Below are 71,453 nucleotides of genomic sequence, written 5' to 3'. Positions count from 1 at the left end.
CTTATCCAAACTAAACGGGCCGGCAGAAGCTTGGATAAGCGAATATCTTGGATAATAAGGAGGGATTAAGGAAAAACCTATTAAACATCAAATTAGGTTATGACTTTTCAAATTAAGCACCAAAACATCATGTTATACAACAAATTTGACAGAAAAAGTAGTTCAGTATGCAGTAATGTTATGTTGTAATTACTGTATTTACGAATTTAGCACCAAAATATCACGATATATTGAAAACATTGACTACAAAAATGGCTTGGATAAACCAGAAACTTGGATAAGCGAGGCTTGGATAAGTGAGACTCTACTGTACATACATAGCCCCAGCTCCTGCCAACCTAGCAGTTTGAAAACATGCAAATGTGAGTAGATCAATAGGTACCGCTCCAGCGGGAAGGTAACGGCACTCCATGCAGTCATGCCCGTGGCCACATGACCCTGGAGGTGTCTACGAACAACGCCGGCTCTTTGGCTTAGAAATGGAGGTGAGCACCGACCCCCAGAGTTGGTCACGACTGGACTTAACGTCAGGAGAAAACCTTTACCTACCTAACATAGATTTTTTTTTCAAATATTGTTATATAAACCAAAAGATCTTCCAAGCCCAGCACTGGTTTCAGTCCAACCCACTCACAACACCGGCTGAGATAGATAAAATTTATTCCAAGCATCAGTACTGCCCAACTCATTCTTTGGAAGGCCTGGAGCCCTTGATCGTCTTGATCACCTTCCTCTGTTGATGTATCTCCTTGATGCCATAGAATCACAGAGTTGGAAGAGGCCTCGTGGGCCAACCTCATTCTGCCAAGAAGCAGGAAAATCGCATTCAAAGCACCCTGACAGATGGCCATTCAGCCTCTGTTTCAAAGACTCCAAAGAAAGGGCCTCCACCACACTCTGGGGAAGAGAGTTCCACTGCTGAACAGCTCTTTCACATAGTTAATGTTCAAGTGGAATCTCCTTTCCTGCAGTTTGAAGCCATTGTTCTGCGTCCTAGTCTGCAGGGCAGCAGAAAGGAAACTTGTTCCCTCCTCCCTATGACTTCCCCTCACATATTTCTACATGGCTATCATGTCTCCTCTCGACCATCTCTTCTGCAGGCTAAACATGCCCAGCTCTTTAAGTCACTCCTCATAGGGCATGTTCTCCAGACCCTTGATCCTTTGACTCACCCTCCTCTGGACACATTCCGGCTTAGAGTAAACATCTCCCTTCAACTGCGGTGCCCAGAATTGGACACAATGTGATTCCAGGTGTGGCCTGACCAAGGCAGAATAGAAGGGGGGGGGAGCATGACTTCCTTGCAATGTGAGTAGATCAATAGGTACTTCCTCACCAGGAAGTCAAAAAGAGCACCCCATGTAGACATGCCGACAATGTTGTAAACATAAGGACAACAGGTGTTGTGACTCAGCCACAGCATAGCCAGAGTGAGGATGAAGAAGGGGATTCTGGGTTTCAGATACAAGAGCCAGATGATGGGATGCAGGATGAATTTCAGGAGGATGGCATGGGAATGGGAATGATACAGGCTGATTCAGAGGCTCGAGAAATGCAGCTTGAGCAGAATGAACTGTTGACCCACCCAGTCATAGATAACAGCCAGGATGACATTATGCCCATGGGAATTAATGAGCAGGAGATGTCTTCAAGCCCCGGTGTCTTCAGCCCCGGTTCAGGTGCAAGATAACGAGGACCTTGAAGGGGTGCCATCATTATCTAGGGCGGACCAGTTGTTATGGAAGGGAGTTCAGCCTCGTAGGAGTGTAAGATTGGCGGGGAAGAGAGAGGCCTCCGCAGGAAAGAGAAATGCATTTTTGGGTTGCTTTTAAAAGTGTGTGTTTTGAGATAGATCTTTGTCAAAGCAAATTCTCGCTTCATCTGAGTGGATGTTCCTGCTTCATGCCTAAGAAAAGTTTCCTGTTCCTGGATCTTTGAAAGCTTTGAGCCTTTGTTCTCTGGGATCTATCATCTACTGTTTTGGCTCATGAACTATTGGATTGTTATGGTTTATGGACTAATGGATTTTTATGGCTTATGAACTATTGGATTCCTATTGACTGTTTTACTGCAATCTTGAAACCCTTATAACTGCCTGCTTTGATTTATATTTGCTTTTGCTCACTAAAACTACAAAAGACTTCCTTCTGTGTGTGACTGGGTGTCTATAGCAAGGTGAACTATTCTGAGGTGCAACAACAGGCTCCTCAGCATGGAAAAATGGAACAAGAGCACCTCCCCATGGTCGGAGTTGAGCATCACCTCCAGACGCCGGAGATGAAAGGGGAGGCCTTTACCTTGGTCTGTGTATTGTATGTCATTGTCAATCACTGTGTAAAAGGCACTGAATGTTGACCTTATATGTGTAGACTGTAATCCGTTCTGAGTCCCTCCAGGGAGATAAAGCGGAATATAAATAAAGTGTATTATTATTAAAGGCCTGGCTACTTGCCAGCCACAGATGCAGGCAAAACATCAGGAGAAAATACTGCTAGAAAACATTGTCCATACAGCCCAGAAATCACACAGCACACCAGTGATTCTGGCCATGAAAGCCTTTGAAAATACAAAAAGGAAATGGGAGAGGAGTAGATTCTTTAAAAGGTTTCAGTACTTTTTGTTTTGAAGGGAAAGGGCAAGAAGTTGCAGAGAAGGGAAGGCAAAGCAGAAGCTTAATGTAGGGCAAATGTCCTCGTTTGGACTTCATGTGTTTACTTCTTGCAAAATAAGGCTGTTTTCGCTTCAGTGAGCTTCCTGCTTTCGGTAGGGATCTACACCTGCACATGTTTTGTTCTTAATGCAAGATTAAACTGGATGGTGTTAATTGTCGTGAAATTGTCCAGTTTGTGGAAGACGACCACTGAATGAGAGACCTCAGGTCTTGCAAACGCTGGTCTGCGGCTTCCTGGATTGAATCTGTGCATCTTCATTGGGTCTCTCTCCTTTCTATGATCTCCCGCTTTGCCAAGACTTATTGTCCTTTTTTTTTATATGAGGGTTGAATGAAAAGTAATGCCTCCACCTTCGTTTCTTGGGTTTGGATGGGAATATTTTAATAAATCAAACGCTGAAATAATCCTTAGAATGTGCTCTTTAACTACCACTATTCACTTTTCCACACCATCACCAGACAATTAGATACATTTCTGCCAACAATGAACAAGTTTTCTGAAACCCTCGCAGAAGAAGTCAACACTCTGTTTCCGCAACCGGCGTCTCACAGGACCCATCGTGAACAGATCTTCCGATAGCCAAACAAAGCAATAATGTGACCCACATGTTCCTGTGAAATACTGATGATGCTTGAAATTTCTCTCTGAGTGACACGACGATCATCCTGAATCAATCTGTCAACTTTTTGCTTGTGAAACTCGGTGGTTGCTGTCACAGGACATCCAACCCTTTGTTTGTCACACAAGTCAGATGTTCCCACCTCAACATCTTTAAACGACACACAGGACTCACATCAACACAATCCCCATAAACAGCTTGCATTCTCGGATTAATCTCCTTTGAGGAGACACCTTCTGCTGTCACGAATTCAATGACTGCACGTTGCTTAAGTCACATTGACCAACCGTCTGTGCAGGGTTCCATACTTAGCACTTTCAACAACACAACTGTTCAATGCTCAGGCTTTTTGCCAAATGGAACTGTAGGGGTGAGTCTACTGAACAAGCCAGGACCTGTCGCAGACCAGGACTGACATCTGTTGAGGAGTTACAAAGGTGGAGGCATTACTTTTCATTCAACCCTTGTAGTAAACCGTGTCTTCTCATAATCTGCTCCAAAAGTAGACTAGCCTGTATTTCCCCACACTTGAAGGAAGAATGTATCTTTTGGGGCATTTCTGTTGCTCTTCAGGAGAAATTTTGAGGGGAGAAAAGTGCACAAAAATGCAATATTTTTACAGAAAAGAGTTTATTCTGCTAAATATATATTTGCCAAGTGCTATTCCCAATGGGGTACTTTATGCGAAAGACTTCTAGTGGAGAAGTGGAGTCTGTAAAAACCTTAGCTAAACTACAAATCCCAGGATTCTGTAGGATGGACCCACATACTCAATATATAATATACTAGCTGTGCCCGGCCACGCATTGCTGTGGCGAAGTATGGTGGTATGGGAAATAAAGTATTGAGGAATTGGTGGTAGTTAAGGTAAAAGGTAAAGGTGTGGAGTCCAGATAATCCAGTTAAAGCAGATAATATAAGATGATATGGGTTATATAGCTTTGTGGAAGGGCCTTGAGTCTACACTGCCATCTAATCCAGTTAAAATATGATAATCTGTATTTTATAGGCAGTGTGGAAGAGGCCTAAGTGAGGCCTAACTGCCTGTCCCCTGGGTGAGTGGGTTGCTAGGAGACCAAGTGGGCGGAGCTTAGTCTTCTAACTGGCAGCAATTGGATAAAAACTATTATTCCTCTCCCTCTAATTAGGACTTTATTTTTCTTTTTGTTGTATCAACCTAGAGGCGTGGATGATGGGTTGTGTTGTCAATTTTCGAGGTTGTGGGGTGTTTAGTTTTGTTGTTTTGGCGGTTGCCAGGATTCCATCACTCTTTTATATATAGAGATTGTCTTGAACCCTCTTGTTAGTCCCAATGGGGTACTTAGTGCTAAAGACTTCAAGTGCTGTGGTTTCAGATCTAAGAACCTCAGCCAAACTACAAATCCCAGCATTCCCCCAAAATGGAGCCAGAGGAGTTGAAGTGAGATCAAAGTGCTATAACTGTGCAGTGTGGAAAGGGCCCAGGAATGCAGTCTAAACAACATGTGAAAAGACAGCATGTAAAAGAAGCAGACAGTTTGTGGAAGCTTTTTGTTGTTGCTACAAATAAAAGAATGTGGCTCAATCCATTCAAATTAGAAGAAATTCTGAACATTGGGAAGAACTTGACTGTAGACCCATCTACACGGCTATATAATGCAGATTAAACTGCATTGAACTGGATTATATGAGGCTGGATCTACACTGCCCTATATCCCAGGAGCTGATTCCAGATTGTCTGGCGGTGGAGACTCATATAATCCAGTTCCAAATAGTTAATCTGGGATCAGATCCTGGAATATAGGGCAGTTTAGATCCACTCTGAATCTACACTGCTATATATTCCAATTTGATCTGCATTATAATGTCAGTATAGATAGGGCCTGTTGTATAATGCAGTTTCAGAATGGAGACTTTTTTCATGTCAGGAGTGACTTGAGAAACTACAAGTTGCTTCTGGCATGAGAGAATTGGCTGTCTGCAAAGATGTTGCCCAGGGGACATTGCCCGGATGTTTGATGCTTTACCATCCTTGTGGGAGGCTTCTCTCATGTCCCGACATGGAGCTGGAGCTGACAGAGGGAGCTCACCCGCTCTCCCTGGATTCAAACCACTGACCTATTGGTCAGCAGTCCTGCTGGCAGAAGGAGATTAATTGTATTGAACTGGATGATATGGCAGTGTAGACTCATACAATCCAATTCAATGCTGTTAATTTGCATGGCTCCATGGCAGAAGAGGGTTGGACTGGATGGCCTTTGGGGGTTCCTTCCACGATGCTGTGATTCAGTTTCACTTGGCTCTTACGCTGCCCAATTGCATTGTGAAGCCAGCCACAGCACTACTCTCAAAACTGTTTTGCCAAAAATACATTGGCTGGTCCCTGTTTTTCCTCCTCCTCATTTCCAGTAAAAGGAACAAAAGACGAAGACGGCAAACGAGAGAAAGTGCGTGAGAAGGGAAAGCAGCCGAAGGAGGCAGAAATCACTCCCAGCTGTTTGGAACCAGACTCGGGCAGAAAGACCTGGCTTCGCTCTGGCGGATTGCAAGCAGAGTGAGGTCACATCCCGAAAACAAAGGAATTTGCAGGCCTGCCTCCTCAATTTCCAGAGGATGGGTGGATATAGATATAGATATATAGATAGAGGCCCTTGATGGTGCAATGTGTTAAAGCACTAAGCTGCTGAACTTACAGACCGAAAGGTCACAGATTTGAATCCAGGGAGTGAAGTGAGCACCCGCTGTTAGCCCTAGCTTCTGCCAACCCAGCAGTTCGAAAACATGCAAATGTGAGTAGATCAATAGGTACTGCTCTGGCGGGAAGGTAACAACACTCCATGCAGTCATGCCTCCACATGACCTTGAAGGTGTCTATGGACAATGCCGGCTCTTTGACTTAGAAATGGAGATGAGCACCAACCACCAGAGTCAAACACGACTAGACTCAATGATGTCCAGGGAAAACTTTTACCTTCACCTACCTAGATAGAGATAGATAGATAGAAAATAAATTGCAGCCTGGATCTTTCAAAATCTCCCTGCCTTAGGGATAGAAAATAAATGAACTCAATGGCCCCTCTACAATATGCATCTACATTCCATATAACACTATGGCAGTGTAGAAGCAGCCTCATTTAATGAAGTTCAACTGCATTCTATGAATCTACACCAGTGATTCCCAAAGTGGGCGCTACCGCCCCCTGGTGGGCGTTGCAGCGATTCAGGGGGGCAGCGATGGCACCTATTAGGAAATGGGCCAGGGCCAGGGGAGGGGCGGGGCCTCTACCCAAGTGCCGGAGACAGGGCTGAGCACCTGAGGTGCCTGTTAGGACACAGGGGGCGGAGCTAGAGGAGTGGGCGTGGCTTCTTCCCAAGAGCCCGAGACAGGGCTGAGAATCTATACCTCTCCTGAGGCGCTTGTTGGGACACAGAGGGCGGGGCTAGGGAATAAGGCAGGGCCTCCTTCCAAGAGCCTGAGACAGGGCTGAGCCTCTACACCTCTCCTGAGAGGCTTTTTAGGACTAAAGGGCGGGGGCGGGGCCTCTTCCCAAGAGCCTCTGTATACCTCCCCTGAGGCACTTGTTAGAACACGGGGGTGGGGTATAGAGGTTCAGCCCTGTCAGGCCCCTCCTCTAGCCCCACCCCCTGTGTCCTGGCAGGCGCCACAGGACAGGGATAGAAGCTCAGCCCTGCCTCAGAGCTCGTAATTCCGCCCATCCCAGTCCTGACCACCCATTTGTGGCCCCACCAACCTACCCCTCCCAGCCCTGCATCTTGGACTAGGGGAGAGGGTCAGCCCCGCCCTCTTGAGCAGGAGCCATGCCCACCCCTCTAAGCCACGCCCCCCTTTCCAGGGGGCGCTGAGTAATATTTTGGGGCCAGGCTGTGGCCGGGCTGTGGCGCAGCTGTTGAGCAGCTGCCTTAAATCACTCTGACCATGAGGTCATGAGTTCGAGGCCAGCCCGTGGTGGGGTGAGCACCCGTCAATTAAAAATAAAAAATAGCCCCTGCTCGTTGCTGACCTGGCAACCCGAAAGATAGTTGCATCTATCAAGTAGGAGATAAGGTACCACTTATAAAGTGGGGAGGCAAGATTAACTAATTTACGACCTGGAATGAGGAAGTGCCGTCAGAGTGGATGATGAAGCAGCTGCTCCCCCCTGTGGCCAGAATCGAACATCCCCTCAGAAGAACGTTAACTTGCCTCTGCGTCTGTCTCTCAGTCTCTGTTTGATGTGTTTATGGGCATTGAATGTTTGCCCTATGTGTGTTATAATGTGATCCGCCCTGAGTCCCCTTCGGGGTGAGAAGGGCGGAATATAAATACTGTAAATAAATAAATAAATACATTTTTTCTGGAAAGGGGGCAGTAGGCCAAATAAGTTGGGAACCACTGGTCTACACTGTCCATATAACTCACTTTCAACCTGCATTACATGCCACTGTAAATGAGGCCATTTAATTGTAAAATCGGAGAAACCTGGTATGCCTCTACGCTGTAGAATTAATGCAATTTGACTCCACTTTAACTGCCATGGCTCAGCGTTATGCAATCATGGGAGTTATAGTTTCACAATTTATTTATTTATTTACAGTATTTATATTTCACCTTTCTCAGGAAAGAACACATATATGGCAAACATTCAATGCATATTATAACAATGACAAGACAGACAACAGATAGAGGTATTATATAGGCTTTCCCCCATCTTTTCGGCATCTTTGGTGTGATGACTCATGGGCCATGTAGTCCCGTTCCTAGTGCTGTTGTGACGGATGAAGAGGAAAACTTGGGTTTTCCACCATTTCAGCCAGAAAGGGAACTTTCCCAGCCAGAATTGGAGCCCTTGCACCTGCAGGAGGTTTGTCCTCCAGAAATCTGCCAAACAAGCCCTGAGTCAAAATCTCCCCCATTTTCTCGCTGTAATTATTATCAGCAACAAAAAGGAGTTCAGCAGGCTAATCGCAGAAGCCTGAGAATCGCAGCAAAGCATTCAGATGATTAAGCCTGCTCCCATGAGAAATTTTAGGGAGTCATACATCTGGGCACAGAGATTGACTTTCGTTTCTGATTCCCCAGAGAAGTGTTTTTTGGTGGGAAAATGAGAACCTATTTAGGTTCCTTGCCCTTTAGGAATCTTGCGGAGTCAATTCGTCAGCTACTGGAGTAGTGTGTGTGGACAGCGCTACTCCCGCTTCCAAGCCTCGTTCCTGTTTTCAAGCCTCGTTCCTGTTTCCAAGCCTCGTTCGTGTTTCCAAGCCTCCGCTCCCAGCCTTGTTTACTCCCCGGATCTTGCCTTGCTTCCCGGACCTTGCCAAGTAATTACCACGGATCTTGTTCTTGCTCCTCGTTTCTTGTTGCCTTGTTTCAAGCCTTGTGTTCCAAGAATCAAGTTACTTCCTAGCCTTGCTCAAGTTTCAAGGACTAAAGGACCTTGTCATCTCCCCTCACTTTGCCTGGCAAAGTGAGTGTTTCGGTTATTGGATTACAACTTTGGACCTTAATATTTCATACTGGACATTGTTTCTTTGGACTAATTTTGACCTTCCCTGAAAGGTCTACTTCTGAACTATTTCTTACACTTGCTTTTATTAACTTTATATATTCCCTTAATAAAGATATTAGATAGATTCTGGCCTCTGTGTATGGTTATTGGTGCTCTGCAGCCTGGGTCGTGACATTTGGAGGCTGTGCGCGGTTCTGTCCACAAGGGGGTACTGTCGCTCCATCTTCTTGCTGAGGAGCTTTCTTTGTTCATAAACTTTTCCTGATTGAAACTCCCTGCCTAAAATACTGTCGGGGGTTGATTAGCTCTGAACCACCCTGATTTATTGATGAGTCAGGCCTCTCACCAATCCATCTTCCGTCAGACCGCTTAAGCATCTGGCTACAAGAAGCACCGACAAACAACACCACAGTCATAATTCAGCTGATCCCAGTAGTTCTTAGGCTTTATTATAAAAAAACTATATACAACTACAAAGTCAATTGCTCATAGGATCCATGCTTTCCCAAGCAAGGAAAAGCATGTCCTCTCTCTTTGCCGATTGTCTGCGAAGCACTTCTGCCAGCAACTCCCACATTCCATAGCAGAATGAGGAACGCCCTGTCTGCACTTCTGAGACCGGAAGGCTTGACCTATTGGCTAGGCAGGCTATCAATCAAGTTGGCCTGCCATTAATCCGTGTGCTGCTGGAAAGCATGCCAGAATACACAGTTGCAAAACCCCAACAGCAAAAACACTTGATTCATCATTTCACACATACACCAAAATACACCAACAAATACCTCCCCGCTTCAATGCAGTTCCTATTTATCTACTCACATTGCTCTTTTCGATCTACTAGGTGGGCAGGGAGCTGGGCTGAAAGTCAGGAGCTCACCCTGACCTGGCTTCGAACTGTCAAGGTGTTCAAAGCTGGTGATTAACTTGCTATGCTAAAGGTCTCACCTTCTCTGCCAAAGAGTACAATGGCCTCACTAATCTACAACTCCCAGGAATTCCAAGCTTTATACCATGATAGTTAAAGTGTTGTCAAACTGCATTGATTCTGTAGCGGAGTCCTAGACTCAGAAGGGATCCCCAGAGACCATCTAGTCCAGGCATGGGCCAACTTGGGCCCTCCAGGTGTTTTGGACTCCAACTCCCACAATTCCTAACAGCCGGTAGGCTGTTAAGGATTGTGGGAGTTGAAGTCCAAAACACCTGGAGGGCCCAAGTTGGCCCATGCCTGATATAGTCAAACGGATTCAGAGGATGACATTAACAAACTTGCTTATGAAAAACCAAGGCAAAACATTATTTCTCAAAAATGTTTTAATTTCAAGAAAGTCAATAATAGCTGTTTTATATTACATACATATGAGCTCATAATAGGGGTTGTTTTATATACATACATATATACATACAATGAATACCACTTATTCATTATTTTGGAAACATGACTTGGGGCAGGAAAATATGAGTCATTTGAGGCCATTTTCCATGTTTTTTAAAAAAGAAAATGGAAAAATACTATTTCATTAATAACGTGCGACATTACTCATTATGAAATCCTGCCATTAACAACTATCTAAAATGACAAAATGCTCGAAAAATCTACCTGTGTGGCTGAACGAGTAACAATTTCACTTTCCGACGGCTCAATGTACATACACTTTGCTTCACGCACAAAGTTGTGAAACATATTGTGAATAAAATGACCTTCTGACTACATGTTTATCACACAAAGCATTGATATATATATACATATATATATATATATATATATATATATATACACACACACACACACACACACACCATTATAATGGATATATATATATATATATATACACACACAGTAGAGTCTCGCTTATCCAACGTAAACGGGCCGGCAGAATGTTGGATAAGCTAATATCTTGGATAATAAGGAGAGATTAAGGAAAAGCCTATTAAACATCAAATTAGGTAATGATTTTACAAATTAAGCACTAAAACATCATGTTATACAACAAATTTGAAAGAAAAAGTAGTTTAATACGCAGTAATGTTATGTAGTAATTACTGTATTTACAAATTTAGCACCAAAATATCATGATGTATTGAAAACATTGATTACAAAAATGCATTGGATAATCCAGAATGTTGGATAAGCGAGTGTTGGAAAAGTGAGACTCTACTGTATATGTATAATCCATTATCTCAAACATCCAAAATCCCAAACACTTTTGATACCAAATATTTTGAATGAGGGATACCCATCCTTTAATATAATCGTTCATAGCTGTGGTTCATATGAAATAGATTCCTCTTCTCATTTCCTCCTTATTCGCCAAATAAACCAACGGAATGCCTTGAATAAATTGGAGAAAAATCTGAATTCACAACTGGTTTTATATTTTTCTAATTGGGGAGGCATCCACACTGCAGAATCACCTAAACTGGGCTCTACAGACCAACGGGTATGTATGTACTCTACAACAGACATCAGAAAAGCTGTAAGGCCATGAACAAGCCAGAAGAGCAAAAATAAATATCCACCTGGAGGCAAAGTGTTTATTACAGTACTTGTAATAAATTTTCACTTTTCACTCAATGGGGACTCAGGGAGGCCATACATGTTCTTGCCAAACATCAAGAGAACCACTAACCGTAGAGGGAAGCTGAGGAAGAAACACATCATACAACCTACAGACCCACCAAGAAAATCCAACAAATACTCCATTCAACAAAGGATAAGAGGGATCCTCTCACCACTGCAGGAGTCTACCATATACTGTGCAACTGTGGACAAGCATACAGAGGGACCACAGAATGCAGCAGCATTGCCCAAACACAAGTCAAAGAACATGAAAGGCACTGCAGACTAATTCAACCAGAGAAGTCAGCCATAGCAGAGCACTTGATGGACCAACCTGGACACAGAATATTATTTGAGAACACAGAAATGCTTTTTTTTCATGTCAGGAGCAACCGGAGTTGCTTCTGGTGTGAGAGAATTGGCCGTCTGCAAGGACATTGCCCAGGGGACTTTGCCCGGATGTTTTGATGTTTTACCGTCCTTGTGGGAGGCTTCTCTCATGTCCCCGCATGGAGCTGGAGCTGATAGAGGGAGCTCATCCGCACTCTCCCTGGGTGGGATTCGAACCTGGCAGCCTTCAGGTCAGCAACCCAACCTTCAAGTCACAAGGCTTTAACCCACTGCGTCACCGGGGGCTCCTGTCAATGCTGGAAGACTCTCACAACCATTACGTCAGACACACAGAGAAGCCACTGAAATCCACAAGCATGTGGACAACTTCAACAGAAAGGAGGAAACCATGAAAATTAACAAAATCTGGCGACCAGTATTTAAAAAACACCAGAATCAAGATAGTTAATAAAAAACACTCAGAAACAGGGGAACACCAGATAGCAAACAACCAAATGCTGGTTAACACCTTCCAAACACATGAAGTCTTCAGCCAACAGCGGCCAGGCTACTTCTATGCCAATGGTTCTCAACCTGTTGTAGGCCAGGTGTTTTGGCCTACAACTCTTAGAAATCCCAGCCAAATCTGGTGACCAGTATTAAAAAACACCAGAATAAAGACAGTAAATAAGAAACATCATTCAGAAACAGGGGAACTCTAGATAGCAAACAATCAAGTGCCAGTTAACACCTTCCAAACACATGATGCCTTCAGCCAACAGAAGCCAGGCTACCTCTATGCTAATGGTTCTCAACCTGTTGTAGGCCAGGTGTTTTTGCCTACAACTCTTAGAAATCCCAACCAGTTTACCAGCTGTTAGGATTTCTGGGAGTTGAAGGCCAAAACATCTGGGGACCCACAGGTTGAGAACCACTGCTCTATGCAGATGTCTTCACTGATTGTCTTTGCAAACTTCATGGCTACTCAAATGCTAATTCAAGCTTACTAATTGCAAGATTCACACTTGCTTCAAGCAGACAAGGCTTCTTTCTCCCACCCTGGACATTCCAAAGATATATATATATATACACCCCACTTGCCTCATTTCCAACAGACCTCTGACCAAACCTCAGATGATTCCAGCCACAGATGCAGGTGAACGCCTGCATCTTAAGTGGCGGAGGGGAGAAAGGAAAGGGCCTGAGGCCAGGAATGGTGGGAGTTGAAGTCCAAAACACTAGGAGGGGCCAAGTTTGCCTATGACTGGTATAGCCCATCTCTTTGGGAAACTGTCCAAGGTTCGGACTGAAACCCAGAACGGATTGAGTGTTCTGGAAATCATCAGCCACCACGAGAAGACAAAACAGCCCTTGGTCCTCCCTCAATGTCTCTCCACACTCGGGCTTTATCTCTCGCTATCAGATGCTCTTCTCCATTAACAGCACAGAATTAATGAGAGTTCATCCATCCTGGAAACGAGCAAGGCGAAGATTTGCATCTCCCAGAGTCACAAAAGGGATGATGAATCGGTCTTAATTACAGCGGAGAGATATTTATCCGCTGATGGAACTGGAGGAAGACAGGTGTCGTTTAATCTCAAGACAGTGATGGAATAATCTAGTGATTACTCTGCTATCGCCTAATGCGCCTCGCTGTGAAATCACACGCGGAGTAGAGCTTTTCAATCAATTGGAGTTTCAATCAAATGTCCTTACTATTTGACAACTAATTCCATATACTCGTACAGTGATGGGAGGGACCCCAAAGGCCATCTAGTCCAACCCCCTTGCATGCTGTAAATTGAGAACAACCATCATGGTTTCAGCTAATATATACAGTCTATTCTTTTAAAAATGCACATACACATTCCTTTGGTTTAAGAGACATATAGAGACATATATGCCGTTGTTCATGCGCCTCTCGCTCCTCCTCCAAAAAAGGAGGGAGAAAAGATTGTCACACACATCTTTAATACTGGCCACTATTCACATTAAAGCATTGTATTTATCACATATATGGCCTTATAATCCTCACATAGTCTCCAAAGCTCTGACATATTTCCTGAACATCAATGACCATTGCCACTGAGAAGATGCTGTGTGTAGTTGCCACATTCGCTCTGGTTGGGTGCCTTCCTTTTGCGTAGAAAACCCCAGAAGAAGATTCCCCATATTGTGTAGAATCACAGAATCATAGAGTTGGAAGAGACCTCACAGGCCATCCAGTCCAACCCCTGCCAAGAAGCAGGAAAATTACATAGATATCAGGTGTTTCTCAACCTGGGGGTCGGGACCCTTGGGTGGGGCTGCAAGTGGGGCTAAGAAGGGCCTCCAAATCCTTCCTGTGTTTTCTGTTGGTCTTGAGGTTCTGTGTGGGAAGTGGGCCCAATTCAATCGTTGGTGGAGTTCAAGGAGCCATTTGATTGTAGGTGAACTATACATCCCAGCCACTATAACTCCCAAATGTCAAGGTATATTCTCCCCAAATTCCACCAGTGTTCACATTTGAGAACATTGAGTATTCGTGCCAAGTTTGGTCCAGATCCATCATTGTTTGAGTCCACACTGCTCTCTGGATGTAGATGAGCTACAACTCCCAAACTCAAGGTCAATGCCCACCAAACCCTTCCAGTATTTCCTGTTGGTTATGGTAGTTCTGCGAGCCAAGATCGGTTGATTCCATCATTGGTGGAGTTCTGAATGCGCTTTGATTGCAGGTGAATTATAAATCCCAGCAACTACAACTCCCAAATGTCAAAGTATATTTTCCCCAAATTCCACCAGTGTTCACATTTGGGAATATTGAGTATTTGTGCCAAGTTTGGTCCAGATCCATCATTGTTTGAGTCAATGGCGCTCTCTGGATGTAGGTGAACTACAACTCCCAAATTCAAAGTCAATGCCCACCAAGGCCTTCCAGTATTTCCTATTGGCTATGGTAGTTCTGTGAGCCAAGATCAGTTTGATTCCATCATTGGTGGAGTTCTGAATGCTCTTTGATTGCAGGTGAACTATACATCCCAGCCACTACAACTCCCAAATGTCAAGGTATATTTTCCCCAAATTCCACCAGTGTTCACATTTGGGAATATTGAGTATTCGTGCCAAGTTTGGTCCAGATCCATCATTGTTTGAGTCCGTGGCGCTCTCTGGATGTAGGTGAACTACAACTCCCAAACAAGGACAATGCCCACCAAACCCTTCCAGTATTTCCTATTGGCTATGGAAGTTCTGCAAGCCAAGTTAGGTTCAATTCCATCGTTAGTGGAATTTCGAATGCTCTTTGATTGCAGTGAACTATAAATCCCAGCCACTACAACTCCCAAATGTCAAGCTCTATTTTCTCCAAACTCCAGCAGTATTCAAATTTGGGTATATTGAGTATTTGTGCCAAGTTTGGTCCAGATCCATCACTGTTTGAGTCCACAGGGCTCTCTGGATGTGGGTGAGCTACAACTCCCAAACCCAAGGTCGATGCCCACCAAACCGTTAGTATTTCCTGTTAGTCATGCAAGTTCTGTGTGCCAGGTTTAGTTCAATTTCATTGTTGATGGAGTTCTGAATGCTCTTTGTTTGTAGGTGAACTATAAATCCCAGCAACTACAACTCCCAAATGACAAAATAAATCTCCCCCAACCTCACAAGTATTCAAATTTGGGCGTATCAGTTATTTGTGCCAAATTGGGTCCAGTGAATGAATACATCCTTCATATCAGATATAGACATTACGATTCATAACAGTAGCAAAATGAGTTATGAAGTAGCAACTAAAATAATGTGATGGTTGGGGGTCACCACAACATGAGGAACTGGATTAAGGGGTCGTGGCATTAGGAAGGTTGAGAAACACTGTTCTAATATAACAAGCTTGAGGTTTTATTCTTTCTCCGCATGACAACCCTGTGATGTAGGCTAGGCAGACATCTTTGCTTCCTTTCATGCTACAAATACTCCAAACTTGAAGGTCTCCATCCAGGTTGGCATTTCATGAACATCGCTTAATACAGTGAGATTATGACCAAGTCCCATTGAAGTCAACAGAAAGATTTGGCTGCATTTGATGTGAGTCTTGTTGCTTTCATTGGAAACACTGGAGAGGAAAATAATCCAAAGGAGAGTTCCATATCATGGGTAAATAAAAGGAAAAGGCACTTGAATTGTTTCCATTTCAAAATGGTCCAGCTCTTGCAGAGGAGAACATGGATATCCTGGGAGGAGAGCACATTTGTATAAAAGCCATTGCGCAATGAGTCCATGCTTGGCATGCAAGTGCTCCAGGGTTTCTATGTGCTTCTTTCTCATCCATAAGACCCAAAATATGAGAGATGAACTATATCTCCCAGCCATGAACCAGTTTTCCTCTGCAATTTCCTAAATGCGAGTCACAACCTGTGATGACAACTGTTTATAGAGCAAATAGTCTTGCGCACCAACAATACTCATTTGCACACGCCATGAAAAAATTGAAAATACAGACTGGAATTTTGTGGCTCTCTCTCACATGCTATGCAAGATGTTACACATGTTTTGTCTTTCAATGTTGCAGATGTAAAATTGCACATGAGCTGCCACTGCACATGAGAAGCACATGGTAAAGAGATATGGAATGTTTACGGACACATGTGCCATGTTATGTATTGCAGAGTGATGCCTCATACATTCGTACATGGATGAACATGCACATTTGATTGTATGTTCGCTTACACTTTCGGTGCCTGGGGTCAACCGAGCAACAATTGCATTAATTGCACAGTACAATTAATGCGCAATTCGCACACCACAAAGGACCAATGTAGGATCTTGGCCAAAAGTGTGCCTTAAGAAAAAGACATGGGATAAAAGCATGCCAATGCACATTTGCACATGGATGAGCATACACGATGCGCTGTCCTTGTACTTCTGGCCCCTTGATTCAGCCAGGCAACAATTGTATTAATTGTACAACACAATCAATGTGTTACTCCACACACCACAAAGGAACAATGTAGGATCTTGTCCAAGAGTCTTCCTTTTGAAAAAATATGTGGAAGAATGGGAAATTATTAACCCTTGTATCAATTGCACATTCCAATGAATGCATAGCTATCTTGGCCAAAAGACCTACCGTCAAAAAATAAACATAAAGAATAACACCATGTAACATGATTTTTGTTCCTGCAGCACATTTTGCCATAATTTTTCAGTGAGTCTCAACCAATTCAACAGTTTGTGGCAGCCACAAAGTTTTTGGAGCAGAATGACTACTTTCAAAGTAAGGACCGAACAATAAAACAGGAAATAACACTTTCAAACCAGGAACAGAAACATTTTCAAATTTAGTTACATAGAGTAATGGGAAAACATTAATCCTTGAAGTGTGTTCTTGATGGCTTTCATGACCAGAATCACTGGGTTGCTGTGAGATTTTTGGGCTGTATAGCCATGGTCCAGTTCCATTCTCTCCTGCTGTTTCACCTGCATATATGTGGCTGGCATCTTCAGAAGTTCTGTTGGCAGTGAAGCAAGTAGAGTGTATATTAACCCATGGAATAATGTCCAAGGTAAGAGAAAGAACCCTTGTCTGTTAAAGCAAGTGTGAATGTTGCAATTAGTAAGCTTAAATGGCATTAAGTAGCAATGAAACTGCAAAGTCAATCAGAGAAGGCAACTTCTGTCTGGTCACTAGAATTAAAAAACACCAGAACCAAGACAGTAAATAAGGAATACCACTCAGAAACACGGTACTCCAGACAGCAAACAAACAAGTGTCAGTTAACACCTCCCAAACAATGGCAACAAATCCCAGTTTATCGCTATGCAGATACCCTCACTAATTGACTTTGCAGACTTTATGGCTACTCAATGCTATTGAAGCTTGTTAATTGCAACAGCCACACTTGCTTTAATAAACATGAGTTCTTTCTCCCACAGATACCCTGGATATTCCACAGATAGATAGATAGATAGATAGATAGATAGATAGATAGATAGATAGATAGATAGACAACCCACTTGCCTCATCTCCAACAGACCTCTGAAGATGCCATCAACCACAGATGCAGGTGAAACATCAGGAGACAATGCTACTGGAAAATGGACATACAGCCCAAAAAACTCAGAGCAACCCAAGCCTTGAAGTGCTCAAAAGTGTGGAACTTGAGACTCATGGCTCCTCGGTTTCATTGTGTGGCTGCATTGGGCATGCACTGCGCATTGTGGTTCTCCAAATAGAGAATGCCCAAAGACTTCTCCTGGGCACAGGATGAGTTGGCATTTGGAGACTCCATGGACAAGGTGCTGGACCCCAAGGTGTCTTCAGCAGAATTCTGTGAATCCGCATCTTCCGAGGAAAAGCTCTCGTGCCTGGAGAGCTGGAAGTATTGGGCTGCCTCGGTCCTCCGTCGGCTGCGACCTCTGGCCGGCATGGAGGCGCAAGGCTGTTTGGCGGAGGGCAGCTTCTCACAGGTCTTGAGGGAGAAGTCAAGAGGAATGGAAGGCAAGCTCTGAGTTGAGACGTGGAGGCCATCGGAGATCTCTGCATCCAAGTCCTGAGCTTCAGGGTTCCCATATTCCAAGATGGGGTCAAGATAGGTCTCCTCGCTCCCTTTTCCTGTACCACCATGCGCAGGATCAGACGGATGTTCACCAATGCCTACGGTGTCTGCAAATCCACCTTCATCATTCTTGGAAGGACCATGTTCCAAGACGGGATCCAGTGAATCAAGATAGGTCTCCTCTCTCTCCTTTCCTATCTCTACAGACGGATGGTTGCTAACGCCAATGGTGTTCGCAAATCCATCCTTGTCACTGTTGACTTTCCTCTCCTGTTCTCTTGATACTCCATCCAAACCAGGATCTTCATCCAAACCATGGACTTCAGGAATTGAGTCAAAGGATCCCTTCTCTCTCTCTTCCTTGAATCTCCCCAATGCGCCTTGGAGGGTGCGCTTGGCCTCCTGGCATCTCTCCAGAGCTTCCCTCCACACCGTTAAGCCATTTCGGTTGGAAAGGCTGGAGGCCTGGATCTTCATCTGCTGGAAGGTCTCGGCTGAAAACTCCCCGGAGAGCCTTTGGAGCAATTCTTCCACCTCTTGTTGGGCATTTGCGTTCATAAGAGCGTTCCCTTTGGAGGCAGAACGGACCAGGAGCAGCTTGCAGTCAAGGCTGAACTGTGTAACCTGGAAGGGGAAGAGTTTAAAAAGCAGTCCTTACTGTGGTTATATAGCACAAACTAAAGGAAATACAGTAGAGTTCCGGTCATCTGACTTCCGGTTATCCGATGTACCGTATTATCTGACATGTCAGGCCAAGCATGCACCGGGCTTCTCTAAAGGGGGTGCTTGGCAGAGGGAAGAGCCTCTTCCGTTCGCCAAGCGCCTGGCACTTTGGAGAAGCCCGGTGCGTGTTGCTAAGCAGTAAGCATGCACCAGGTTTCTCTATGTTGGGAATCACCCTGGACTACTCAAGTCAAGATGTAGTTAGATATATGATAGAGTTAGATTGAGGGAATCCTTTCCCTGTTTCCAAAGCATGCCTAGATAGGCTTTACTGTGTTTCACTCTATCCTGTTTACATCACATCCCTTACTTTGAAGTTAGCAGAAATGTGAATCTTTAGGGACACTAACTTCTCATTGGTCAGAATGTCTTTTATGGCCCCAATAAACTGGACCATGCGGTTGGAACCATTTTGGTTCCTTCTTCTCCCTTTGTTCTTCTAGCCAACAAGCAGCATCTTGCTGTCTCTCCTGGCAAGATGTAACTATTTAGATGTTTGTTATTTTTCCTTTCTTATTTTTCCTTAGAAACCAGTCTAGAGTAGGCTAGACAGCTCCCAAGCCTTTCTATCTACAGTGGAGTTCTTTTTACCTGAATAAATACTTTTTGAACTTTTATTGAGACTCTGAAGTCCATTGCAATCCTAAATGGTCAAAGGCTTCTCTTTGCTCGTCCCGTGTAAGTAACTACTGCATTTGAAAGCTTTTGCTTTTGCTACTCTGCTGATTTTTTGTGGAATCTCCCCCAGAGAGGGTTAAATTGAGCCTAACCGCTCAGAGATTACTACAACACTCTAAACCAGAAACTTGGCGGAGGGAAGAGCCTCTTCTGTTCGCCAAGCACCTGGCACTTTGGAGAAGCCCGGTGCATGTTGTTAGCAGCAAGCATGCACTAGGCTTCTCTAAACTGGGTCCTTGGCAGAGAGAAGAGCCTTTTCCGTTCGCCAAGTGCCCGGCACTTTGGAGAAGCCCAGTGTGTGTTACTAAGCAGCAAGCACACACTGGACTTCTCTAAACTGGGCGCTTGGCAGAGGGACAAGACTCTTCCGTTTGCCAAGCGCCTGGCACTTTGGAGAAGCCTGGTCCATGTTGTGAGCAGCAAGCATGCACCAGGCTTCTCTAAACGGGACACTTGACGGAGAGAAGAGCCTCTTCCATTTGCCAAGTGCCCGGCACTTTGGAGAAGCCCGGTGCGTGTTGCTAAGCAGCAAGCACGCACTGGGCTTCTCCAAACCGGGTGCTTGACAGAGGGACGAGACTCTTCCCTTCGCCAAGCACCCGGCTTGCCGGGAAGGATAATAGGGCCTCCCTATTATCCGACAGTTCTGGTTATCCAACATTCAGCCCGCCCATTTATGTCGGATAACCGGAACTCTACTGTAAGATGGTAAGGCCTAAAAATCAACAGGCAATGAGTGTGTTGCCTTTCTAAGTGTGTGTTTGTAGGTTAGCATGTGCATGCTCATGGAGGTATGTGTCTGTTTAGTGTGTTTGCTTTTAACATAGCTTTGTGATAGTGGCTAGCTAGGTGATGGGGTTTCCTCTTCTTCAGAAGAGGAAGGAGAACAGGAAAGTGTTCATGAATCTGAGGGTGAGTTGGAATCTGAGGAGATTTTGCAAGTACCCACTTTTCAGGAGAGGCGAAAGGAAACAGAGCTGAGATGTCGTTCAGTTAGAATAGCTGCCAGAAATGCAGCTGAGTAATTGGGAACTGCCCTAGCAGCTGTGAGGGGACTCAGGGCTATAAAGCAGAAGCAGGTGCAGCCAGCTCTTGCTGGTAACAAACTGACTCTTCGCTCCCCTTGTGCCTGCTTCAAGTCTGCATTTGGGAAACTGCTCCTAAGGATTTACCGCTGTTTCTTGGTCTGAAGTAAGACTGCTACTTGATTTGGGAATTTATCAGAGACTGAGAACTGTGCTTGCTCTAAGACTTCCTTGCTTCCTTTTGCATTATTCCACTGAGTGTGCTGTACTTTATGTTTTGCTGAAGTAAAGCAGTTTTCATTTACTTACCACAGTGTTTTAAGGCTGTTCTTGAAAGGCAAAATAGGACACTAGGCCTCTTATACACTGCCATATAAAATCCACATTATCTGCTTTGAACTGCTTTGCATGAGCCTACTCTGCCAAATAATCCAGTGCAAAGCAGATAATCTGGATTTTATATGCCAGTGTTTGCCATGATTGCGTGTTTTTACATTGTAAATTTAACATAGTTTTATACTGCTTTAATTGCCATGGCTCATTGCTGTGGAATCCTAGGATTTGTAGTTTTACAAGGCCTTTCCTCTTTTCTGCCCAAATGTGAGTGTTGTTGCCTCACTGAACTAGAACTCCCAGGTTTCCCTAGCATTGAGCCATGGCAGTCCAAGTGGTATCAAACTGCATTAAATCAACAGTGTAGATGCTCCCATTGCTATATAACCCATCGCTCTTAAATATCTCTATATTTTAGAGCAGGCATGAGCAAACTTGGGCCCTCCAGGTGTTTTGGACTTCAACTCCCACAATTCCTAACAGCCTACCGGCTGTTAGGAATTGTGGGAGTTGAAGTCCAAAACACCTGGAGGGCCCAAGTTTGCCCATGCCTGCTTATGACTCAAAGATATGGATTAGTGGGAGTTGTAGTTTGGTGAGACACCATCATGAGAGAAGGACCTAAAAGACCTGAAATGCTTCAGAACAGTGCAAATACTCTCCTGAAGGATGATGAGACTATTCCCAAGGACAAGTTTCTGCCTCTGATGCTTTGCTAAAGTTTTGGCATTTCTGGAAATATATATATATATATATATATAGCACTCACCTTGTCACCAAACCTGTGCAGGTCAAGGAGGGTCTCCAGCTCAGCCCCCGTCCTCTCCATCTCCATGTAGAAGGTGGTCAGTTTGGCCTGGAATGACCGCTTAGCTGCCTCAAAAGCCCCCATTTCAGGGAAGGAGGAGCCCTGGATTTTGGCCGCGTCCTTCGACAGCGAGAGGCCCCGGTTGTAGTGGACCTAAGGGAGGAAAGACAGGAAGAGAAGGAAATATGTATACAAAATACAGAGATTTTACTGGCTGCTTTGGGTCTCAATTAAGAGAGGAAAACAAGCTGGCCTACATGCCAGGAGAAGGAAGAAGAGATGGCAATGTATGCATGAAGAGGAGAGGATGTGTATGTGTGTGTGTATTGTGTACCCAGTGTAGCTATAGTCTGTATGTGTCTACCTTCCTTCTCCATTACAGTATTTATATTCCACCCTTCTTTCTCATCTCGAAGGGGACTCAGGGCGGATCACAATGGACATATGCATGGCAACATTCAATGCCATATGACATAGAGACAAAACAAAGCCACAGAAGCAATTTAACATTTTTCCAGCTTCCGGCTTCATGAGGGTATACTCGTTTCCAGCCACAGGGGAGCTGCTGCTTCATCATCTACTGTGACACCAAGTCCTTGATGGATTGCTTCCTCATTTCTTTCTGCACCCTCCTGGGCGATTTTTATGGTGTTGTAAATTAGCCTTCCTGCATAAGCGATACCTAAAATTCCTGCTTGATAGATGCAACTATCTTGCGGGTTGCTTAGGTCAACCATGAGCTGGGCTATTTTTAATGGTTGGGAGCTCAATCTGACCCAGGCTGGTTTTGGACTCATGACCTCTCGGTCAGTAGTGATTTATTGCAGCTGGCTACTAACCGGCTGTGCCATAGTCCAGCCCTTTCTTGCTGTGTGGTACACTCTGTCTCAATGTTACAGAGTTTAATGCTTTTTGGAGTTTAAAAAGTATTCATGACATGAACATTATTAGGAAGAACTTCCTGGCTATAAAACGAGCTGTTCAACAGTGGAACTCTCTACCTGATGGAGGCTCCCTCTTTATAGGCTTTTGGAGCCCCCGGTGGCACAGTGGGTTAAAACCGCTGAGCTGCTGAACTTGCAGACCGAAAGGTCGCAGGTTCAAATCCGGGTAGCAGAGTGAGCGCCCGCTGTTAGCTCCAACTTCTGCCAATCTAGCCGTTCAAAAACATGCAAATGTGAGTAGATCAATAGGTACCGCTCCGGCGGGAAGGTAACACCGCTCCATGCAGTCATGCCAGTGGCCACATGACCTTGGAGGTGTCTATGGACAATGCTGGCTCTTCGGCTTAGAAATGGAGATGAGCATCAACCCCCAGAGTCGGACACATCTGAATTTAATGTCAGGGGAAACCTTTACCTTACTATATGTATATATATTATTATATTATTAGCACAGCATGTTGTTATTGTTGTTGTTATTATTATCGGGGGTGCTTGGATTGTGTTTTTCCTGCATGGGAAAAAGGGATGGACTGGATGGCCTTTGGAGGTCTCTTCCAACTCCAGGATTCTATATGATTCTTTTCTCAACGCACCGTGGCCTCTTTGAAGAATTCCTTAAACCTCCGGTAGGACTCTTCGATAATCTCCCGGCTGCCGGCTGCAGATCCCACTGCAAGAAGCTCCGGTTCTCCTTTTTCCTCAAACCACAAACTGACCTGTGCAAAAAATAAAAGCAAAGAGCTTTGCAAAGGCTCGAGCCAGACATTGGGTGCATCTACATGGTAGGATTAATGCAGTCTGACACCACTTTAACTTCCATGGGTTCAATGCTATGGAATCCTGGCCGTAGTAGCTTCACAAAGCCTTTTGCCTCCTTTGCCAAAAAGAGCTGGGGTCTCACCAAATAACAAATCCCAGGATTCAAGACTCCAGAGGTAAAGTGAAGATGCACCCAAAGGCAGTCCCAATATATAAACCATATAGTGGTTCTTTTTTGACTTTCTTTGCTTACTTCTGCTTTCAGAAGACTCACATCCATAGAGTCATTGCAAGTGAATCTGATTCTTAAAACACAACTTTGTTCTCTTTTCTGATTTCTAATGCACGTAACAGCGCTTCTCAACAAACTAGTGAACATTCTGAAAACGCCCAGTTCCATGTCTGGAAATGTCTGGAAATCATATAGTTTTGATGAGAAATTCCAGAAAGAAGACTGAAGGCATTTAAAAAGAAAAGCCTTCTCAATGAAGAGGTCCCTTTATTGGCAGTCTATTCCTGAACGGTCCATGAATGCCAGCTTTGTTTTACAGAGTCCATGGTTCCCAGATATTTTTTTTCCTGAGACATAACCGGGCTATTTTTAACTAGACTTCTACCCCTGTGACCTGAAAACAAAGCACCTCTTTTATTGCCTTAGAAGTTTTACGGCAGACTTATTTCTGACTGTGCAATCTAGGAAACACCCACTATAAAAGTCTAGGAATATTAGACAAAATATTGACTCCAAAAGTCTGGGTCAACCCATCCACAGGTCATATCAAAATCTGTAATTTGGCCTAAAACCCTGGCCTCAACTTATAAATAAGGTCAACCTATACATAAGTATATACAATATGTTATATGCCATCACACCCAGGCACCTTTTAGAGCTTTAAGATGTGCTTCTTTCTTTGCCTGGGTGAACTGCGGGGGGCCTTACTTTGAAGCTCAGGAATCCCAGTAACCAAAATCACTTCAAGTTGAACAATCAACAAGATTTTATTTTTTCAATGTCCTTGGCAGACTTGGCACAAATTGTTGAGGTTACAAATACAAATAGTCAACTTATAAAACCTTGCAGATGTTCCTTTCTTGCTTTTCCCCTTAGTTGCTGGTTAACTTCTTCCAAAAGCGAAGAGATCCTGAGATGCTTTCTACCCTAGCCTTGAGCTGCTGTATTAGAAAGAGCAGATCTTTCCCTATCTAAGCTGAAAGCTAGCTTGGAAACAAAGTAGTTGGAGCTTCTTCCAATGGCAGAGAAATCCTGAGATATTCTCTGCCCCAGTGCTGAGTTGCTATCTTGGAAAGAGCAGGTCTTCCCCTATCTGGACTCAGCACCAGTTTTATAAGCAAGAGGCCAGTACTTACGAAGGCTTGTCTGAGCTGACCTGGCTTGACCACACAAGCACATCTGAGTTCTTTTCTCTTCTGTCTAGAAGGCAAAAGGCTTTTCAAAATGGAGATTTCATCCCCAGGAAAAGGGGCGGTCTCCAGAACAAAAAGATACTTTGCAAGCTTTCAGCAGCAAAGACTTTGCTGACCTGGCTACAAACTCTGTTAATGGTTAACTATCAGGGTGCTGCAGAATCTGCAACAGCCCTGGAAGAAATGCAAACAGGTGCTATTTCCTACAACTATGGGACAATGCAAATCAAACCCCTGGGAGATGGAACACGTAACATGGCATTTTTTTAACCAGGGCTGAATGGTCTTCTATCATGCCACTGGGATAGTAACCCTACAGGGTTGGGACTCTCACTGCAAAGTCGAGGCATTTAGATGCATCAAAAAGGCATCTTCTAACTTTACACAACAAGTCAGTGTAAAATTACACTACAAGCGCCTAGATGGGCTTTGGTTGTGTCTGTTGGAGATTGTAGATATAAATAAATAGACGTTTTACCACAGTTTCTGAAACAAGAAACTGCAGTATAATAAAGTGTTACTCAGGCTTGTGTAACAAGTAACAGTATCTTTACTTCAGTTCAAAAGATCAAACAGGGCAACAATATATACAGCAGTCTCTTTGAATTCACACAGAGAACAGAGGAAATAAATAGTCCTTTTAAATAGTCCTTAAATATGCCTCATTTGCCTTATAAATAATCAGGCTTTGGAGGGTTGGCAGCCATTTCCTTCCTGACCATTTCCAGTCAGCGCTCTCTTCACTCTCCAAGGTGAAAGTGCCAGTTAAAACAATTTGTCTCAACAGCAAGCTAGAGACAGTAGCCAATCGGAAGTTTGGCTCCTGGCTGGCTCAGCCAATCACTTGTCGACACATGCCTTTCCAGTCAAATTCCATCATGGTGCCTCTTTACAAATCCTCAAATCCTCTGCCTGGCAGAAAGGGGTTGGACGAGATGGCCTTTGGTGATCCCTTCAACCTCTAGTGGAATATTCTGCCTGGGAGTCAGGTGGAGTTTCCTTCTCTGGAGGTTCGTAAGCAGAGTCTGGATGGCTGTTTATCAGGAGTGCTTTGATTGTGTTTCCCTGCATAGAAGAAGGAGGTTGGACTGGATAGCCTTTGGGGGTGACTCTAAGGTTTTAGATGATTTTAACCCTGAAGCAAGATCTCACAGAATCCTAGAACCCTAGAACCATGGAGAAGACTCCCAAAGGTCTGTTAGATAGATAAATGCATTATTAGACAGGAATGTGTTGGCTGTAATCCTATTGTGTAAAACTGGTGGAAAATACAGTTCTAATGGACATGTGGTCACACGCCTGCTGAATGATTACGTGGGTGGTAATGTGTAACTTAAGGAACATGCTGAAAAAACGGAGTCATGACCATGTGACATTCATGATGAGGGTTGCATCATTCACTTTTGTTCCTGACTGACGATGAGCAAGCACTGGATATAAAAGAGGGTAGCAAGAGTGTTATCTCACTTCTCGCCATACATCTGTTGCCGATATCTGTTAACTGCGTTGTGAGTATATCTCTGCATATGCCACTGACTGATAGAAGCTCAGGCAATCCTGATGTGTGTATATATTGAGATTTGCACAGTGGGCTAAACTGCTAAACTGTAGAAAATCCTGCCTATTAGTTTAAGCCTGGGTCGGGGTGAGCACCCGCCATCAGCCCCAGCTTCCTACCCACCTAGCAGATCGAAAACAGAAATGTGAGTAGATAGAGAGGCACCACTTTAAAATGGGAAGGTAATAAAAGGCACCCATAAGGGCAATTTGTTCAGGAGGACATCTAAGAACGTCAAAGCTCCTTGGCATGGAAAATGGAGTGACAACAACGCCCCACCGCTCCTGTGGCCAGAGTCGCGTGCAGCCTCCAGATGCCAAAAATGGAAAAGATGGGAAAAGCCTTTGTTGCGCTTCAAGCGGAATTCAGTCTAGTCCAACAAAGACACAATAACTTTGCATAGTTGCAAAAGGAAAAAAAGAGTAAAACTTTACTCTTTACAGCCCAGTCCAAACATAAACTGGCGGTGTTGCATCAAAACATAAATCTTACAGTAAAACAAACTTGCATAGTCCTTGTAAGCATTTCAAAACGCAAAAGCATTGCAAGAAACAAAGAGCATGGCTTCTTCAGCCTCTTCTTCCAAAAGAGAGAGCCAATAGCAAAAGCGAAACCAAAAGCAGTAGCAGAAGCTAATACAGTAGAGTCTCGCTTATCCAATGTAAACAGGCCGGCAGAACGTTAGATAAGCGAGTACGTTGGATAATAAGGAGTATTAAGGAAAAGCCTATTAAACATTAAATTACGTTATGATTTTACAAATTAAGCACCAAAACATCATGTTATACAACAAATTTGACAGAAAAAGTAGTTCAATACACAGTAATGCTTTGTAGTAATTACTGTATTTACGAATTTAGCACCAAAATATCACGATGTATTGAAAACATTGACTACAAAAATGCGTTGGATAATCCAGAACGTTGGATAAGCGAGTGTTGGATAAGTGAGACTCTACTGTACATACACACAGTCACACCCCACCCGGTATGGTCCAAACTTAATTGCTTAACTGCTGACCTAGATTAGCTCCTGCATGTCATGGTCAGAAGTGTAGTTTTTTTTTTCTTTAACACATACAGAGCTTCATTATACCCTAACAGCCTTTACCTCTATCCATGTATTGTCTGTCCTTCTTAACTGTATAACAAGGACAGACATTGAATGTTTGCCGTATATGTGTTCTGTAATCCGCCCTGAGTCCCCTCAGGGAGATAGAGCGGAATATAAACATATAACAGTTCATAAAGCAATGTGTCAAGATTAAAATCCTCTACTCGGGCTCGGGCTGTGGCGCAGGCTGGAGAGCAGCTGTAATGAATCACTGCAATGAATCACTCTGACCAGGAGGTCATGAGTTTGAGGCCCGCTCGGAGCCTATGTTTGTCTGTCTTTGTTCTATGTTAAAAGGCATTGAATGTTTGCCTATATGTGTAATGTGATCTGCCCTGAGTCCCCTTCGGGGTGAGAAGGGCGGAATATAAATGCTGTAAATAAATAATAAATAATAATACTCTTAAGTTTGGATGAAAACTGAGTCAAAGAGTTTTCTTCAACAGTGAGCAGTAGAAGGTCAGATGGTGCAGCTATATTCTGCTGACAACTGATAAGCAGGGTTGTTGTATGTTTTCCGGGCTGCATGGCCATGTTCCAGAAGTATTCTCTCTGACATTTCACCCACATTTATGGCAGGCATCCTCACAATCTCTGAGGATGCCTGCCATAGATGTGGGTGAAACGTCAGGAGAGAATACTTCTGGAACATGGCCATGCAGCCCGGAAAACATACAACAACCCTGTGATCCTGGCCATGAAAGCCTTTGACAACAAACTGATAAGCACTCTGTTGTGTATCGATTCGTTTTGGCATGCCTCTGGGCATTCAATCCATTGTGTGGCATATTCAGAGTTGTAATTTGGAAAAACTGTAAGTCATGCATCTATCCTGCCTCGACAAGGCCATCTAGCCCATCCCCTTCTTCCAGGCAGGAAGATAGTTGAGCATCCAGTCTCTGCTTAAAAACCTCCTGAGAAGACTTCATCAGACTCCAAGGGAGCATGTTAATTCTTGACTATTCTTGAAGGAAGCAATTTTAACATCTTGCAGGAGAAAGAAATATGTGAAAACCTCACTTTTGGAAGACTCTATTTGCACTTCAGAATGTTCTCTTCACAAAATTCAAAAGCAGTACTTTTGTGCAGGAAATTGTATTTTCTACGCAGCTATGCACAGAAAATAGTATTTCTTTGCAGAACAGTGCTGTTTAAGAAATATTATTTTCAGTACAAAAATACTATTTATTGCATGTGAACTTTTTCACAACATAGATCACAAATTGCAAAGATTCTTATCAGTCTTAAATTTTCATCATCCGTTTAAAAATGTTTTCTGACTATTTTCCAGATATTTTAGAATATTTTTCCATTCTGTTTCAATCAGATTCCTGAGTACTGTATTTAATTCACTTTCACCCGCTGCCTGAGTTGTTATAATTAGTTTCATTCATCTATTTTTAATTCACCATATAAAAATGAGAGTTTAAGTGGATTCATATCAACACAACCGAACAGATCTACCTGGAGTCAATGAAGCTTTGCCAGACATTCACACATTTTATGCACGAGGCATGCATTGCCCCGTGAAAAAATGAAGATGGAGTTCCCATTTCATGCTGTTTCAATTCCTTTGCAATTAAATAGAAATTAGTCTAGCCTTTGGATATTAAGAAATAGGAAGACAATTGCTTCATAATTGGACTTCATTCCATGAGTACAGCGATGCTTCGGGCAAATTAGACCTCAAATGTACTTAAATGCAAATCCGGGAGCAGAGAGGGAAAGCGTGCATCTATACGACAGAATGGATGCAGTTTGGCAATACTTTAACTCCATGGTAGGGAATCATGGGAGTTGTAGTTTGACAGACTTTTTGTTGAAGAAGTAATGGAGCCTCACCAAACTGCAAATCCCAGGAACCATGGAAGTTAAAGTGGTGTCAAATTGCATCAATTTTATAGTATAGATGCACCCTTTTGCAATTGCTGATTAGTCATTTTTTAGTCAATGTTCTGATATGATGCATTGGGGTTAATAATAATAATAATAATAATAATAATAATAATAATAATAATAATAATAATTTTATTCTTGTATCCCGCCCCATCTCCCTGTAAGGACTCGGGGCGGCTCACATGGGGCCTTGCCCAACATCACAATATAAAAAGAAATCAAAATACATAAATTTACAACAATAAATCAACAATATCAGTAAAACCATCATAAAAACAATATTGCAGGAAAAAGCGTTAAAAACAGATATAAAACACAAGTCTAGGCCAAAGGGCGAATTTCTTTTTAATTGACATCTTTTCTGGCAGTTGGGCAAGATACTATGTTTTGCAGGGATACTGATGTGAGTAAATGTATCTTGTATGTAGGCTTGGTCCTTTTTAAAAAGAAAAATCACATCCAACACCATCTGAAAGTCCCAGGAGTGCATGGAGTGGAGATGCATCTTTCCATGAACCTTATGGATGGGAAAATAGACACTAAAGGCTTTTTCTTTTAGATAGAAATGCATTAGAAGTGAATCTATTGTGTAAAATACAGTTCTAAGGGACATGTAATAAAGCAGTGAGCAGAACAAGGTCAAACATTGCAGTTATACTCGGCTGATAAGAACTCTGCTGTATTTCTTTCTGCTTGCCTCTGAGGCATTCAGTCCAGTGTGCAGCGTTTCCAGGTAGGGCCTGATTGGAGAACTATAAATCACACACCCATCCACATCATTTTCTTTATTGGTAACCGGTTTACAAAAGGCTGACTCACCTTGCTGAATTCTCCTTCCAATTCCCGGATCTTCAAGAGGAACTCCAGTCTCCCCGAACGGCTGTTGGATTTGGTGACCAAGGAGTGGACCTGATCTTCCAGCAGACTGTAGAGCGCCAAGGCCCATTCGATGCCCATCCTAGAAAGTAGGTGGTTTTAAAAAGGGAGGAAACGTAAACACCATGCACAATACAGTAATGCATTTCATTTTTCTTTTTTTCTTTTTTTTAAATAAATTTTTATTAAAGTTTCAAATAAAATTAACAGTGAAAATGTGAGAATAAGTGTGCTTATAGGAAAGATAGAGGAAGAAAATAGGTGCAGAAGAAGAGAAAGAAGAAAAAGAAAAGAAAAAAACCTCAAACAATAAAAATAAAAATGTATATGTATATATATATATATACATTGACTTCCATCTCTTACACAGTTACTTTACAAAGATTTTGTTTTCTTTTTCTTATTTCTTTTTCTCTTTAGTGTCAGCATCTTCTTACACTCGATCTGTAGCAACAAATCTTCTTTTTTTTAAATTAACACCTTCACTTGTTCTTCTTTCAAATAATTTTTTTATCAAATCCCAGTTTGTTTGCTTTTTCGGTATACCATAATTATTTTTTAATAAATACGTCAGCTTATCCATATTTCTTATATCCAACACCCTATTTAGCCAGCAGGTTAACTCAGGGGTTTCTTTCGAGCAATATCTCATTCAGGTATGGACAAACTTCAGCCCTCCAGATGTTTTGGACTTCAATTCCCACAATTCCTAACAGCTTACCATGCCTGATCTAATGCATATGTGGAAATTCTAATCTGAGGTCTATATGATCAGCACAGAATGTATCCAAAGCTTGTTTGTTGTTCAACAGGATGTTCTCAAGGCTTGGCACTGTATGCAGCCATAGCATTCAGTGGCTGGCTTTGGGCACACAATATTATAGCATCTCTAGCAATACATAAAATTTAATTAGGCTCATTGAAACTGATCAGCAGACATCTGAAACTGTAATACTTATTTTATCCCAACAACATAACTTGGCTCTTAAAAAATGTGTAGCTTTGGAGAAGTTTTGAAAAGTTCTCCTAATCGTGGTTTATAGGGTTTGCAGATACTGTGAGTGGCAGGGCCCTGTTCCTCTGTCATTCAGGATGCATCAGATTGATACCTCCACCATCCTCCCATGTGCAATCCCTGGTGTAAGGGGGAATCGTAAGAGACCCTGATTCTGATTGTCATGCCATGGGCTTCTCATGAGAAAGGAGAAACATCTGCCTGCAGCATTCTGATTGAAAGTAGAACAGAGCCCTGTTGCTCACAGCATCTGCAAAGCTCTCGAGTATTTATTTACAGTATTTATATTCTGCCCTTCTCACCCCGAAGGGGACTTATGGGCAAACATTCAATGCCCATAAACACATCGAACCAAGACAGAGACAGACAGACAGACGACAGACAGACGCAGAGGCAATTTAACCTTCTCCTGAGGGGATGTTTGATTCTGGCCACAGGGGGGAGCAGCTGCTTAATCATCCACTCTGATGGCACTTCCTCACTTCCTCATTCCAATGTTGTCAATTAGTTAAACTTGCCTCCCCAATTTTATAAGTGGTACCTTATTTCCTACTTGATAGATGCAACTATCTTTCGGGTTGCTAGGTCAGCAACGAGCAGGAGCTATATTTTATTTTTAATTGACAGGTGCTCACCCCGCCACGGGCTGTCCTCGAACTCATGACCTCATGGTCAGAGTGATTTATTGCAGCAGCTGTTTACCAGTCAGCGCCACAGCCCGGCCCCTGTTGAGTATCCTGCAACATTTTTGAACACCTTCACCTGCATTCACCTAAATCAGCTCCATGCGTCATGCAGCCGCCACAGCACGGATTCAACGCCCCTTCCTAGAGAGAACACTTCTCTACAAATGGCTAGTGTGGTTCTATGGTGCACTTCAGCAGTGTTCAAGGGTTCGTGTAGGTGGGGCATTCATTTTTGGAGTTGACAGTGAGGCCAGGGTCCCTTGCTTGCTTACCGGACATCCGGGGAGGGGCTGAGCCGGACGGCCTCCCTCCGGAGCCTGGCCAGCGTGGCCCCTCCTTCCCGCTGCAGACCCTCCAGCCGCACATCGGACAAGACCTCCTGCATCAGCTGCCGATGGCGCTGCATCTGCTGCTGAACGGCCTGGAGGAGGAAGACAGTGGGGGTTGAGACATTAGGGGGAAGAGCAAACCTCTCTGTGGGCAGAGAATAGGAGACAATGGAGCAATGGAGGGTTTAGATTGTGTCTTTCTGTCTGGTGGAAGTGAGTTTGTCTGGATACCCTCTGGGGGTCCCTTCCAGTCTTTGAATGTATGATCCTTACCCAATGCAGTTTGGCAAGGCCAGTGTTGTGGCTCAGCCTTTGTGTGACTCTGATGAGGATTCTGGGGTGCAGTTTCAAGATGATGGGATTCAGGTTCAGGGTGAGTTTCAAGATGACTCTGATGGGAATTATGGGATTCAGGTGCAGGATGTTCCTGCTGTGGGAGATGAGGAGCAGGGAGGCTTTCCCATGGGAAGAAATGATGTTGTTACTGATGATGGTTTTCAGGTGCAAGAAACAGAAAGGGAGAGCAGCTCCCAGCCTCAGCCTGACAACACTAACGAGCCCTGTGGCTTTGAAAGCGATCAGGCTGATGAGGCTGCTTCTCTAGATCGGGCTAGTCATCTGGAATTTCAGGGGTTGCGCAGAAGTCTCAGAAGAGCAAATAAAAGGGAGGTCAAAGGGCAAAGAAATGCCTTCATGTTATGCTATTAAAACAGTCTGCTGAGAGGGAAATCTTTGTCAAAGCAATTTCCTCGCTTGAATCAAGAACTAAGTCTGCTTACCTGTATTATCTTGTAGCCGGGATGTATCCTCGTTTCTGGGATTTTGGCTTCCTTTTAAGGACCTTGTTTCTTGCCTAATGTTCCCATGGATTTGTTCTTACAGCCTTGTTTTTGTAACTATCTTTTGGAACTGAACTTTTACCTTTTATGAACTATCTTTTCCCTATTTCCTAATAAACTACAAAAGACTACGTTCTGTGTGCAGCCTGGTGTCTTTAGCAAGGTGAAGCTAACCTGAGGTGCGACAGCCAGATTACTAGGCCACCGCCTCACCTGGAAGGTCTCTGGCACTTCGCTCCGCTCCAGTTCTTTGATGGCGCTCCGTAACAACTCCGAAGCCTTCGTGAGGTCATTTACAAAATGGTGCAACTTCTGCAAATTGGAAGCAAGAAAAGATATTGTCAATTAAAACTGTGTTTTATTGTTCTATGTAGTTATGTTTTTAATTGTTGGTTCTGTGTTTTAATTTGTATTGTTGGGCTTGTCCCCATGTGAGCCACCCCGAGTCCCTTCGGAGAGATTTATTTATTTATTTATTTATTTATTTACAGTATTTATATTCCACCCTTCTCACCCAGAAGGGGACTCAGGGCGGATTACAATGAACACATAGATGGCAAACATTCAATGCCAACAGACAAACAACATTCAGTTTAGACAGACACAGAGGCATTTTAACATTTTTCCAGCTTCACGATTCCGGCCACAGGGGGAGCTGTTGCTTCACCGTCCACTGGTGGCTATTCTTCCTCATTCCTTTCCTCGTGTTTTGCTGGCAGTTTTATGGTGTTGTAAATTAGTTAAATTAGCCTCCCGCATAAAGCGTACCTAAATTTTCCCTACTTGACAGATGCAACTGTCTTTCAGGGCTGCATAGGTCAACAGCAAGCCAGGGCTATTTTTAATGGTCGGAGGCTTAACCCGACCCGGGCTTCGAACTCATGACCTCTCGGTCAGTAGTGATTTATAGCAGCTGGTTACTAGCCAGCTGCACCACAGCCCGGCCCTGGAGGCAGGATACAAAAATAAAGTTGTTGTTGTTGTCATTATTATTATTATTATTATTATTATTATTATTATTATTATTATATAACCCAGTTCAAAGCAGATATTGTGTGATTTTATACATCTGTGTGGAAGAGGACTTTGTGTTGTTCAACCGTTACATCACAATCATGGCAATAGGCACCTGGAAGTACTGGACCCACTCGCCGTGGCAGTATGGGAACTGGCCATCCAGGGTCTGGGTCAACTGGCTTCCATCCACGAATCGGGTCAGCGCCTTCAGGTTGCTCAGCAGCTCCACCTGCAGATGGGACAGAACATGACACCCAATGGTCAAGATGGGTAAAACCGGACTCCAACAAAATGTGCATCTATATATCGAAGAATGAATGTAGTTTGGTACCACTTTAACAGCCATGGCTCAAGGTTATGGGATCCTTGGGAGTTCTAGTTTGGCAAGGAAACAGTCCTTTAGGGCAGGAGAAGCCCAAGATCGTGCAAAACTACAATTCCCTTGATTCCAAATCAAAGCCAGGGCAGTTCAAGCATTAATTCCTCAGTGTAGATGCAAACTCATATCGCTGGAAAAAAGAAGCCAAAATTGTATTTTGTGATGCAGCGCTAACAGCAAAATATATACAATTTTGTAGAATTAAAATAAATAAAAATATATTTACAACCGTGAAAACTCTTATGATTCTATATTTTTCCAGACATGGTTCTAAATGGCTTTGGTGTATAATGGAACCATTTGGATATTCCCGAGAGTGCCAAAAAACCCCCAATAATACTAATTATGCAAATATATGCACCATTTTTCTATTTGTATAAAAAACTTCAACTATACTGTAGAAAAAATGCAATTTTTGGGCTAAATATTTTTGGGGCCGGGCTGTGGCACAGCTGGTTAGTAGCCAGCTGCAATAAATCACTATGACCGAGAGGTCATGAGTTCGAAGACAGCCTGGGTCAGATTGAGTGCCCGACCATTAAAAAAATAGCCTAGCTTGTTGTTGACCTAAGCAACCTGAAAGATAGTTTCATCTATCAAGTAGGAAATTTAGGTACCGCTTATGCGGGGAGGCTAATTTTACTAATTTACAACACTATGAAAAATCATCCAGCAGTGTGCAGAAGAATGAGAAAGTATTCCACCAAGGACTCGGTGGACGATGAAGCAGCAGCTCACCCTGTGGTATGGATCAAACATACCGTCATGAAGCCGGAGGCTGGAAAATGTTAAATTGCCTCTGTGTCTTTGTCTCTGTCTCTATGTGGTATGTCTAATGGCATTGAATGTTTGCAATGTATGTGTATGTTGTTATCTACCCTGAATCCCCTTCAGGGTGAGATGGGCAAAATATAAATATTGTAAATAAAATAAATAAACTAATTTGATACCCCTTTCATTGGCATGGCTCCATGTTGTGGAATAATAATAATAATAATAATAATAATAATAATAATAATAATAATAATAATAATCAAGAATGGGACCCTGAAGAAGGAGACAGAAGGCCTGATCCTTGCAGCCCAGGAGCAAGCCATCAGAACAAAGGCAATTCAGGCCAAGATCGAAAAATCAGCTGTTGACCCAAAATGCAGACTCTGCAAGGAAACCGACGAAAACATTGATCATATCCTCAGCTGCTGTAAGAAAATCGCACAGACAGACTACAAACAGAGGCACAACTATGTGGCCCAAATGATTCATTGGAACTTATGCCTCAAGTCCCACCTCCCAGCAGCAAAGAACTGGTGGGATCACAAACCTGCAAAAGTATTGGAAAATGAGCACGCAAAGATACTGTGGGACTTCCGAATCCAGACTGACAACATTCTGGAACACAACACACCAGACATCACAGTTGTGGAAAAGAAAAAGGTTTGGATCATTGATGTCGCCATCCCAGGGGACAGTCGCATTGACGAAAAACAACAGGAAAAACTCAGCCGCTATCAGGACCTCAAGATTGAACTGCAAAGACTCTGGCAGGAACCAGTGCAGGTGGTCCCGGTGGTGATGGGCACACTGGGTGCCGTGCCAAAAGATCTCAGCCGGCATTGGGAAACAATAGACATTGACAAAATTACAATCTGCCAACTGCAAAAGGCCACCCTGCTGGAATCTGCGCGCATCATCCAAAAATACATCACACAGTCCTAGACACTTGGGAAGTGTTCGACTTGTGATTTTGTGATATGAAATCCAGCATGCCTATCTTGTTTGCTGTGTCATAATAAAATAATAATAATAATAATAATAATAATAATAACAACAACTACTACTTTATTATTATACCCTGCCCCATCTCCCCAAAGGGACTCGGGGCGGCTTACATGGGGCCTTGCCCAGACACAACAATATAAAAACAAAAGCAAAACAATAAAACAAATTACTCAACAATAAAAACATCCTGGGAGTTATAGTTTGGTGAAGCCTTCTTTTGCAGAGAGCGCTGAAGACCTTGCAAAACTACAATGCTCATGATTCCATAGCCTTGAGCCATATCAATTCCAAGTGGTGCCAAACTGCATTAATTTGACAGCATAGATGCACCTCCACTTCAGTTTAATGGAAAGTGTGTGTATGTATATATATATATACTTATTTCCCACTATATTTGCATGCTTCTTTCTTGGGTCTAGCTTTTCCTGCAATCCATCACTTCTGCCAAGAGTTAAACCAAAGCCTCATCTGCGTTTCCCATCAGGGGGAAAACGCCAGCCGTTTAATCACTTGCAGCCGAGGCCGTTCATCAGGCTCGTTAATATTTCATATTACATTAATTAAGCCGAGCAGGGTGAATAAAAGAACCGTCAAGGCTTTCCAGCGCTGAATTATTATCTTAATGCCCGTGCCCGGCCCACGGCACCATAATTGGGAGAGCGAGCTCCCTTCGCTGCCGGCAATGGCACTCTATTAGCGGACTCCACGAATCCACATAATTAGCCAGGATGGGAGGAGGAGGAGGAGGAGAAGTGGAGATGGGGAGACGCAGAGGAATGAGAGTCGGAAGGGACCCCCAAAGGCCATCCAGTCCAGCCCCATACACCATCGCAATGGCCTTTTCAGCTACCACAGCACACTATTGACTCATGGTCAGCTTATAATAGAATCATGGAATGTGTTGATGAAGGCTTTCATGGCTGGAATTATTGGGTTGCTGTGAGTTTTCCAGGCTGTATGGTCATGTTCCAGCAGCATCCTCTCCTGACGTTTCACCTGCATCTATGGAAGGCATCCTCAGAGGTTGTGAGGTCTGTTGGAAACTAGGCAAGAGAGGTTTCCACAGATATATAAACCACACTTGCTTAGTTTTCAACAGACCTCACAACCTCTGAGTACGCCTGCCATAGACGCAGGGGAAACGTCAGGAGAGAATGCTTCTGGAACATAGCCAGACAGCCTGGAAAAATCACAGCAGCCCAACCATGGAATTTATTATTTATTTATTTACAGCATTTATATTCCGCCCTTCTCAGGGCGGATCACATTACACATATAGGCAAACATTCAATGCCTTTTAACATAGAACAAAGACAAACAAACATAGGCTCCGAGCGGGCCTTGAACTCATGACCTCCTGGTCAGAGTGATTCATTGCAGTGATTCATTGCAGCTGCTCTCCAGCCTGCGCCACAGCCTGAGCCCACAGCCCGAATTCTAGGCAGGATCAGTAGGTAAAGGTAAAGATTTCCCCCTGACATGAAGTCTAGTCGTGTCCGATTCTGGGGGTTGGTGCTCATCTCCATTTCTAAGCCGAAGAGCCGGCATTGTCCGTAGATGCCTCCAAGGTCATGTGGCCGTCATGAGACTGCATGGAGCGCCGTTACCGTCCCGCCAGAGTGGTACCTATTGATCTACTCGCATTTGCATGTTTGTGAACTGCTAGGTTGGCAGAAGCTGGGGCTAACAGTGGGAGCTCAGTCCACTCTCCGGATTCGAACCTGTGACCTTTCGGTCCGCAAGTTCAGCAGCTCAGCACTTTAACACACTGCGACATTGGGGGCTCCACACTGCCCACACTGCCCTATATCTCAGAATCTGATCCAAGATTATATCTGCTTTGAACAGGATTATATGAGTCTACACTACCAGATAACTTGGGATAAACAGATAATCTGGGATCAGATCCTGGGATATAGGGCAGTGTCAATCCAGCCTTATATAATCTAGTTTGAAGCAGATCATCTGGATTATCTACTTTGATCATCTGGATTATATAGCAGTGTAGGGTTTAGACCTGTTTCTGGGTGTTATTTGGCGATGGATTAAGAAAATTGCATTGGATAAACCACATCAGCTCTAGATCCTTATATATGATTTATCATGGCTTTCTATAAGAATCATAGAATCATAGAGAGATCTCGGGCCATCTAGTCCAACCCCTTCCTGCCAAGAAGAGGGAAATTGCATTCAAGAGATCAGATGGTGACTGCTCTATAGCAAATGTTCTGTATATCCAAAACTAGTGTTGTGTGAATGGGTCCCTGGGGTCCATCTACAGTGTAGAATAAATGTGGTTTGGCGCCACTTTAACTGCCATGGTTCAGTGCTGTGAAATGATGTAATTCGGTGGAAGAGAAGACTGCACTAGCACAGCAGGTTAAACCGCTACCTGAACATGATCTGCTGACTGAAGAGTCTGCAGTTCGAAGCCACGAGTCGGAGTGAGCTCCTGACTGTTAGCCCTAGCTTCTGCCAACCAAGCAGTTCAAAAGCATGCAATGAGAGTAGAGCAATAGGTACCGCCTCGGTGGGAAGGTAAAAAGGTGCCCCATGCAGACATGCAGGCAATCGGAGAAGTCTATAATGGGCTCCTTGGCATGGAAAATGAAACAAGAGAATCTCCCCATGGCCGAAGTTGAGCATCGTCTCCAGACGCCGGAGATGAAAAAGAGAAGTCTTTTCCTTTGTCTGTTCTGTTGTATGTCATTCACTGTAAAAAGGCATCGAATGTTTGCCTTTTATGTGTATTGTAATCCACTCTGAGTCCCTCCGAGGAGATAAAAGGGAATACAAATAAAGTGTATTATTATTATTATAATTGACACAAAGACAGAGTATGACACAGCAAACGAAATATATATGCTGGATTTCGTATCACAAAATCACAAGTTGAACATTTCCTGATGTGTGATGTGTAAATAAAGTGTGTTGTTGTTGTTGTTATATTATTATTATTATTATTATTATTATTATTATTATTATTATTATTTTCGTGTCAGGAGCAACCGGAGTTGCTTCTGGAGTGAGAGAATTGGCCGTCTGCAAGGACGTTGACCAGGGGACACCCGGATGTTTTGATGTTTTTACCATCCGTGTGGGAGGCTTCTCTCCTGTCCCCGCATGGAGCTGGAGCTGATAGAGGGAGCTCATCCGCGCTCTCCCCGGGTGGGATTCGAACGTGGCAGCCTTCAGGTCAGCAACCCAACCTTCAAGTCACAAGGCTTTTATCCCCTAGGCCATCGGAGGCTCCATTATTATTATTATTATTATTATTATTATTATTGACACAACGACGTTGTATGACACAGCAAACAAGACAGATATGCTGGATTTCGTTTCACAAAATCACAAGTCGAACACTTCCCAAGTGTCTAGGACTGTGTGATGTATTTTCGGATGATGCGTGCAGATCCCAGTCGGGTGGCCTTTTGCAGTTGGCAGATCGTGATTTTGTCAATGTCTATTGTTTCCAAATGCTGGCTGAGATCTTTTGGCACAGCACCCAGTGTGCCCATCACCACCGGGACCACCTGCACTGGTTTCTGCCAGAGCCTTTGCAGTTCAGTCTTGAGGTCCTGAGAGCGGCTGAGTTTTTCCTGTTGTTTTTCTTCAATGCGACTGTCACCTGGGATGGCGACATCAATGATCCAAACCTTTTTATTTTCCACAACTGTGATGTCTGGTGTGTTGTGTTCCAGAACTTTGTCAGTCATCATCATTATTAGAGACCTTGTGAAACTACAACTCCAAGGGTTCCATAGCATTGAGCCATAGGAGTGAAAGTGACGTCAAACTGCATTCATTTCACAGTGTAGATGTGCCTTCAATTGACTTCTGAAAGTCCCTCTACCATTTTCAGCCAAGGTATTGAAGCAGCAGTTTCACCATCAGTTTTTTTAAGGCACAGGAAACAGCATAAAACCGATCAGCAACACAAGTTATCCTTGAAGCAATGATTTCATGAAGATGGGTCACTTTTTAAAGGTATTGTTCCAGATTCTGCAACTCACCTGCACTCCAGGTAACTTTTCCAAATGGGAAGCTGCCTCCTTTTCCGCCAGAAGCAAGACGGTGTGGATGGAGCCAGGTAAGGCTTTCTGCAACAGAGAGAGAAAGAGAAATGGTGTGGTGATTGGGACAGGGAGCCATTATGCACCACAACAGCTTCGGACCCAACCCTCCAAAAACACAGTGCAGCTTGAAAAAGTTACTTTTTTTACCATAACTTCCAGTATATAGAGCAGGGGTCCACAGATGCAGCCCTCCGAGGTCATTGACCTGGCCCCTGTCCTAAACTTTAGACTTAGGGTTGACCTAAGTCTGATACAACTTGAAGGCACACAAAAACAACAATCCTCATTTTGGACTATTTTATCATAGTCCGGCCTCCCAACAATCTGAGAGACTGTGAACCGACCCTCCACTTAACAAGTTTGAGGACCCCTGGTATAGAGTGAAATTTTTGAAGATTGTTGTTTCCAAACATGAATTGTTTGAGACTCTATGAGATATTCATTGAAAAACTAAAGCAAAAGGTGCTATTGGATGATGTATTATTATTACTAATAATATTACCATACCCTGTTTCCCCTAAAATAAGACATCCCCAGAAAATAAGACCTAGTAGAGGTTTTGCTGAAATGCTAAATATAAGGCCTCCCCTGAGAGTAAGACCTAGCAAAGTTTTTGTTTGGAAGCATGCCCGCTGAACAGAACACCAGAGCATGCAGGATCGGGAAATGTACGTAGTACCATAGAGTGTTGTACATGGAAATATTACAACACATGTTACATGGTAGTAACAAGAAATTCTTGATAGGATTCACAGTTTGTCTGGTTATGCTGGTTTGTGATGACAACTACTGTACAGTATATAATAAATGTTCATTTTTTTGTTCAACAATAAATGTGAATTCTTCTTCATGGAAAAATAAGACATCCCCTGAAAATAAGACCTAGAGCATCTTTGGGAGAAAAAATTAATATAAGACACTGTCTTATTTTTGGGGAAACACGGTATAATGATATAGTACACTATAGTATTTTAATGCTTATATTGTGCTATGCTAATAATATATTGTATGTTCATTTGATTTGTAAACCGCTCTGAGTCCCCTTCGGGGTGAGAAGAGCGGGATACAAATGTAGTAAATAAATAAATGTCTCTCCCGCAAAAAAAAAAAAGTTTTGGCAGTTTGATAAAGTTGTTCCACGTTTTTATGATAGAACCAATTAAGAAATGACATTTATAACCCAGGAACAAAAATTGTGTTACATAGTATAATCTTCATTCAGAAACTGGATTATAAGGGGGCTGGGCTGTGGCGCAGGCTGTTGAGCAACCAGCTGCAACAAATCACTCTGATCAAGAGGTCATGAGTTTGAGGCCAGCTCGGGCGGAATATAAATACTGTAAATAAATAAATAATTAATAGATCAAGCCTCAATAAGTAGCCATATCCTACCCATTTGGTAGGATTTGGGGATTCTTTAAACTGTAATGGTAGGTTATAAACCTGAAGCAGCTCGATATAAAGATCCTCTTTCCCAGTTTCCCATTCACCTGAGTTACCTGAAAGGCTGCCAGGGCTGCAGAGAGAGGTGGGAGCAAGGGGTCCTTCCTGGCATCGATGACCACCGTCAGAGTCGCCTCGCTTGACCACTTCCTGCCGAAGAGAAGAAGAAGTTGACCAAGGCAACGGCAAGGAAGGGGTAGGGAAAAGAGTTTGGCTGGACTTGTGGTGGGATGCTGATACATGAAATGATTTATAGTTTCCAAATCATGACCTCCCTGAACCGCTGCAAGCTGGATAGCAAGTGTCCCAGAAGCAAGCAAAATACAATAGAGTCCATTCACAGCAAAAACATGCTTCAACAGAGTCCAACTGCCAGTATCTGATCTTATCTTCACACTGTTTAGTAAATTCACAGATTCAGGTTTTCATCCAAAATATCCAGAAGCTTTAATCTTCACCATTGCAAAACATAGGTAAAGGTAAAGGTTTTCCCCTGACATGAAGTCTATTTATTTATTTACATCACTTTTACCCCGCCTTTCTCTCCGAGGAGACTCAAAGCGGCTTACAGTAAATGGCAAAAATTCAATGCCTAAAAACAATGTAAAAACAACAATTCATATAAAACAATCTACAAAACAGTTCATATAAAACAGATACCATTACAAAATAAAATCACATTATACAAAATTTTAAGAATGTCCAAGATTTGTGTCCAACTCTGGGCGTTGGTGCTCATTTCTAAGCGGAAGAGCCAGCGTTGTCCGTAGACACCACCAAGGTTATGTGGCCGCATGACTGCATGGAGTGCTTTAACCTACCTATTGATCTACTCACATTTGCATGCTTTTGATCTGTTAGGTTGGCAGAAGCTGGGGCTAACAGCGGGAGCTCACCTCACTCCCTGGATCAGAACCACCAACCTTTCGGTCAGCAAGTTCAGCAGCTCAGCAGTTTAATCCACTGCACCACTGGGGGCTCATTGCAATACATACACATGTATAATAAGGATACGCAGATCCTTATTCCTTGTACTTGCAAACAGAGTAATCAGATAGTCACATACAACATAGGCAGATACTCACAAAGAGTCACATAGGAGAGAGAAAGATGGAATCTTCCATCTTCCTTATACAATCACCTGCTGATAGGTCATCAGTAAGGGACACTGGCTGATGCAACGCCTTTGCAATAACCCTCATGTGGTTATGTCTCTGCCCCTTCCCACATTCAGTTAGGTATTGCATCATGACATTCACAGTCATTATCCGGGTGATATCAATCAATATACCACATGTTCATCAAATGATATTTTGTCCTATGTATAGAAATGCTTTGCGATTTCTACCTAACAGGACTTGGGAGAGAAGTCTAGGCAAAACAGTAGATGGGAACCAACACTTTGAGGGCTTGACTGAACAAAGGATGCCCCCAGGCAAGAGACAAAAACATTTCCAATGCTAATTAGGGTGATTAACTGAAACATTAATGCTGGCTCCCAGCGACAAAGGACTCTTGCCACACCCCTGGACCCTACACAGATATATATTCTTTCCTTTCCTTACTTAGTTTATCCATACCTCACAACCTCTGAGGATGCCTGCCATAGATGTGGGCGAAACGTCAGGAGAGAATACTTCTGGAACATGGCCACACAGCCCGAAAGACATACAACAACCAAGAGAAGATTGGTTGGTGGAAATGCATGAATGAGCGGAAGCACCTTGACTCCATGCTATGGAATCTCAGGAGTTGTAGTTTGGTGAAGCACCAGTGCTCTTTGGCAAAGAAGGCTCAAGACATTTTGAAACTACAACTCCCAGGACTCCATAGCACGGGGCCATGGCAGTTCAAGTGGGGTCAAACTGCATCCATGCTGCAGTAAACAAAGGAGAAGTTTCACTCCAAACTCTGGAATGACCTCAGCCATGGACAACGTGCCAAAAATCCAGATGTTTCCTTTCAAGTGAAGATTCATCCAAAATGGCTTCAACAGAGTCCCTGGCAGTAAGTGGAGATTCTAAATAGGGTGTCTTTTCATGCGCTCCGCCAAATCCATCATATCTGAAGTCATAGTTTTGGCTCTGCTATTTGCTGGGAAGGGGGATGTGGACTGCAATGCTTCATTGACGTGCAGGGGGATATTATTGTTGTCATTGCATTGGTTTAATGAATTTTAGTTGAAGTGTTTTAATCATTGTACAAGTTGAATTCCATTTTAACATTTACCTATTGCATGGAGCTGGAGCTGACAGAGAAAGCTCATCACGCTCTCCTCGGGTTGGATTTGAACCAGCAACCTTCAGATCAGCAGCCCAACCTTCAAGTCAGCAGTCTGCCAGCACAAGGATTTAACCCATTGCGCCACCGGGGATAAAACTACAGTAGAGTCTCACTTATCCAACATAAACGGGCCGGCAGAATGTTGGATAAGCGAATATGTTGGATAATAAGGAGGCATTAAAGAAAAGCCTATTAAACATCAAATTAGGTTATGATTTTACAAATGAAGCATCAAAACATCATGTTAGACAACAAATTTGACAGAAAAAGTAGTTCAATATGCAGTAATGCTATGTAGTAACTACTTTGTTTACGAATTTAGCACCAAAATATCATGATGTATTGAAAACATTGACTAGAAAAAGGCATTGGATAATCCAGAACATTGGATAAGTGAGTGTTGGATAAGTGAGACTCTACTGTATATGTATATGTGTAGATATGTATTTATATAAACATACATACACATATACTAGCTTAGATACCCACTGATTGTATTTTGTAATGCGATTTATTAGAAAGAGTCATTGCTTGGTTTTGGATATTATTAATGGACTTGTGAGAAAATGCATAAGGATGTGGGTGAACTACAACTCCAATCATCCCCTATCATTGCCTCCAAGCCCCACCAGGATTTAAAGTTGTTCATGATGGGAATGTGTGCCAAATCTGGACCAGATCCATCATTGGTAAGGTTCACGTTGCTCTCTGGTCGTGGGTGGACTACAACTCCCATCCATCGTGGGTCAATCCCTCCAATGCCTACCAGTATTTTAAGGAAGTCATGGGGTGTCTGTGTGCCAAGTTTGGTCCAGATTCATTGTTGGTGGGAGTCACAGGACTTTATAGATGTAGGGGCCATTTTGGAAAATATATACAAACATAAATGGATGGATGGATAGTAGATCCTATAAACATACTTCGACATTGATTATAGCCATAGATGTATCTACATAGATCAGCAATATAAATATCACTTAATATACCATCCATAAATGAATTAAAACTAACTTCCTCATCTTCCTAAAATAAGGATGATAAAATTAAAAAGTTAAAATTGATTTTCCACCTCCTACTTTGACGCTATCATTATCATCTCATTAACCTCTTAGTGTGGTGAAGGCTCCTTCTTTGGAGGCTTTTAAGCAGAAGTTGGATGGGCATCTGTCAGGGGTGCTTTGAATGTGATTTTCCTGCTTCTTGGCAGAATGGCATTGGACTGGTTGGCCTACCAGGTCTCTTCCAACTTTAGGATTCTAGGATACTACTTTACCTCATTTTCTATTTTTTTTTATGAGTCTTACAAATGGTTACTGTTCCTTTTTCAGAACTGTCCATTGAGTTTCCCAAACAAGTCACCTTGGCCAATTTTTGCCAGTTCTATTTTGCTTTTAAGGATTTTTTTTCCCATGTTAGGAGCAACTTGAGAAACTGCAAGTTGCTTCTGGTGTGAGAGGATCGGCTGTCTGCAAGGACGTTGCCCAGGGGACATAGCCCGGATTTTTGATGTTTTACCATCCTTGTGGGAGGCTTCTCTCATGTCCCCGCATGGGAAGCTAGAGCTGACAGAGGGAGCTCATCTGCATTCTCCCTGGGTTGGATTCGAACTGGCAACCTTCAGGTCAGCAACCCAATCTTTAAGTCAGCAGTCTGCCAGCACAAGGATTTAACCCATTGAGCCACCAGGGGATAAAACTATATCACAAAATCTGAAAAATGTGCTGTTCTTGGTTTGAAAGTGTTTTTTCTGTTTAATTGTGCAGTTCTTACTTTGAACGTAGTTGTTCTACTCCAGAAACCTAATTTTTGTGGCTGCCACAAACTATGTTGAATTGGTTGAGACTGAATGAGATATTCATTGAAAAGCTATGGTAAGAAGCCCGAGTCGGATTGAGCTCCCGACTGTTAGCCTAGCTTACTGTCTACATAAGCAATTTGAAAACAGCTGAGCTGTGAGTAGAGAAATAAGGTACTGCTTAAAAAGCGGGGAGGTGTTTTATGACACCATAAAAATGCCGGCGATCAAAGAACAAGGAGGGCTCAGCGCCATAGTGGATGAAGTGAAAGCACCCCCCTGTGGTCAGAATTGAGCATAACTTCCTTGCACCGAATTTGGAAGATACCAAAATACTTCTGTCTGTTTGTCTTGTATGTCTAAAAACAGCATTGAATGTTTGCTGTCTATGTATCCATTGTGTTCCACCCTGAGTCACCTTCGGGGTGAGAAGGGCGGAATATAAATACTGTAAATAAATAAACAAACAAATAAATAAAGTGTGCTATAGTAGGATGTCCTTCTCACAAAAAACAAAGTTTTTGCAGGGTTGTTATGTGTTTTCCGGGCTGTGATTCCGGCCATGAAAGCCTTCAACAACACAAAGTTTTTGCAGTTTGATAAACTTTTCCCATTTTTTATGATAGAACCAATTAGGAAGTGATATTCATAACCCAGGAACAAAAATCATGTTACATAGTGTATTGATTTATTTCCTTCCCACTTCACACATAAAGTATTCCCGCTGCTATAATCATATAATGCAATAACGTGGAATTTATATTTGTGTTTTTGCTCATTTGAAAGTCTTGATGAAGTTGGATCTAACACTCTTCTGGTTTTGGAGAGGTGTTTGTGACTCACCTGGACAAGGAGAAAAGGTAGAGGAGGAGGCGCAGCACTTCTGAAGCTGAGCACCAGGGGGCGCTCCACTCTGGGCCACTCCTGATGTGGATGATGGGTCTCCCCGCCTTATCAGTGTTTCCTGCAGCCCAGAAAGGGAAGAAGAGGCAGGGAGACATCTTTAGTCAATAGGGGTGTGCAAAACTTCGTTTTTAAATCGTAAATTGTATGTAATTCGTAAGTTTTGTATATACGAACAGATATTAAGACACATGGGAGGGTGCCCATGCAAAAAGTTAAGAGTCAAAACTCACTTAATACTTTTCTGTTTGAATTCTGTAATGCTCAGAAGTCAGAGGAAATGAACAGTCTTTTTAAACAGTCTTTAAATATGCCTCATTTGCTTTATAAATAACCAGGCTTTGGAGAGTTGGCAGCCATTTCCTTCCTGACCATTTTCAGCCAGCACTCTCTTCACTCTCTGAGGTGAAAATGGCACTTTGTCTCAGCAGCAAGCTAGAGACAGCAGCCAATCAGAATTCTGGCTCCTGACTGGCTCAGCCAATCAGCTGTCGACACATGCCTTTCCAGTCAACTCATTACGTCATGGTGCCTCTTTACAAATCCTCACATGTTTTAATATATGTATTTTACATAATAATGGTATGTTTTCAACTGTGTTGTGCGAGTGTTGAGGAGAGATGAGTAAAAAATCAAAATTATTATTATGATTACTACTGCTGCTGCTGCTCAGTTGTTTAGTCTTTTTCGACTCTTCGTGACCTCATGGACCAGTCCACGCCAGAGCTCCCTGTCGGCCGTCACCACCCCCAGTTCCTTCAAGGACGAGCCAGTCACTTCAAGGACACCGTCCATCCATCTCGCCCTTGGTCGGCCTCTCTTCCTTTTTCTTTCCATTTTCCCCAGCATCATTCTCTTCTCCAAGCTTTCTTGTCTCCTCATGATGTGGCCAAAATACTTCAGCTTTGCCTCTAATATCCTTCCCTCCAATGAGCAGCCCTTGGGCATTATTTCCTGGAGGATGGACTGGTTGGTTTTAATTTGCATTAATGGAAAGGTTGGGCTCTTGCATCCCAAGGGAATTTTCAGACTTGTGTTGGAATGAATGGGAACTCCACAATTGGATATCATTGTATTACAAAGTCACGGGTTAAAAAGGTCAACCTCTTTCCAGTGTAGAAATCTACCAGCTGCAAGGTAAAGTGGCCATCCAATCACTATTCAAAATCCTCCAATGCTTAAACCTCCTCTGTTTAAAAACTCCACTAGTTTCTTAGCATACATCTACATTGTAGAATTAATGCAGTTTGACGCCACTTGACCTGCCCTGGCTCAATGTTCTGGAATCCTGGGAGTTCCAGTTTCACAAGGTCTTGAGCCTTCCCAACCAAACTACAACTCCCAGGATCCCATAGCATAGTGCCATGGGAGTTAAAGTGGGATCGAACTACATTAATTCTGCAGTGTAGACACACTCTAGATCTCCAGATATTACTTTCCGCTCATAATACCTGGCAGACACACCAGTCCAGAAGACAAAAGCTCCGTATTTAGTGACTCCCAGCGGACAGGATCCCAAGGTCCAGGTCCCGGAGGCTGTAGCTCTTTGACCAAAGAATCAAGGTTCAAAACTCCAGCAGTGTTGTTTTCTATTCTTTTTAGTGATGGTTGCTCTGGAAACACCACATCAACCTGATTGGTACCTGGAGATAGGAAGGGAAAATTGAAAAGTGAGAGAAGGTATCATGAGGCTATCTAGCCTGACTCCAGCTTGGAACTACCCACTTTGCAAGGCATCATGGTGCCATTGAAATTCATCAATCTTCAGGCAGCTGGATTGAGTTCAGATTAGGGTGCATCTACACTATAGAATCAATGCATTTTGACACCACTTGGTTTGATGAGATGGAATCTGGGAGTTGTAGTTTTTCAAGGCCTTTGAGCCTTCTCCGGCAAGGAGTGTGGGGGCCTCGCCAAACTATAACAGCCAGGATTCCCTAACACTGGGTGAATGTTCACCCACCTGTTTCCTTTGGTGGAAAGCACCATTAGAACGTCAGGCCTACATGACCATTAAATCCCTTTGGGAAACATAGTATAGCTGCTGCTTCAGGCCGGGCTGTGGCGCAGGCTGGTTAGCAGCCAGCTGCAACAAATCACTCTGACCAAGAGGTCATGAGTTCTATGTTATGGCATGGAATGTTTGCCTTTATGTGTGCAATGTGATCCACCCTGAGTCCCCTTCAAGGTGAGAAGGGCGCAATGTAAATGCTGTAAATAAATAAATAAATAATGAATGAAGGTCAAGCATCCCTTATCTGGAAAGCCAAAATACAGGTTGGGTATCTCTTATCCAAAAGGCTTAGGACAAGCTGTGTTCTTTCACATACATTTTGGAATATTTCCATATAAGCAATGTGATATTTTGGAGATGGGACCCTAAATCTAAACATGACATATATTCATCTTGTCAGAGTAATTTGCAGCGGAAGCATGCTGGGCCCATAACCAATTGTCAGAGTAATTCGCAGCGTAGCAGCAGTTGTATGTTGTCAATGGAGTGCACAACGAAGAGACGTCAGAAACAATGTTAAAAATATATACAAAGTTTTACTATACAAGACAAACAGACTTGCAGACGAACAGGGGCTTGGCTTTCACTCTAGGCAGATACAAACTCAGAACAGAGCAAGATCTCAACAGACGCAATCAGTAATGTACAAACACACTTGACTCTGGATACTCCCGAGGTTCCAGCCACACATCAAGATCAACACAGCTTCTCAGTCATTAACTCTTTACAGACTATAGCATACTCTGGATGATGCAACCTGTATGCAATACATGCCAGACACAAATTTCATTTAAACACTACCAATACACAAATCCCACATTAACACATCTTTCATATACACCTTAATACATATAGCTTCAAGATAATTTTGTACAACAATTTAAATAATTTTCTGCATGAAACCAAGTTTGTGCACATTGAACCATCACAAAACAACATTGTCGCTCTCTCAGCCACCCACATAGACAATTTTTGAGTATTTTCAAATAAAGAATGTTCAACTTGTACCCCCAAAAACTCAAAACTGCCCCCCTTGGGGACTGGGACAGTGATACATTCGCTTTTTGATGGTTTAATGAGCCAAAACTTTGTTTCATGCTCAAAATGATTACAAATATTGTATAAAAATACCTTCAGGCTATATGTATAAGGTCAATGAACTGTATGGTTAAACTTAGGTCCAAGAAATCTCATTATGGACGTATGTGCACATTATTTGCAATAATATACAGACAGACTATGCGTATAAGTTGCATATGCAACATAAAGTATTCATCTAGGCATTTACAATGGTGTTTTTAATGTGATTATCCCATGTGCCTTTTACCTGAAAAATAATGCCCAGATATTTAAAAAAATAACCTGTTCAATGGAATGATTGCCAATCTGCAATTTGTGTCTCACTTTCTACTTAGGAAATGCCATGGCTTTAGATTTGAAGTAATAAATTGTCAGTTGTTCAGTTTTACAATATGATTCCATAGTTCTTAGTAGGCATCTTAACCCCACACAAGAGAGAGAAAGTAGCACTGCATCATCCACATATAGGAGAATAAGGAGCAGCATATTTGCAAGATTAGATAAAAGAAGTTCATAGTTAGATATGGATCCCATCTCCGAGATATCCCATGATGCATATGCAAAAGACCGATACCCAAAAGGCTTGAAGCCAAAGCATTTTGAATACAAGAATACAAGAATTTGCTTATGTGATTTTTAGTATTTTCTAGGTTTAATTCTAATTTATTATTGATACCTTGTAGGTTTCAAATTTTTATTTGTATTGTTTCTAGTGTAGTGAGTTACTTGGAGTCTTGGTTAAGAGAGAAAAGTGAGGTATTATAACATGATATAATCATAGAATTATAATTGGAAGAGATTGCATGGGCCATCCAGGCTAATGTTTTAAATGGCATTAAATCTTGCTGCAGTTGTAAGCTTCCTTGAGTCCCCCATGGGGCAAAAAGGTGGGGTCTAAATGAAGTACTTAAATAAATAAATAATCCCATTCCGCCATGCAGGAAAAGCACCATCAAAGGACCCCTGACAGATGGCCATCAGGCTGTTTAAAAGTCTCCAAAGTAGGAGCTTCTACCATTCTAACAGACTCTGAGGCAGCTTATATTTATATAAATTTAACTTATATTAAAGAAGTTCTTTCCTAATGTTTAAGTGGATATAATAATCTATATATATAAAAGAGTGATGGCATCAGGGCAGCGGACAAAACAACAAAACTACAGGCCCCCCCAACCTCAAAATTTGACAACACAACCCATCATTCATGGCTCTAGGTTGATACAACAAAAAGAAAAGAAAAATAAAGTCCTAATTACAGGGAGAGGAATAATTTTATCCAATTGCTGCCAGTTTGAAGGCTAAGCTCCGCCCACTTGGTCTCCTAGCAACCCACTCAGCCCAGTGTTAATAAAAGAATAAAAAATAAAATAAATACAAATAATACAATAAAAATTAATAAAAACACTAAAATAATTAAAAACATTAAAAAATTAATACAATAAAATACTATAACAAAATAACTAAAAATAATACAACAAAATAATACAATATAATAAATAAAAAGATAAGTTACAATAAAATTAATTTAAAAAAATACAAATAATGTCAAATAAAAATTCCACAACAACTTTTAACCAATACCACCACCACTTTGCCACAGCAACGCGTGGCCGGGCACAGCTAGTAATAATGTATTATAATATAATATAATATAATATAATATAATATAATATAGAAATAGTAATAATTCCTAAATGAATAGTTGAGGGATTACCTTTCCCTGAAGAAGCCATCTTTCCTCGGCTTGCTTTTGGAGAGCAAACGTTCCTTTTCCGAGGCCCTTCCTGCCCCTTCCCAACTTTCTCCGGAGAAGTCGGAGAAGTTGGAAGAACAGGATGCCGGTATCCTTTTAAGAATGAGAACCTATTGCTCGCCGCAGGGCCTTCTGGAGGGGACTTCAGGACTTTCAAGGGCTTTGGCTTGGGAACCTCCTCGGCTTTGCTTTCCTTGTCTAGGCATTCCAAGGAGATTCTGGAAACCGGATCTCTGGGAGATATAGTGTCCACGCTTTCTGGAGCTTGTTGTGTTGTGTCTATCTCTTCCAAGATCGCTTCCATCAACCCTGAGCTGAAGCTGACCGGGTTCTTGAGGGCGGCCACATAGGATTCACGATACCGGCATTTGGGCTCATGGACTTTGGGGTCTTGGTTCAGTTTCCTCCTCAAACAAGGAGTGCAAGGACCCTCCTCCGAGTCAGGGCCCTTCGCGCAGCTCCATATTTCCTCCACAACCCCATTCTCCATCCCAGGTGATTCTTCTCCAGGAACTTCTTGGTGAGTTCTAGATGCCGTTGATTTGGCCGGAGAGGAAGAATCCAGCTTCTTCTCCTCCGAAAAGCCCAAGAGGTTGACGTACTCCCCTTCCAAGTTCTCACTAATGATATCACAGAGACTCGGCAGGAGAAATACATTTGATTGTTTCCAGGTTCCTTGTTCCACCTTGATAAGGCCTGGATACTTGCCTTGGGTTGACCTCGGACTTCGGTCAGTGCCGCCTTTCGGCAAGGAATAGGTCTCCAAATAGTCCGAAGCAGCCTCTCGTTCTTTGCTTTTGGGCAACTGGACAAATTCCGGCGTCACGATTTTGCTCCAGGGCACAGGGACGATGCCGTTTTCAGTGGCCACCAGGCAAGTATGGAGCACTGGTTGGTCCAAGCCCTGGTTGATCTCCTCCAGCCATTCCTGGGTGAAGAGCAAAGGGCAGGAGGCTTCTGGGACGGGGATCTTCTGCACCGAGGTCAAGTCCCTGGAGAGACATTTCAAGGAAAGGCAGGCCGACTGATCCCCGCAGGGCTCTGCTTGGAGGTAGAAGTCACCGGGGCGCAGGAGGAGCGGGTTCAAGGGGCCCAAGTGGACCACCACTTTCTCATGGAGGCAGAGCGGCCAGCCTTCGTGGAGGAACACGCGGCTGACATAAGGAGCCTGGTGGGCAGAGAAAGAAAACAAAGATCAATGTTCCAGAAGTTACTTTTCAAAAGCAACCCACTCCTAAAATCAGAGAGCAAGAAGGCACCACAAGAACCCTTTTCTGTTATGTAGGAAGACACAACCCAACTCCTCCTGAGTGATGGCCATTCAGTCTCTGTGTCTGTGAGATCTTGGAAGGTCTTGGAATGTAGACACGGCTCACAATGTAGTCACTGGAAACATGGTTTTAATTTCCTCCTTGCCAGGATTTAAAAAAAAATCTACTAGTCTAATTCAAATTGTTTACTATTTGCTCTTTGAAAGCAGGTTACATGCTAACATTCGTTCCCATAACAACCTATGCCAGATGGGCCTGATCTCTCCAACTCTCCTCCTTGTTTCTTCCTCCCTTTCCCAATCTTTGGCTGTCCATGTTGGGGGGCTATTCAGATGATTCCCACACCTGAATCAGGTTCCTAACACCTAGAGAAGGAGACTCCACCAAACTCCAAGGAAGTGTTGTGGCTCAGCCTTTGCCTTTGTGTGACTCTGATGAAGATTCTGGGTTATGTGTGCTTAATGATGGGATTCAGGATGAATTTGAGGATGACTCTGATGCTGGGAATTATAGGAGCGTTCCAGCTGTGGGAAATGAATAGCAAGGAGTTGTTCCCATGGGAATAAGTCATGATGTTGTTTCTAACGAGGAATTTCAGGTGCAGGGAGTAGAAAGGGAGGATAGCGCTTTGCCACCTGATAATGAGCTCAGTGGCCTTGACTCTGGGGATCTCAATTGGGCTACGAGACTGGAATTTAGAGGGTTGCAGAGAAGCCTTCGCATAGCAAATAAACAAGAGTTCAAAGGGCAAAGAAATGCCTTTATGTCATGCTTTTAAAACAGTCTGTTTGCAGAGAGCTCTCTGTCAATGCAACTCCATCGCTTGATCTAGAAGCAAGTCTGCTTTCCTATGTCAAGTTTGCTTTCCTGTATCACCTTGTGAATATATTCTGTTTGTTGGGACTTTTGGCTTCCATGAAAAGGACCTTGTTTTATGCTCTATGTTTTTACATGGTAGTGTAGCGGCCTTTCAAATATTTACACATGTACTATCTTCACCTTCTCTTTTCCAAGCTAAAGGGACCCAGTTCCCTTATCTGCTCCTCAGAAAGCTGGGCTTTAAGACCTTTAATCATTTGGTCACCATTCTCTGAACATCTTTCCAGCTTATCCACATCCTCCTTGGATTTTGGTGCTGGACACAGGGTTATTCCAGGTGACGTTTGAGTAAGCAGAAGAGACATCCCTAGATCAGGATACTAGACTATTGATACCACCTAGAACAGCATTGTTTTTTTAGCTGCTGCATCATACTGCTGGCTCACGTTCAGCTTGTTCTCCATGAAGACTTCATGATCTTTTCACATGGACTGTCGTGGAGCTAAGCATCCCCCATTCTGAATCTTTGCATCTCATTTTTCTGCCTAAGTGGAGTATCTTACATTTGCTCTGGCTGGAATTTATTGTGTTAGTTTTGGCCAATCAGTTCTCTAATCTGTTAAGGTCCTTTTGAGTTCTGATCCTGTCCTCTGTATTATTAACTCTGAGGTCCCATCTTCAGACTTGATCAGCAGGCTCCCTAAACCTTCATCCAAGTCATTAATATAGATTTTGAACAGATATTAACCTGGGCCCAGGACCAAACCCTTTTTATGGCACTCCACTAGTCACTTCTTCCCAAGATGAAGAGGAGGAACCATTGGAGAGAAGGATTGTTGTATGTTTTCTAGGCTGTATGGCCATGTTCCAGAAGTATTCTCTCCTGACGTTTCGCTCACATCTACGGCAGGCATCCTCAAAGGTTGTGAGGATGCCTGCCATAGATGTGGGCAAAATGTCAGGAGAGAATTACTTCTGGAACATGGCCATACAGCCCGGAAAACATACACAACCTCTGAGGATGCCTGCCATAGATGTGGGAGAAACGTCAGGAGAGAATACTTCTGGAACATGGCCATACTGCCTGGAAAACATACAACAACCCTGTGATCCTGGCCATGAAAGTCTTTGACAGCACCTTGGAGAGAAGCACTTTTTGGGTTTGGTTGCTTAACCAATAACAGATCCACCTAATAGTCACACTGCTTAGCCCACATTGGACTAGTTTGCTTGCAAGAAGGTTGTAGGGGATATTGGGAGGTGGTGATCCCAATTCCTGGGAAGGTGTTTCTGGGCCATGCCAAATATTTTCTTTGCCCACCCGGTTGCACTTACACATGCAGCCTGGCGCACGTCTTCCAGGAGGCGCTTGGAGGGGACGAGGAAGTCCAGGAGGCAGCAGAGCCCGTCTCCGTGGTATTTGGCCTCCAGGACTCGGAAGAGCTGGCCCAGGACCGTGGGAGCCGTGGCCTCGAAAGGAGGGAAAAGGCCAGAGAGTGTTGTCTGCACTGCCACATCCAGGGACTGCGGGTCCTATCAGAAGGAAGCGGAAAGGGCAGTGAGGATAAGGGGCCATGCATTGGATGGCACATTTTGTTGCACCCCAAGGCAGCGTGAGCACTGGAAACCAAACAGAGACCAATAATCATATAATATCTTTATTAGAGCAATAATAAATTCAGGAAAGAATAAGTGGAAAGGATGAGTGAGCAATAGTCCTTTAAGAAATGGTATGAATTAGTCCAAAGAGTTGAAGAGATATGTCCAATATTAATGTCCAAAGTCCAGAAACCGAAACACCCTCAAAACTGTTGAAAAGTTCTTGAGCGGGGAAAACAACAAGAAAGCAGGAGTGAATGACAAGGTCCAAAGTCACTAGGAAGTCTTGGATATAAAGGCAGGCAGAAGACGAAGCTAAAAGCAATCTGGATTCAGGAACAAGGCAAGGACGTGAATTAACTCCGGATTAAATCGGGAGTCACAGCTCGGCTTGGCCGCCAGGAACAGGAGACTTGGCTTGGTGAAATCAAGGAGCTAGAAACGGTGAAGTGTTCTGAGAAGTCACTATGTTGACACCACGAATTGTTCACAGTGCAAAACACTTTTATGGAACTTAGATCTAATCACAGCGAAGGGAAACCAACTCCCCAAAGGTTCCCAAGAGAATCTCCTATCCATTATCCCCTCTAGATGCCAAACGTTGACTCCTTCGAAGCTCCTGTTTCTCTGATCTCTGGCGATGCAAAACCTCCCTTCTGTTAAAGGATACATTCCCTGGGGAACTCGGAACATCTGGTTCTGCCACGGGAGTAGTGTTATCAGTATCTCTCCCAATTAAGGAAGCATCGGAGCTATCCACAGCTGGGGTCTGTAATTGGAAGGAGCTCAGAGAACTGGGCAAAAGGTCAGGATAAGCTTCATCCTGGTCAAAGTTCATTTCTGAACCAGGTTCAGAACCCAAAGGTGGCTGGGATATAACACATTTGCTATTGCGCACAAATACGGCAACTTCAAGACAGACAGTGTGGGGTTTGAGTATTGGACTCTGCAGACGAGGGTTCGAGTCATGCTCAGCCATGGCAGTGCACTTAGACAAGTCATGCCCTCCCAGGCCCCATCCACACCACCGTATCATGCAGTTTGATTATGCATGCTATGCTCAGTGTGGATTCATATAAATCAGTCTGGTGTAGTTAAACTGCATTATGTAGATATCTACACTGAGCATGAATCACTTTCAAACTAGGTTATATGGCAACATAGGTGGGGCCCCAGCATCAGATGAAGGCAACAGGTAAACCTCTGAACCAAAATCTTAAAATCCTGGGAAATGGCATTAAATCTGTCATTAATAATAATAATAATAATAATAATAATAATAAAAATAATAATAAACAACTTTATTTATACCCTACTACCATTTCCCCACAGGAACTCCGGGTGGTTCACATGAGGTAAAGCCCGATCAGCATAATTTACAAAAACAACACCGTAAATACATTGCACAATATACAAAAGATAAAACACAATAATGCAATAAAACAAGAGTTAATACAACAGTAATAATATCAATCAACCACCAAGTACAATTCAGTGGATTTCATAGATGAGGAAACAGCAGCAGCAACAATATAAAAATAGCATAATCAGATTATAATTATAATCATTATTATTATTAGGATTATTATATTTCTTATTTATTTATATCCCGCTTTTATCTGGATTGAGGCCCCATCTATAAAGCCGTATAAAATCCAGATTATCTGCTTTGAGCGGGATTATATTAGTCTACATTGCCCTATAATTATAATTATAATCATTATTATTAGTATTATTATTATATTTCTTATTTATTTATATCCCGCTTTTATCTGGATTGAGGCCCCATCTATAAAGCCATATAAAATCCAGATTATCTGCTTTGAGCGGGATTATATTAGTCTACATTGCCCTATAATTATAATTACAATCATTATTAGTAGTAGTATTATTATATTTCTTATTCATTTATATCCCGCTTTTATCTGGATTGAGGCCCCATCTATAAAGCCGTATAAAATCAGGATTATCTGCTTTTAGTGGGATTATATCAGTCTACATAGCCCTATAATTATAATTATAATTAGTATTAGTATTGGTATTATTATATTTCTTATTCATTTATATCCCGCTTTTATCTGGATTGAGGCCCCATCTATAAAGCCATATAAATCCGGATTATCTGCTTTGAGCGGGATTATATTAGTCTACATTGCCCTATAATCCAGTTCAAGGCAGATAATCTGGATTTTATATGGCAATGTAGATGAGGCCTGAGACTCAAAGTCAAGGCAATACAGTTATCTGAAAATGCATCCATAAATGTAATTTGACCCCACTTGAACTGCCATGCTTCTATGCAGACAATACTAAAGACCTTGTAAAACTACAACTCCCAGGCTTCCATAACAAAGAGCCACACCAGTGCAAGTGGGATCAAACTGTTTTCATTCTACAGTGTAGATGTACCTCCCAGGAAGTGTTTTTTTTTTGTCTTGCTAGCTGAGAAACAAAAATGATATGTAACCATGGGAGCTGTAATTTCACAAGGTGAAGGACCTTGTGAAAACTACAATTCCCAGGCTTCCATAGCATTGAGCCATGGTAGTTCAAATGGGGGCAAACTATATTCATTCTACAGTGTAGATGTACTTCCCAGGAAGTGTTTGCTTGTTTTGCTAGCTGAGAAACAAAAATGATATGTAATCATGGGGCCGGGCTGTGGCGCAGCTGGCTAGTAACCAGCTGCTATAAATCACTACTGACCGAGAGGTCATGAGTTCGAAGCCCGAGTCGGGTTAAGCCTCCGACCATTAATAGCCCTGGCTTGCTGTTGACCTATGCAGCCCCGAAAGACAGTTGCACCTGTCAATTAGGGAAATTTAGGGACGCTTTATGCGGGAGGCTAATTTACAACACCATAAAACTGCCAGCAAAACACGAGGAAAGGAATGAGGAAGTACAGCCACTTCTGGACGGTGAAGCAACAGCTCCCCCTGTGGCCGGAATTGTGAAGCTGGAAAAATGTTAAAAATGCCTTTGAGTCTGTCTAATGTATGTTGTTTGTCTGTGGGCATTGAAAGTTTGCTATATATGTGTTCATTGTAATCCGCCCTGAGTCCCCTTCGGGGTGAGAAAGAAGGGCGGAATATAAATACTGCAAATAAATAAATAAATAGTTGTAGTTTTACGAGGTGAAAGATCTTGAAAAAAACGACAACTCCCATGGTTTCATAGCTCTGAGCAGTTACAGTGTCGAACTGCATCCGTTGTACAGGGTAGTAATTGCACTCTCACATACACAACCTGGATGATGGGAGCAGCATTTAATCCAAATGATCAAAAATGGAAATGGCAATAACCAAGTCACAAAACGGGAGTTTCGGTCCAAAACATCCGGGATGCATCTGCCCACTTGCAAGCTTCCCAGACTGTGAAATAACGGCTGTGTCATGAGATAATGAGATCAGGATCCCAAGAGCCTCCCTCCGGCTAAGATGAAAACATGGGCTCTCTGTGTGGCTCTTCTCTTTGCAGAGCAAAGGCTCTTTCTTGGCGGAGTCTGGAATATCTGTCCAACACAAGCAAACTAGAAGGCTCCTCCACCTCCGCATTTCTGGGCTACAACTACACTGTAAAATTAATGTAGTTTGGCCACACTTTAACAGCCATGGCTCAATACTATAGGGCAGGGGTCCTCAAACTTTTAAAGCAGAGGGCCGGTCCACAATCCTTCAGACTGTTGAGGGGCCGAATTATCATTTGAAAAAAAACCCCGAAGAAATTCCTATGCACACTGCATATGTCTTATCTGTAGTGCAAAAACAACAACAACAACAACAACAACAACAACAAAAGAAAAATACAATATTTAAAAATAAAAACAATTTTAACCAACTCAAACCGATCAGGATTTCAATGGGAAGTGTGGACTTGCTTCTGGCCAACAAGATAGTCAAGTTAATTGGGATTATAGTTGTTGTGTGCCTTCAAGTCATTTCAGATTTTGGGCGAGCCTAAGTCAAAAAATTATTTATTTATTTATTATTTATTTACTACATTTATATCCTGTCCTTCTCACCCCGAAGGGGACTCAGAGCAGCTTACAATTTATATCTATATACAATATATTAGTAGCATAGAACAATGTTAGCATTATATATTACTATATTGAATTATACCACTATACTGTAATATTATTAGTAATATAACATGTAATATAGAATATATAATTAATATTATTATATGGTATTATTAGTATTATATGGTATTACATTATAATATTACTATCAATATTATATGTATATACAATATTATATTATTAAAACTGATATAAAAATATTATATTATAAAACTGAGGGCAGGGGCCAGGTAAATGACCTTGGAGGGCCGCATCCGGCCTCCGGGCCTTAGTTTGGGGACCCCTGCTATAGGGTCTCAGGAGTTGTAGTTTGGTGAAGCACCAGCACTAATGGCAAGGAAGTCAAAAAAACTACGTAAAACTACAACTCTTGGGGTTCCACTGCACTGAGCCATGGAGTTCAAGTGAGGCCAAAATTTATTTTATTTATTTATTTGCAACATTCATATCCTGCCCTTCTCACCCCGAAGGGGACTCATATATTAAATGTACATGCAATATATTATATTAATAGCATAGCACAACATAAGTATTATATATTACTATATTGTACTATATCACTATACTGCAATATTATGAGTAATATTACATGTAATATATAATATACAATTATAATACAGTAGAGTCTCACTTATCCAAGCCTCGCTTATCCAAGTCTCTGGATAATCCAAGCAATTTTTGTAGTCAATGTTTTCAATATATCATGATATTTTGGTGCTAAATTCGTAAATACAGTAATTACAACATAACATTTCTGTGTATTGAATTACTTTTTCTGTCAAATTTGTTGTATAACATGAAGTTTTGTTGCTTAATTTGTAAAATCATAACCTAATTTGATGTTTAATAGGCTTTTCCTTAATCCCTCCTTATTATCCAAGATATTCGCTTATCCAAGCTTCTGCCGGCCCGTTTAGCTTGGATAAGTGAGACTCTACTGTAGTGTATTATGTATTCTTATAATACTCTTATTATTCTTATATTGTATATCATTATAATATTATCAATATTATATGTATACACAATATATTATATTATTAGTATGGCACAATATAAGTATTATATAATACTATACTGTAATATTATTAGTAATATTACATGTAATATATAATATACTATTATAATTGGGTATTCTTATTAAAAACATTGACTACTAAAAGGCAGACTGTGTTGGATAATCTAGAACACTGGATAAGCGAAGGTTGGATAAGCGAGACTCTACTGTATTACTATATTGTACTATATCAGCCAGGGTTCAGGCTTTTGAGACTGCAAGGCTATTCACTGCTATTCCACCTGGCCAACAAAGCATTCCCACAAGCCACAGCAACGCGTGGCCAGGCACAGCTAGTTATATTATAATTCTAGAGATTTGTCTAAAGAGTGCACTTACACTGCAGATATAATGCATTTTGACCCCACTTGAACTCCATGGCTCAATGCAGTGGGGTCCCAAGAGTTGTAGTTTTACATGGTCTTTCTACAGCCGGACCCCTGTCCCACTGAACTGCTTAACATCAATAACACTATGTAACATGATTTTTGTTCCTGGGTTATAAATGTCCAAAGAAAGGGATGAATTCTGCACCTTTTATCTCACTTGGAAGGTCTCTCTATCTGTGTGTTTTTAATAAGGGAGAGGCCAGGCAGATCCGTGTACTATTCCATCTGGATCCCAGCCACTCGGTCTGGTTTTATGAATCACAGAGGTTCCCACTCCCCCACACCCGCTTTGCAAAACAGCTGCAAAGGATCCCGGCCTCCTTCCCCTTTCCGTGCCAAAGTTGCCTCCTTCCCACAACTGGAAACAGGGACGGGACACAGCTCTCCTTCGACATAGTGTTATCGACCGCGATTCAGTATGGATCAGCCCCGTGAGGGAGATGCGATCCAAAAAATTTATTTGGACCCCCCCCCCCCCCAAGCGGAGAGTCCCTTCGTGGTCGCCAATAGAACCCTAGGCTTGGAAGGGACCCCCAGAGGACATCCAGTCCAAACTGCTTCTGCCAGGCAGGAGGACATAATAGTTAAAAACCTCCAGAGAAGGAAACTCTGTTACTACCACCACCTCATCACATTGAGAGGGAAAAACATGGGTGGCCATCCCTTTAAGGTAGAGAATCACACCACTTATATTGTCAGCAATCCCATTTCACGTTTTGCCTCCCCATCACACTCACATGTGGAAACTTAAGAGCTGGCAATACATTTATCTTTTACATTCATCACAAGACCAGTACTACTTTTTTAAATATCTGCTGCTCAGTTGTTTAGTCGTTTCGGACTCTTGGTGACCTCCTGGCCCAGTCCAGGCCAGAGCTCCCTGTCGGCCGTCATCGCCCCAGATCCTTCAAGGCCAAGCCAGTCCCTTCAAGGATACCATCCATCCATCTCGCCCTTGGTTGGCCCCTCTTCCTTTTTTCTTCCATTTCCCGCAGCATCGTGATCTTTTCCAAGCTTTCCTGTCTCCTCATGATGTGGCCAAAGCCCTTCATCTTTGCCTCCAATATCCTTCCCTCCAGTGAGCAGCCATTGGGCATTATTTCCTGGAGGATGGACTGGTTGGATCTTCTTGCCAAGGTCCAAGGCACGCTCAGGGTTTTCCTCCAGCACCAGAGTTCAAAAGCCTCTCTCTTCCTTCGCTCAGCCTTCCTTATGGTCCAGCTCTCGCATCCATAGGTCACTATGGGGAAGACCATGGCTTTGACTATGCGGACCTTCCTTCGTTGCCAGTGTGATGTCTCTGCTCTTCACTATTTTGTCAAGGTTGGCCATTGCTCTCCTCCCAAGAAGGAAACGTCTTCTGATTTCCTGCCTGTAGGAATCTTCACACCTAGAGATATAAAGTCTGTCCCTGCCTCCATGTTTTCTCCCTCTATTTGCCAGTTATCAATAGGTGTCATTACCTTGACGTTTAACGTTTAACGTCTAACGTCAAGTTAAACGTTTGACGTTTAACTGCAACCCAGCTTTTGCGCTTTCTTCTTTCTTTCCCCTTGGTGAGAAGGCTCCTCAGCTCTTCTTCACTTTCGGCCATCAGAGTGGTATCATCTGCATACCTAAGGTTGTTCATGTTTCTTCCAGCAATTTTAACTCCGGCCTTGGATTCCTCAATCCCTGCATGTCGCATGATGTGTTCTGCATACAAGTTGAATAGGTCGGGTGAGAATATGCAGCCCTGATGTCCGTACTCTTTTCCCAATCTTGAACCAGTCTGTTGTTCCGTGGTCTGTTCTTACTGTAGCTACTTGGTCTTTATACAGATTTCTCAGGAGACAGACAAGGTAACTTGGTCTCCCCAGAACACCAAGAACATGCCACAATTTATTATGATCCACACAGTCGAAGGCTTTAGAATAGTCAATAAAGCAGAAGTAGATGATTTTCTGAGACTCCAGCGGATATTGACAATTTGGTCTCTCGTTTAAATATCAGGAGATACAAAAATATCCGAAAACCAAGAGATCCCTTGTCCTGACCAAAGCCCTTCGCATTAAAGGAGACTGATACCCGTTTAAAACTATTGCTTTCCATGGGATCCTATGGTTCTGCACCAAACCCCATACCCCATAGTCTACAGTGTTAATATTGTATGTTTTATGTTGATTTTATTGATTGTTTTTACTGTAATTGATGTTTTTATTGGATAACTGTTTTATTGCTGTGTTTTGATATTTGATTGTTTTATCGGGCAAGGCCCCATGTAAGCCGCCCCGAGTCCCTTCGGGGAGATGGGGCGGGGTATAAAAATAAAGTTGTTGTTATTATTATTATTATTATTATTATTATTATTATTATTATTATTATTATTATTATTATTACAAGATGCAGTGAGCCATGGCAGTTAAAATGATGACAAAGTGCATTAATTCTGCAGTGTAAAGATGCATCTCCAAAACTTTGCTTCTGTGCTCGCATCCCCATCTGACCACGAAGCCCTTTCACCCAGTTCTCTCTCTTTATTAAAAGCAGAGCGGCGGCTTCTTCCCATGAATCCCAATCCATCAGGGACACCCCGCCGAGTCCAAAACAAAACCACTTCTCCAGCCTCATCTCACATCTTGTCTCCAACCTCTGGCCCGTTCTTTTTCCAGCTGCGGCTGATAGAAAGCTGATGAAACAACCTATTCCAGCTATAACAAGAGCTTGCTTTGCAACACCTCTCCCTGGCTGCTTCTTTGAGGAAACGAGAACCTTATTTTCAACATTCTTCTTTTAACGGACAGGAGACGCTCATCTATCGCACTCAAAACATCTCAGTGGGAACACTGCACATGGGATGATTGCCTATCTGTGAGATTTGTCCATAGCAGGCAAAATATGTCCTCTAGGGATTTTCTAGCTCCTCCAGCACAATTCTAAGGCACATTTGGGCCAGAAGTCCTTTATATCAATAGGGTTACCTATTATACCAGCATTTCACAACCTGGGGGTCAGGACCCCTGCGAGGGGGGGGGGGTCGTGAGAAGAGTGTCAGAGGGGTCACCAAAAATTTATTTATTTACAGTATTTATATTCCACCCTTCTCACCCCAAGGGGACTCAGGGCGGATTACAATGAACACATATATGGCAAACATTCAATGCCAACAGACAAACAACATACATTAGACAGACACAGAGGCATTTTTAACATTTTTCCAGCTTCACAATTCCGGCCACAGGGGGAGCTGTTGCTTCACTGTCCAGTAGTGGCTGTACTTCCTCATTCCTTTCCTCGTGTTTTGCTGGCAGTTTTATGGTGTTGTAAATTAGTTAAATTAGCCTCCCGCATAAAGCGTCCCTAAATTTCCCTAATTGACAGATGCAACTGTCTTTCGGGGCTGCATAGGTCAACAGCAAGCCGGGGCTATTAATGGTCGGAGGCTTAACCCGACCCGGGCTTCGAACTCATGACCTCTCGGTCAGTAGTGATTTATTGCGACTGGTTACTAGCCAGCTGCGCCACAGCCCGGCCCAGTATTTTCTGTTGGTCGTGGGGATTCAGTGCGGGAAGTTCGGCCCAATTCGATTGTTGGTGGGGTTCAAGGTGAACTATAAGTCCCAGCAACTACAACTCCCAAATGTCAAGTTCTATTTCCCCCAAACTTCACCAGTGTTCACATTTGGGCATATTGAGTATTTGTGCCAAGTTTGGTCCAGACCCATCATTGTTTGAGTCCGCAGTGCTCTCTGGATGTAGGTGAACTACAACTCCCAAACTCAAGGACAATGCTCACCAAATCCTTCCAGTTTTTTGTGTTGGTCATGGGAGTTCTGTGTGCCAAGTTTGGTTCAATTCCATCATTGGTGGAGTTCCGAATGCTCTTTGATTGTAGGTCAATTATACATCCCTGAAGCTACAACTCCCAAATGTCAAGGTCTATTTTCCCCAAACTTCACCAGTGTTCACATTTGGGCATATTGAGTACTGGTGCCAAATTTGGTCCAGATCCACTTCCTCCTCCACTGTTTTTACATGTCGCTAAGTCCATAGTGACTCATAGCGACCCAAATTTATTTATTTTATTTATTTATTACAACACTTATATCCCGCCCTTCTCACCCGAGAGGGGACTCAGGGCGGCTTACAATAAACACACATATAAAAATTATACAATACACTATAAATCAGATTAAAAATTATTAACTTACATCAACATTCATAAAAAAAACATTCAAAAATACAGATAGGCATGTTCCGAGTCTAAAAGACTGTGTCTGTCAATTGAGTTCTGGCGTACATAATAATAATTAGCGCTGCTGATTCTTATTCGAAGGCCTGGCCCCACAACCAAGTTTTAACTTTCCTATGGAAGGATAGGAGGGAGGGAGCCTGCCTGACTTCACTGGGGAGGGCGTTCCATAGGCGGGGAGCCACCACTGAAAAGGCCCTGTCTCTCGACCCCGCCAGACGCACCTGTGAGGCTGACGGGACCGCGAGCCGGGCCTCACCTGATGATCTTAAGCTTCGAGGTGGGTCGTACCTGCGACTTCAAGGGGAGTGCGACCCCGTCCAACACAGGCTGTAACCCTATGCCCTGTTCGGCCTTCCGACTGACCAGGAGGACCTCTGTCTTGTCTGGATTCTGTTTCAATTTGTTCGCCCTTATCCAGTCCGACACAGTGGCCAAGCACCGGTTCAGGACCTGAACAGCCTCCTTAGTGACAGGTGGGAAGGAGTGACAGAGCTGGACATCATCTGCGTACAGATGACACCGGACCCCGAAACTCCGGATGTTCTCTCCCAGCGGCTTCATGTAGATGTTGAACAACATGGGGGACAGTACGGAACCCTGCGGGACCCCACAAGTCAATGGTTGTGGGGCCAAACAGGCGTCCCCCAAGGACACCATCTGGGATCGACCCTCCAGGAAGGACCGGAGCCACTGCAGAACAATACCTCCAAGTCCCATTCCTGCGAGGCGTCCCAAAAGGATACCGTGATCGACGGTATCGAAGGCCGCTGAGAGGTCCAGCAGAACCAGCAGGGACACTCTACCCCTGTCCAGTTCCCGGTGAAGATAATCGACTAAGGCGACCAAGGCTGTCTCAGTACCATGCCCCGGCCTGAAGCCAGACTGTGCCTGACTCAAGGCGGTATCCAACATGAACATAATAAACATTCAATTTTCAAAAACCACCATATAACAAAGTTAAACATAGTAAACATAATAAACATAAGACAGAATCAAAACAATTCTATTAAAAACAGACATAAAATTACAAATCCAAATCAATATACTCCATCAAGGATTCAAACACCGGTAAACAGGTTAAAAGGTAGACATGGTCAATTATAAGGGATAGGTAAACCTTGTTCATCAGAGTACCATAGAGCCAGGGAGTGGATACAGTCCAGAGCGGGGTCTTAGTTGACAACCGGTGGGAGCGGGGGTGTCTAGGGACTAATTCCATCCATGAAAGCTTTCGACAACAGGTATAGATATACTCCACTTGCCTCATTCCCACAAACGTCTGAACAAACCTTGGAGGATGCCAGCCACAGATGCAGGTGAAAAGTCATGGGGGGAATGCTGCTGAAACATGGCCAGACAGCCTGAAAAACTCACAGCAACCCAGTGATTCCATCCATGAAAGCTTTCGACAACAGGTATATATACACTCCACTTGCCTCATTTCCACAAACCTCTGAACAAACCTCTGAGGGTACCAGCCACAGATGCAGGTGAAACGTCATGGGGGGAATGCTGCCGAAACATGGCCAGACAGCCCAAAAAATTAATAGCAACCCAGTGATTCTGTCCATGAAAGCTTTCGACGACAGTTATATATACACTCCACTTGCCTCATTCCTACAAACGTCTGAACAAACCTTGGAGGATGCCAGCCACAGATGCAGGCAAAACGTCATGGGGGGAATGCTGCCGAAACATGGCCAGACAGCCCGAAAAATTAATAGCAACCCAGTGATTCCATCCATGAAAGCTTTCAACGACAGTTATACATACACTCCACTTGCCTCATTCCTACAAACGTCTGAACAAACCTCTGAGGGTACCAGCCACAGATGCAGGTGAAACATCATGGGGGGAATGCTGCCGAAACATGGCCAGACAGCCCAAAAAATTAATAGCAACCCAGTAATTCTGTCCATGAAAGCTTTCTACAACAGGTATATATACACTCCACTTGCCTCATTCCCACAAACCTCTGAACAACCCTCTAAGGATGCCATCCACAGATGCAGATGAAACATCATGGGGAGAATGCTGCTGAAACATGGCCAGACAGCCCGAAAAATTAATAGCAACCCAGTGATTCTGTCTATGAAAGCTTTCAACAACAGGTATATATACACTCCACTTGCCTCATTCCTACAAACCTCTGAACAAACCTCTAAGGATGCCAGCCACAGATGCAGGCAAAACGTCATGGGGGGAATGCTGCCGAAACATGGCCAGACAGCCCAAAAAATTAATAGCAACCCAGTAATTCTGTCCATGAAAGCTTTCTACAACAGGTATATATACACTCCACTTGCCTCATTCCCACAAACCTCTGAACAAACCTCTAAGGATGCCATCCACAGATGCAGGTGAAACGTCATGGGGAGAATACTGCTGAAACATAGCCAGACAGCTCGGAAAAATTCACAGCAACCCAGAGATTCCGACCATGAAAGCTTTCAACAATGTGAACCCGGTACCCCCAGGTTCCCAATCCAGCCTCATCACATTGAGAGGGGGAAACATAGGGTGACTATTTATTTATTTATCATATTTATATCCCGCTCTTCTCACCCCGCAGGTTGCTTGTTTGAATCCAAACCGGGTAGAGTGTGGATGAGCTCCCTCTGTCAGCTCCAGCTCCATGCATGGACATGAAAGAAGCCCCCCACAAGGATGGTAAAATATCAAAACATCTGGGCATCTCCTGGCAACGTCCTTGCAGACGGCCAATTCGCTCAAACCCGAAGCGACTTGCAGTTTCTCCCTCTATTCCACTGTCCAAGTCATTAATAAAGATGTTGGCTAGCTCTGAAAGATCTAGGACACCCCACTGGTCACTTCTCTCCAGGAGGAAGAACAGGGAGCCATTGGAAACCACCCTTTGGGTTTGGTCAGTCAACCAAATCCCAATCCAGCTTCTATTCCATTGTCCAAGTCATTCATAAATTAAAGAATATTATAATCATAGAGCTGGAAGAGACCACATGGGACATCTAGTCCAAACCCATGCAGTAATAAATGCAGTAATTTTTAGCACCTCCGACAGATAACACAGAGGTCCCCAAACTTTTTAAGCAGAGGGCTTTTAACCACAATCCTTCAGACTGTTGAGTGGCCGAATTATCATTTGAAAAAAACAAAACAAATTCCTATGACACTGCACATGTCTTATTTGTAGTGCAACAACAACAACAACAACAACAAAAATACAATATTTAAAAATGAAAACAATTTTAACCAACATAAAACCTATCAGGATTTCAATGGAAAGTGTGGGCCTGCTATTGGCCAATGAGATAGTCAAGTTAATTAGGATTGTTGTTGTTGTTGTTGTGTGCCTTCAAGTCATGTCAGACTTTGGCCGAGCCTAAGTCTAAAATTAATTATTTAATTACTGCATTTATTTACTACATTTATATCTCACCTTTCTTACCCCGAAGGGGACTCAGAGCAGCTGTATGTACATACAATGTATTGTATTATTAGCATAACACAATATTAGCATTATATATTACTATATTGAACTATACCACTATCTATATATATATAAAAGAGTGATGGCATCACGGCGACCCACAAAACAACAAAACTACAGGCCCCCCAATCTCGAAATTTGACAACACAACCCATCATCCACGCCTCTAGGTTGATACAACAAAAAGAAAAGAAAAATAAAGTCCTAATTAGAGAGAGAGGAATAATTGCTTTTATCCAATTGCTGCCAGTTAGAAGGCTAAGCTCTGCCCACTTGGTCTCCTAGCAACCCAATAAAAAATAATAAAAAACACTAAAAAATAATTAAAAACGCTAAAAAATTAATACAATAAAATACTATAATAACAGAAAATAACTAAAAATAATACAAGAAAATAATAAAATACAATAAATAAAAAGATAAGTTATAATAAAATTAATTAAAAAAAATACAAATAACGTCAAATAAAAATTACACAACAATTTTTAACCAATACCACCACCACTTTGCCACAGCAACGCGTAGCCGGGAACAGCTAGTACTATTATATAATTAATATATAACATATAATTAATATTATTATATGGTATTACTATTAGTATTATATTGTATAACATAATATTATTATCAATATTATATGTATATACAATATATTATATTATTAAAATTTATATAAAATATTATTTTATAAAACTGAGGGCGGGGGCCAGGTAAATTACCTTGGAGGGCCGCATCCGGCCCCCGGGCCTTAGTTTGGGGACCCCGGATAACAACAACAATAAAAAACAATAAACATTGACAAAATTACGATCTGCCAACGGCAAAAGGCCACCCTACTGGGATCTGTGCGCATCATCCGAGAGAATAGAATAAAGTGAGAAATATAATGAATTCGTTAAGTAGAGTTTTGATCATGGGGACTAGATTATTCCTCCCACCCCAAAACAACCATCTGAGTAAGTAACACATAAGGCAACAAGCCTCTCCTTGCCACCCTTTTATTGACTTTCTTCTCCACCCAAACAGAAGGCAAAGGTGTCCTTTTGTGTCCTGACATGCCCTCCAAAGCAAAGGAAGAAGAGAGAGAAGTAAGGGAAAGAAGAGCTCAAAAGTATCAGAGAAGCATAAGAGAAGGAGAAAGGCATTTGGGATTACCATGGGGAGGGCTGGGGAGGGAGGCAAGGGGGGCACAGGGACCCCTCCCCACCTCCCTGCAGCCTTGGAGAGGGTCACCTTCTCTTTCGGCCACTTTCTCTTTCAACTCCTCTGCTTCCCAAAGAGGGGATTTTCTGGAGGGTCTCCTCTTCCTTCCTTCCACTCCCTTTGCAGTGGGTTGCAAAGTCCAACAAAGTCCAACAACGTCCAACAAAGTCCAACAAGTCCAACAAAGTCCAACAAGTCCAATAAAGTCCAACAAAGTCCAACAAGTCCAACAAAGTCCAACAAGTCCAACAAAGTCCCTCCAGCAGCCCTTGTTGCTTCCCTTTGCTCCCTTCTCCAGCCTTGCTTTTTTGGACAGAGGGAAAGAAAAGCAGCTCTTTCTTTCTTTCTGGCTGGGAAAGGGGAGGGAGGGAGGGAGTGGAAAGAAGGAGGCAAAGCAAGAGAGAGGGAGAGAAGGAGAAAGGGGGCTGGGTGAGGGGGGAAGGAGGCTGCCTGGTCTTTAAAAGGCCACCCTCCCTCCTCCTCCTTTGCAGACACACTGCCTGCCTGTCCTGCCTGCAAGAGTTCCCTCCGCACATGCAGTGCCAGGCCTGGGGAACAGCAGCTCTCTTTGTGCAAGCCGGCCCTGCCCCTTGGCTGTGCCCACAGCGGGACCGAGGCCGCCCAAGCCAAGCAAAGGGCATCGGGGTCCTTGGCCCCCTTTCCCAGCCCCATGGGTCCGACCCTGGGCTGAAGGAGGAAGAACAAGTTTGTCCCAGAAGACGAAAAGGGGACACCCGGGAGGCCTTTTGGGATGTTCCTTGGTCAACAACAAGGTTGATCAATGTGTATGTTCTCCTGGCCCTGGTTTTCCAGAGAAACAGAGAAATAACAACTCAAAAGCCAGCAAATGTTATCTCTATTGTGAATTGGGTAGCAGAGAAAATGGGAGCCCTGAGTAAAATGGAACGAAGCCAGATGCTTTCTAGCCAATGGAAGAAGTTCTGGCCCTGGCTGGCAGAGACCACGCCTGGGATCACCTAAAGCAGGGGTCCCCAAACTTTTTAAACAGGGGGCCAGTTCACGATCCTTTGGACCGTTGGAGGGCCGGACTATAGTTGGCCACCAAGCAATAATAATTAATAATAATAATAATAACAACAACAACAATAAAAAAGAGGGTTGGAAGAGACACTTTGGGACATTGAGTCCAATCCCCTTCTGCCTTTGTGCACCGAAAGCACCAGCAAAGCATCCCTGACAGAAGGCCACCCAGCCTCAATGTTAATAATAATAATAATAATAATAATAATAATAATAATAATAATAATACAGGGTTTTGGAACACAATACTCCTGACCTCACAATCGTGTTAAAAAACAAAGTATGGATTGTCGATACTGCAATCCCAGGTGACAGCAGGATTGAGGAGAAACAACTGGAAAAGCTGACACAATATGAGGATTTAAAGATCCAATTACAAAGACTCTGGCACAAGCTAGTCAAGGTGGTCCCAGTGGTGATGGGCACACTGGGTGCAGTGCCTCAAGACCTTGGCCTGCACTTAAACACAATCGGCGCTGACAAAATTACCATCTGCCAGCTGCAGAAGGCCACCTGACTGGGATCTGCGTGCATTATTCACCGATACATCACACAGTCCTAGACACT

At 43.0% G+C, this 71,453-nt stretch overlaps 1 protein-coding gene across 1 annotated transcript; it reads right to left on the bottom strand.

Annotated features, from left to right (window-relative positions):
* Positions 1 to 17,139: 17,139 nt before the first annotated feature.
* Positions 17,140 to 70,380, bottom strand: kiaa1755 (KIAA1755 ortholog). The gene is made up of 14 exons (XM_062979201.1): positions 69,798 to 70,380; positions 55,152 to 55,349; positions 51,688 to 52,894; positions 48,331 to 48,522; positions 46,820 to 46,940; positions 41,955 to 42,048; positions 40,393 to 40,479; positions 34,334 to 34,450; positions 33,418 to 33,516; positions 32,309 to 32,457; positions 30,279 to 30,417; positions 23,302 to 23,424; positions 21,726 to 21,917; positions 17,140 to 18,821 (listed from the first exon to the last, which is right to left on the bottom strand). The coding sequence occupies exons 1-14, from the start codon at positions 69,798 to 69,800 to the stop codon at positions 17,823 to 17,825; spliced, it is 3,720 nt and encodes a 1,239-aa protein (XP_062835271.1). The 5' UTR covers positions 69,801 to 70,380; the 3' UTR covers positions 17,140 to 17,822.
* Between the last annotated feature and the right edge of the window lie 1,073 nt (positions 70,381 to 71,453).

The sequence above is a fragment of the Anolis carolinensis genome, chromosome 4 (assembly GCF_035594765.1).
Source record: "Anolis carolinensis isolate JA03-04 chromosome 4, rAnoCar3.1.pri, whole genome shotgun sequence".
NCBI lineage: Eukaryota > Metazoa > Chordata > Lepidosauria > Squamata > Dactyloidae > Anolis > Anolis carolinensis.
The sequence above is the reverse complement of the archived record's forward strand: the minus strand, read 5'-3'. Positions and strand labels throughout refer to the sequence as shown.

What these genes read in the sequence shown, in the direction of transcription:
- kiaa1755 (XM_062979201.1), bottom strand. An exon ending in GATGGCTTCTTCAGGGAAAG is followed by an intron (nt 48,523 to 51,687) that starts GTAATCCCTCAA and finishes TCCTATCTCCAG; the next exon opens with GTACCAATCAGGTTGATGTG. An exon ending in AATTCTTCAAAGAGGCCACG is followed by an intron (nt 21,918 to 23,301) that starts GTGCGTTGAGAA and finishes TTCCTCCCTTAG; the next exon opens with GTCCACTACAACCGGGGCCT.